Consider the following 72,089-nt stretch of genomic DNA (forward strand, 5'->3'; position numbering starts at 1 on the left):
TTTGTTTTAACGCATACATTAATATTTGTGTCCGATTTTGGCAGGCCAATCAGGGCCTAGTTTTTCCCCAGGATCAGAGGAGGGTCCAAGAAGGATTCGAGGAGGATCCTCCAATCTGCGGATGGGCTGAAAAAAAGGGATTTTTTTTGTCCATGAATGGTCCCTAAGGACCCCCTCAATGTGTCCTAAGGGGCCAGGATCCTGTATCCTGACACCTTATATGTTTTCACACAGTTTGTCCCACCCCCAGACAAGGTGTGAAACTAAATGGTGGCCGCAACTTTTCTGTCAGGTTGCGGCCAGCCAATTAGGGCATTGCTTTTCCTCCAAATCCGCGGAGGATCCGAGGAGGATCCAAGGAGGATCAGCATCCCTATATATGCAAATCTGGTTTTCATTCAATAACTGGAAAACTACTGAATAGATTGACACCAAATAACAAAGCCTCTTTCTGGACCAACAGCTACCTTTCTGTCAAATGTGGTGTAAGTCCATCCAGTGATTTCAGTGCTATAGCTGTTCAGAAATCCCTTTGGGAAAATGAATGGGGAAAACGTATTTTGGGGGGCCACTTTTTCTCGGCCCCTGCTTGATGGATCACCTTGAAACTTTCCATACAGCAGCTGACATGAGCATTAACGTTTTTGGGAAAATTTCATGAAGATTCATCAAATGTTTCCAAAGTTATTAGTAAAACAAAAAATGCTTTTTCTATAAAAACTAGGGCTGTGATTCTGAGTTTGGCGGGCGGAAAAGCCCGCCCGCCAAACTCCTGCGGTCGGGTTATCGCCTATGCGGCAGCCCTCCCTCAGCCCCTATTACGAGTATCCCACTGGGCCAGTGGGCAGAAACAGTCCACAACATTGATACTGGCTCGTAATCGAGCTGGCGACAATGTTGCAGTGTGTCGGATGCAACAGTCCCCGTTGTGCTTTTCACTGTCTACTAAGCAGACAGGGAAAAATGCGACGGGGCTTTCCATGGGGGCCCCTGCACTGCCCATGCCAAGTTCATGGGTATTGCAGGGGTCCCCATGTGGCCCCTGGCACCCCATCTTCACAGGATTTTGCATGGCGGTGCAACCACCATGTGAAAGCCAGCAGAAAGGGGACTCGTAATCGCCAGGGCAGTGCTGCCCTGACACGTTAAGACCGCCAGGCCATCGGTCGGCGAAAAAGTGGCAGTGCTGACAGTCCGACCGCGGCACGTTTGCCACGGTCATGATGTGGAGGCCAGACTGGCAAACTCGTAATGAGGGTCTAGGTCCTAACTATAACTACCTAGTGGCGACTGCCACTAGGTAATATATACATATATATATATATATATATATATATATATATATGCATATATATATATATATATATATATATATCTTTACTCAGCTGTTCTGCTTTTCTGTATTCTTGGATTACAAAAACTGTATTAGGAGAGGAATGGTGCCTTGAGTGTTTTTTGGAGCCAGTCCTCATAGGAGAAGGACTAGGCCAAGGCAGACTTGAGCCAGTCACATACCTAGCTTTGCTTGCCTACCTTTCATACTTGTGCACTAGTAGTATGACTTGGAAACGTGCATGCTGTGATAAGATGTTATTATGGCCTGGAAACACACTTGTCACATTGTGCCTGTTGTGAAAATGTGCTAGTGTCCTATTAGTTCCATGTGTGGCATCATTCTTGTCATTTGTTTATGTAATGTAAAGTACAACTGTTGTGTGCTACAGTTGCAGTTGTTCATGCTTTCAATGTATTGGGGTGCATTGCAGAAGCATTGGGCCTTGAAAACAGGCCTTTCAATACTAACATCCATTAGACAGACTTATAAATTAGTTGTGCTCAATTGTTACAGATTTTTCTGTTGCTCATGTTAACAAGCCAATTAAGAGATGTCTCTACTCACTGCAGCATTTTCCATTTTATGGTATCGGGGCTCTGTTCTGCAGGTGCAATCGACATTGAATAGTTCTGTGTTAAGAGGAAATGGAGTGATAAAATAGTGGCAGCTCCTATATGCTTTCTGAAATCACAGTCAAAGAATTGGGAGTCTACCTTTCTGTGTAAACACACTGGAACCGAACACAACCAAATCACCCCTCATAAACAGGTATGAAGAAGGTATAAAAATGTCCCTGGTTGGGATGGAGCAAGGCTGATGGAAAATGGATACTGCAAAATGGGCTCTAACACTAGGCTTACTAGAATGATGATATGGGGAGGAGGGGCTTTGCATGACTCACTCTAAATATTGAAATATTCTGAATTAACCACACTATGAATCAAAAAAATAATTATTAAACAGATAGAGATTTGGTTAAAGAGATTTGATAAAATATGATTAATGTGTATTTAGTGTTCACCCCTTGATCCATTTTGTTTGCTGAGTTATTAATAATTATGATATTAATATTAATTGTTAAATTATTCGTAGGAGATTTGAACATAATACACTGAGGGCCATATTTATACTTTTTGACGCAAAACTGCGCCGATGCAGTTTTGCATCAAAAATATTACCGGCGGCTAACGCCATTTCTTTGCGCCGTGCGGGCGTCAAATTTATACTTTGACGCATGGCGGTGAAAACCACAGGTGTGAGTCATTTTTTTAACTCAAATCAATGCGTCATGTCGTAAAGGAAAACGACGTTAACGCAGTGAAAATGACTGTGAGCTGGTTTACGACGTCGCAAACTGGATACGTGCTGTTTTTTTACGCAATTGCTTCAAAAAGCGTTGCAAACACAGCAAAATGTGCTAAGGAGAGCCAAAATGGATCCCAGATGCTTGCACAGATCCCAGGAAGACCATGAACCAGCCAGGAGGACCCACTCAAGGCCCAGGACAGGGAGAAGAAGAAAAGAAAGTGTCATTTCAGTGCAGAGGAGCAGGAAATTCTGGTGAAAGAGGTGACGGAACACCAGCATCAACTGTTTGTCACCTCAAAGTTGCCAATCAGTAGGAGAGAGGCAATATGGCAACAAATTGTTGACAAGATTAACAGTGTGGAAGAAGTACGGAGAACAGTCATCGAGTGCAAGAAACGCTGGCATGAGTGCAAACGCAGGACCAAGGAAAAGATGGCCAGGAACAGGAAGGCAGCACTGCAGACTGGAGGTGGGAGTCCAGCACCGCAGGAGGCCCTGGACCACATGGAGGAGACGGTCGCAGCCGTCATCCCTGAGGCGATCGTCACAGGGATTCAAGGACAGGACAGCGCAGATTACCAGGAGACAACACAGATGCAGGGTAAGTCGCATGGGGAATTAAAATGCACAATGTTAACTGTAAGCAGGGAGGTGGACATACCTACTACACAATGCATGTAAGTCATGATATTCAGGGAGTGGCATGGGTAAAGGGGCACGGCACGGGGGCATGGGCTGTACAGAGGAAACCTGCGGCACAATACTACACTACACCAGCAACCTTTGCATGGGGGTATTCTGCCATATCAAGGATGTTGCAAAGGTAAAGCCAGGCCAGGAGGGCAGGGTACATTAAACTGGCAGCCCATCACACATCAGCCAGTAGTCTCCCTACATGAACTAGGGTCCAATTAACAACCTCTGGCCATATCTTCAAGTGGAATGTAACATTGACAACAGTTGCCACTACCACCTCTGCTGTGTGTGCAGGTCAAGTAGCTAATGGCAGTAACGTCCTCATAGATCAAACACACCCAAATTTGAGGGTTCAGGATGACAACGTTATCAATCCCCTGAAATCAATACAAATGTTCCAATCCTGTCAAATGTGATTGTCCATAGTTGCTACAAACATCAGCCATTTTCATAAACATTACGAGGTACACAGCACTAATGTCATACCCATGCTGCATATGTCAGGGGCCACCTTGTGCCTGGGTCACAATAGCTCCAATGACACCATGCAACATCCTAAATGTCATACTGCTCAGACAATGGCATTGAGGGGGAGGACACATGTAAATGGTTACAGAAATACACCCGCACAGTCCGAGGAGGAAATGTAACACTGCTAGGACAATCAGTGCAATCCAATGTACCACACATTCCCCAACATCAGCAGTACACATTACCAATGCTGACATCCATATCGTGCCATACCAATGCTACACATAGTGTATGCTAGATCTCAACAACATATAGATGGATGTGAAAGATCAGAGACTGGGGCAGTTCCAGATTCTTAAGTGTGGTGCTAGTGCCATCAGAACACCCACTGCCAGTGAAAGGCCTCACCATGAGAATGGAAGTAGACTGAGGGTTGAGTAGGACAAGAAGGTGGCAATTCACAATTTGGCCTGAACCAACACCTAGAGGATGTGATGCTGACAAGTCCACAAACTGACCACAATACATGTGACATGCAGGTGGGGCATAGGTCTGGGAGAATGCTAATATTAAAGACAGGAACAATGAACAGGAACCAAGATCACAATGTGAAAATAATCGGAAGGCAGGCATGTCACATTACAAATCCCACAACACAGACACACTAATTGTACCATATCTCATTGCAGAGGACGATGGCTCTCCTGCGGATATGCCTGTCCAGGACTACCCTGATGACATGGATGACGAGCTGACAAACATCAGCCAGCAGACCCTCCAAGATGTCCTTGGAACCCTCCAGACCCCACCTTCAGTCACAAGGAGGAGCACAGAACTAACATCCATCACAGAGGACCCACCCACCACCCCAAATGTATGTCCTGCCAGCTCCAACACAGCTGAGGACTATGACCACCCTGGCAGCTGGCCAAGGAAGTGCGGCTGGGGATGCAAACTATGGCAGCCATCCTAGAGGGGGTGTGTCACATGCATGATGTCAACTGAAGAACAGGCAGCAGCTATGCAATGGCGAACAATAATCTTGCAGGAACTTGAAAAAAGTTTGAAGGGAATCAGCACAGCTGTAATAGAGTTGACCCAACACCTACAACAACAATCCTGTCAACGTGTCCACGAATGCAATATTGAACCTCTCAGGGCTGACCTGGCTGCCTACCACCGTGATGTGGCTGCTATTCTTAAGAACCAGCAGCTCCTCCTTGCTGCAAAACTGTCCTTAAGAGCCCCGCAGTTGGCAGCTACTGGGATGTCTGACTCCACGTCTTCAAATACTGAGGTGTGTGTTGCCCCTTCACAACCACCACCATCAAGGGCAGAGGAGACAACACACACATCAGAAGATGAAGACGTGGAACAGCTCACCTTCACCCGTAAGAGTACCCGGTAGCACTAGTCCCTGCCACATGGCCACCTATTACCAGGGTCCTGTGCTTTGTAACATGCCAATCTTGCAAAAACTCTACTCAAGCACTGTTCTTCAGCCCACTGTTTATCTTGTCATCCTGTCCTGTGATTGTCTCTCACTACCTCATTGGCAAATCCTGTCCCTCTGCACTGTCTGATACTTCACCCCAGCATGTCCAATGACACGTCCTTTTGATCTTGTGAAGGATCACAATGGAAGATGTCACACTAATGGACTCACAATCATGGACAAGGTACATATAGCACTACAGCACTTTTAAATAAATAGCACTTACACAACAACTTTGTCTCTGTGTATTGTGACACATCAACCGTGATGGCCATCAGTGATGTTTACCTCAGGTCAATGATAATTGATTGTCAATACACCTGACCTGAACGAATCTTGGCTGATAACTATGCACAGTGATCTGGATTGTACCATCATCCGCCCTTCCTGAGGGTTATTTCAGATTAAAATAGAAACTATACACCACAAAGCTTTGTTGGACAGAATAACGCTTCCTCAAGGGATGTCTCAACCAGAAAATAGTGCCTTCAATTTTTTCTGTAAGTCAAAACGTACAAATGTGACATTTGCCCCAATTTTTAGCTAACACACACCATACAGCATGAATGGATGTGTATGAGTTTCCATAGAAATAAGTCACCGGGCTGAACATTGTAACAATTGGTAGGTGTGAGTTAGGTATACCATAATACATTAGAGTATACTACCACTCATCTTATAAGGATTCGCTTGGACATCAGACTGCAGGCAGACTTAACACAGTGTCCTCAATACCCAATCTGGTAGAAAAGTATGTGACATTGAAAACATACATCACAAATTAACCACACTTTGGGATCCATTGTAACCGTGAGTGGTGGGTGCAATGGATGGCCGAATCTTAGCTAAGTAGTTTTGGTGTAGCTGCCAATGTAACAGCTCAGTTGGGATATGGTTGCAGCTTGGGACACAAAAGCTAATACAAAAGAGACACTGTTCACTCATGCCAAGGCCCTGATCTACAAGCATTTGACACATACTGTAAAGGGTTACCTAGATATTTATTAAACCGTAAAAACAGAAGCTAAAACCAGGGGTAACACCTTACCAAAACTACTCTAACTACACATTACCCACAACTGTCCCTGACTAACCTAAGCGAAACTTACTTATCACATTTAATGAAACGATCTAAACATCAACCCCCTCCACCCCTCATAAGATGGGACACATGGAGGACAACATATACTAATCTAAACACATAGGCGGTCATTCTGACCGCGGCGGTCGGCGGTCGCCGCCCGCCAAGCGGTTCCCGCCGAAAGACTGCGGCGGCCATTCTGGCTTTCCCGCGGGGCCGGCGGGCGACCGTCAGAAGACCGCCGGCCGGCCCAGCGGGAAAGCCCCTTCAACAATGAAGCCGGCTCGGAATGGAGCCGGCGGAGTTGCAGGGGTGCGACGGGTGTAGTGGCACCCGTCGCGATTTTCACTGTCTGCAAAGCAGACAGTGAAAATCTTTGTGGGGCCCTGTTAGGGGGCCCCTGCACTGCCCATGCCAGTGGCATGGGCAGTGCAGGGGCCCACAGGGGCCCCACGGCACCCGTTCCCACCATCTTGGTTCTGGCGGTGGACACCGCCAGAAACAGGCTGGCGGGAAGGCGGTCGGAATCCCCATGGCGGTGCTGCAAGCAGCGCCGCCATGGCGGATACCCTGGGCCAGCGGGAAACCGGCGGGAAACCGCCGGCTCCCCTTTTCTGACCGCGGCTTTACCGCCGCGGTCAGAATCGCCCAGGAAGCACCGCCAGCCTGTTGGCGGTGCTTCCGCCGCCCTCTGCCATGGCGGTCATGGACCGCCAGGGTCAGAATGACCCCCATAATATCTTATACTAAACAAATGTATATATTTTTTGTTTTTTTACTTTTATTTTACATATATATATATATATATATTTTTTTTAAACACTCAAACCCCAACATTGTCCAACACACATAATAAAAAACAGTTTTAAAAAGTATGATAAAAACCACAAACCCCCACCCACTAATACTAACTAAACTAACAACCTACACTAACCTAACACTAAGCCCCCTAAACCCACTAATTTAAAGAATCAGGAAGAGGGGAGGGAATCATGGCTGAGTGTAAGGTCTACAAGTTGGCCCTCCGCAGGGTCTTTTTGATGGCACGCACCCACTGATTCACTTGTGCCATCTCCTGCTGCAGCCTGGTCATTTTACGCAACACACGGTCCAAGTTCCGTTGCATCTGGTGAAAAGATGCAGGGTCTATGACTGCAGCAGGAGTGGTCTGGGTGCCAGGTCGTGGAGCAGCTGTGGATGTTGATAGTCCAGCAAAGGTCCCTGCTAATGTTGGTGCCATCTGGGTGGTAGTGGTGGTGCTGGTGGCTTTGGTAGACACGGAAGGGCCCCCTTGGGCAAATGCCCTCCACACTCCGGAGGCTCTTTCATGGCGATAACGCCTTGCCATGTTGCGGAACCCAGACTCCACATCCAGAATGTGGCGGTAACGCATTGCCCTGCGCTGAAACTCTCGTATCTGGATGGGAGTCATATTGGCAGCTGTTAAGACAAATAGAAAACCAAACATTAGGTACTTCATTGTGTGAAATGGCTCAAGACGTAAATCAGACAATACATCTAATGTACCTGAAATAGCCCATATCATCATACAGATCACTAATTGTCCCTGAGGCAGTACATGCCAAGCCAGCCTACACATGTCCTATCATCAAACAGCACATCAAAACCCTAACAGATGGGTAAGAACTCGAGTGACTTTGGCATCATTGTTCAGCCGTTTGTCAGGTACAAATCATGCTGCAAATCCTCCACCACTGACAGGCCAACAGATGTTCTTGATGACAATCTAGGGCCACAAGATCTGTGAATTGTAAATAGAATTGCCAGGATAGAATGCAGTTGCTAATCATGAGTGGGTATCCTAGGTTTGGACAAGTGATTTACAGATTTATATGTCTGTGTACTAAACTTGGATCATCAGTTCTAGGTAGACTATTCACAACCCTACGCCGGTGCCTGAGGGGGACAGGGGTGGACAAGCAACAAATAATTTAAAAAAACAAGGACACCCAGGAAGCTTTAGAAAGCTGTACATGGGTTTGGCCAGCACACCACAGGTAAGGAGGAAGTCCAACTAGGATACACCCAAACCTTGGACAATCCCATCAACACTTATCTTTGGAAATGCATACCATTTTCAACATCATTTCCTAACAGTAATCCATGACTTAAAACAAACAGATAGATACAAGCACACCTCTGGCCATGAGCTGCATGCACACCTAGGCCATTGTACTCAAGTGCCTCATACTCGTAGCACAACATGTGGAGCTACATGCTGCTAGGAAGTTAAACATACAGTCAAACATGTTCATTAGTGAATAGGAAAGCTTACGTCTGTGGGTAAGACTTAGGCATCCCGATTCTGGGATAATCAGGGTCTGACTGTCTGACTAAATCACTAATATAGCCCACTGCTGCATTTTCTGATTCCAAGTTTTATCCACATAACTCATCCCTATTCACATTGCCGTGCCTACAGGACTGACCTACAATCCCAAAATTATGACAATACGATAAGGATTGGCCAACTCAAAGATGGGGAAAAAATGATACTCCACTCAAGGAACAAAACCGATCATTGACCAGCGCATCTCACCTTGCTATGTGTCCAACACAGAGGAGTCAATCACACATCATCAGCAAACACAACACAGAACAGAAATATCAACACTTACTGGAGATGTCTGGGTCCACAAATCGAGCCACCTCTCTGATAGTGTAGGGTGCAGGTCCACCTGTAAGGCATGGAAGGGAGAAATGTGCTCAATGTCTGTGCACTGTACAACACTTCCAAATACAAATACTATGTGTAATATTAACTCAGAAAGTCAAGCCTCCCAGACATGATGATACTGCATCCTACATACTACTGCAAACATGTACAGACCCGGCGACTCAAGTGAGTGAGACACACATATCTGCATACATGCAGTGGCCCTAACTATCATGTGGTGGCAAACATGCTCTTTCATTAGTTAGCAGACTAATTCATGGAGTGTATTCCTCTCATCATGTGTATCCATGAGAGACATGCCAAGCCACTTTCCGTGAGGACTGCAATACCAGTCACCCAGACATTGTGACTAAGAACAATTTAAGACACACAGGTACAATGTACAGAGGGCCAGGGACAGTTGTTAGTTAGCTCTTAATTTGTATCATTTTCTTCATTTGATGTGCCACAGCTATGGTAAGTTGCACCAACCATAGAGATATGAACCTGTGTGCATACCTTTTGCCATCCATCCCTAATTTAAATGTGCCACTACAAACTCCAAATATGAGTCTAAGATGTTACCTGAGGTCAGCTATAACTTGTTACGTATGTGTCAGAATCCAGTTCAGGCATGTATCCGAAAAAAATGAGGAACACATTATTTCTTGAAAATATCTGGATTTCAAACATATGTTTCCTGATACACTCACAGACCATGCATGAAACATATGTTAAAGCCACATTGGCATCATCAATTGACGTGAAGCCAGCACTAACTTACAGGCTCCTGTTGTGTTTTGAAAGTTAGTCTAGCTGTTGCGTCATCAAATGACGGTAATGTGTAGGAAATATTGTATACCTCACAGCCAACAGTGGCCCATATTTAGACATTTTTTGCACCGCATTTGTGCTGCTTTTTGACACAAAGGTGGCGCAAACTTACAAAACTACTGTACTTTGTAAGTTTGCACCGCTCTTGCTTCAAAACATGTCGCAATTGCGGTGCTAATAAAGTAGAAATATGCTATGTTTAACTAGCATTCCACATGTTCAAAAACATTGCCTGCAGCATATGAACAAATCAGCTACTGTCACTACAGAGCATTTAAACGTGCACATTATTCTGATTTGTACTCACCAACAGGGCCACCAATCACAATCCACAGATGGTCCAGCAGGTCTTGTTCCCTGGCAACAAGGTCAGCCCAGCGGTTCTTCAGCTGGTCGTCATTGCGCGGTGTGTTGTAGATTCTCTTGAGATGGTACAACACCTTTGCCCACCGGAGGCTCCTTGCCTCTGTATGATAGCCTTGTATCACACGACCACCTGCCTCTATCATTAAGGGTAGGAAGTGGCACACCAGCCAAATAAACCCACCCAGCTCCTCCTCTCCCATCCTGCCAAGACGAGGCCTACCCAATATGCTTGTACCAAAAAAAGGGAATAAAGAGGTACAGAGGAGAATAAAGGGAAAGTAGGATAGGAAAATGCAAAATAACTAAGAACACAGCCCAACTATACCCAAACTAACACTTCCCACAACAGACTCCCAACACAACAAAGACAAATGTTGACACCACAAATGACCAAAAAAACACTAAGACAGGATACCGCAGACAGTTATGAAGCACAAAAAAACAATTTAAAGACCACACTAGAGACAAATTCACAAAATGCACAGAGAGACAAGTCAAAACACAGCCACACAGTCAGGAAATATCACAGACTGCAAAGTGAAAGTGAAAGTACACCCACTGTACCAATTCTGTGAACGGGATATCCTATTACATAACTTCCTGCCTCAAATGCGGTGCGTTTTTATTGTTATGCGTCAAAATATTATGACGCTTACAGTCTGTGCGTCATTTTCTTGTGACGCACATGCTTAGAAATAACCCTGCATCCATATTTTGAAATATGTTTCGTACTTAACCAATTTTAGGGGGTACAGTGTGGGAATTACCGCTCAGGGCCAATGGATGTTTCATGGCAATGTGCATCATATTTCGACACATATGCATAATTTTTTGCAGACGTTTTATGAGACTGACAACAGGGCAACCTTGGTGTGCTGACAAAGTTAATGTCTCAGGATTCTTATACCGGCAGGTGTCCTCACAACATTTGTACACAGGTTGACCTCTAAAATTCCCACTGCATCTGGGAACATCAGTGCCTCTGTGCTGATTAATCTTCTAGCTATTTACCACGCAAGCCCCATCAATATGTTGGGAGCAATGTGAATCAGCGTGTGGACTGTCAAGGTCCTAACATGTGTAGACATTTCATATCTGACGTTGTTTGTTGTGTTGGAGGCACCATACCCAATCCATGCATACAGCCATGGTACACTGTCACTATTTGTCACTCATGCATACATGAAACCCAGACACGGGATAGGCCATGATTCGCTGTTTGGAGACAAGTTCCCCCCCATGGTACGATAAATAAACTGATTATGCTATACAATGTATTTGAGTATGCATTGTAGACCCACCTGACACAACACCCCAGGAGAAAAGTGAGGGTTGGGAAAGCAACTATGATACAAATGTAGCCACAAGGAACCTTTAGGGTAACGCAAAGACAGGAACCAGTCAGGCTAACAGGATGCAGGGTCAATCAGGATCCACACATTTAACAAGGTAAATACACAGTGGTCAGACTGAGACTGGTCAAAGGTGAAACGACACTGTGGAAATTGAAAACTGTGTTTCTCCTGTGTGTTGGAACGTAACACATTAACCCTAGGGCTGTGTTACACAGCTGATTTTTACGGCAATACATAACAGAGTTATAGATAAAATGGCAGCTTCTATGCTGTTCCAGGCAGCTGCAAGGGCAGTGCATGTTCAAATGACTGGTCTCCATGGAGGTGCTCACAGGTGTGTGCAGCATCAGTCTCTCACAAGTCCTGTAGGTGAGATTCAAGTTCAAAGGGCCAACAGTACCTTTCACGTGGGAAACAATGTACAGGTGATTACAGGTCCTTCAGACTACAAGACAGTGCATTATTTAACCTGACGTTCATGCAGACAGAAGTACAATGACTATGGCATACCATACTAAAGACGGAAGCACACTGGATTAACATTGGGAGTCTGGGTGTGTGTAAAGCAGGGATTATCTGGGTACACATATTCCCATTCCAGGGACCTCTGAAGAAGGGTGGGCTGAGACCGGGATCATGGGTGTGGCTGGACTTAGGACATTGGCTGCCATGTGCAGGGTATGTCCTGTGAGCAATGCTAATCATACCTGGGGCACTTGTGCTATCAATTTGCTGCTTATATGGAAATCGTGTCACACATAGTCCTTGAAAAAGATAGGTGATGTAAGACTTACTGTTGTCAAGAGTCTGGTCATACTTTCGTGTCACCAATGCAATAGCACATCCACTGCCTCATGTATGAGGCATTTTTTTTCCCTTATTGACTGATGGTGTCTTAGTTGTGTGCCATATGCTGCGATAAACCATGTTGCCAACATGTATGTGTGAAATAGGTGTGGTCCTCTGCTATTGCCCTTCAAATGTGAAATGTCAGGATATATGTCATTTACAGTGTGTGTGAATGTGGCTGTACATTCATATGCATCAAAATAGATTTGGATTTTTCTGTGTCCTAATCTGTATTTCAGCAATACTCCATGAGGCTACACTCTGATTCTGATAGTTAGAGATAATGTTATGCAAAAATGATTATCCAGACCATGATATAGTGAATAGTATAGGTGTTTATTGACATATGGTAAGACAGTGCTGATGGATGAGTAGAGTTAAAAGACATTTTGGACAATATGTTGTCTGCAGCTGTGTTTGGATGGTCCCCCTCATGTTGATAAACAGCATCCTCCTCTTCAGGCATTTGTGGGTCAGGTTCATATAGGGGAATCTTCCTTCTTACACATATGTTGTGCAGGATGGCACAGGTCAAAATTATTTTGCACACCATTTCTGGTGAGTATAGGAGGCTGCCTCCGGTGATGTTGAGGCAACTGAATCTTGACTTCAGGATGCCAAAGGTCCTCTCGACTATGGTGCGTGCCCTCCTATGTGCCTCACTATAGGCGAGCTCTGCTGCAGTGCTTGGGTTTGCAAATGGGGTCATGATCCATGGCTGGATTCCCATACCCCTGATCAGCTGAAAGAGAAAATGAGTGAGAACATGTTGATGTACCTTGCACCATAATGTTCACTTTGCATGGCAGTTGTTCTCTTGTGTTGTCTGTGACTCATAAGTGTTTGTGTTATTGTGTGGAATCCTAGGCTTCTAGGATGTACCATCAGCATTGGGTTGTTTCCTTATCTGAATGGGTGTTTGGCTGTTGACCGGATGTCAGCAGTATTTTTGTTGAGTTGCAGTACAGTGTGTACTCCCTTGCATTGTGTCATGTGAAATAGGTGTCCCTGTGTCTTAACTGGGGGTGAGATGATACCTCCATACACAGATACAATTCCACAGTGGTGGTAACACGGTTGCATCTATATATCCTGGACATCCCATCCAATTTCACATATGCAATAGAATTATTTAACCATCATTGAGACCCTTAGATTTGGCAAGGTGACAATGGACAACACATCTCCGTACGTTGTCAGCACTGACATGTTGACAATTGACTGCACTAATTTCACATGTGTGACAAGTTCACTGCAGACCTATTTCTCTGCCCTTGCCAAGTCGACTCAGGTGTCATTTTGAGTTTCAGAAGGTCCGTACGCCTGTACATCTGTTGTGTGTGTGTTAATTTGTCGCAATACATGTATGTAGGAATGTGCACTTTCAATATTGTCCCATCAATATGTGTTCTTTGCACCGTCCACTTGCCTATTGGTACTGGGCAATGTGAGACCAGGAGTGATGTGAGTTGTTGGTACAGCCTCAATGATTGCATGTGACGTTCATTGTAGTCATCATCATGCTATGTGTGTCATGGTGTTTGACCAGCAGCAAAACACATTACACACCCCTTACACAGTACGTATTGGTTTGATTGAGTGTTATTGATGTGATATTGAAAGATTAATCTTCCAAATTGTACTGCTATTTGGGGCCATGTCTTTGTCATTGTGTTGTTTTAAATTGTCCCCTTATGTCTGTGGAGTGGCATCTGTTGGTATTTGGAACTGTCATTTGTCCCTAGGTGTGTATCCCATTGGGTGAGGATATCAAACATGCCTAGCGGTGTCACTACCTCATTGTCTTCCTGTCCACGTGTCGATGTCATGTTGTATGTGTTGTGTGTCCTAGAGGGTTGCTGTGCAGTGTATATTTAACTGGGTTTCTGTACTTACCAACAAGTAGGCCATTGCCATATTGTCCATCCTGGAAGTGTTGATTGATGGTGCAGTGACGGAAGATGAATGAATCATGTACACTCCCAGGATACTTTGCCACGATGTTGGTGATCAAACCCCGGTGATCGACAATGGCCTGCACATTGATGGAGTGTGTGTGCTTCCTGTTGTGGTATAGATGTTCGGTTGCAGCAGGTGGCACAATCCGTACATGTGTGCAGTCAATGGTACCAAGGATGTGTGGGAAGCCATTAATTTCGTAAAACCCCTTTTTTGTCTCCTGCTGTTTCTGCTGTGTGTTGGGGAAGCTGATGTGGCTGGGTTTGAGGGAGATGATAGCATCCAGTACCTTGTGTAGGAAGGCAGAGAATGATGGCTGTGAGATCGCAGCAACCAGGGCACCAGTGGTTTGAAAGGAGGCACTTGCCAACGTGTGGAGTACAGCTAGCTGCTTGGTTTCTGGTGGAATGGTGCGGGGTGTCTGCAAGCTGGGTGCCAACTGTGGCTCAATGTTGCGCAGCAGCTGCTGAATGGCTTGCCAGTTGAGCCTGTACCCTTGAATGATGTCTTGTTGACGGAGTCCCAGAAGGGTTGTCCTGGTGCGTAATATCCTCTCCTGCCTTCTGCGTTGCCTTTGGGGTCCCTGCTGGAGTTGTGGAAGCTGCTGTTGTTGGTCCTGTGCTCTGCGTCTGCTTGCATGCTAGATGAAAAGCACCTCCATGTCTTCCTTTTGGAGCTCTGCTGTTGCTTCTGTGTGCTTTCATTAAGTACAAGTGTGTTTGCCCCATTTTAATGCCTGCCCTGACCCAGGCGTTATTTTTTTACGCAAATCGGGCTGTGCATCATTTTCCGCCTCCGCCTCCTGGCCGTGCGTCATTTTTGCGAGGTAGCATAAATAAAGCGCACAGGAGTTTAAGTCATTTTTTGGACGGGAAAGCCTACTTTGCATGTCATTAACGCAAGGCGGTTTCCCGCTTCCAGAAAATGACGCACACAGCGGAATTTTGGCATTTGCGGGCTCAGGCGTCAAAGTTTAAATATGGTGCACGGTTTGCACCAATTGTGCGTCAAACCTTTTGACGCACATTCTCCGCAAACAGAGTATAAATATGCCCCATAGTTGTAAAATACCAAATCTTCTGTGTATGTTTACCGATTTAGGAGTTTGGAGTGAAATCCTGATTTTCACCTGTCGATGACAGATTCTTTTACAGGTTTGTGTAACTCTACACACCCTTTCTCATGCACGTTAAATGGGTGAGAGACACCACCAGTTTCCGTTTTCTCTGACTATGTCATGGTTTTCTGTCAGGGTTGAGAAATGTTACCGGGCTAGACCCCAATAATTTAAAGGATTATTACACTGTGCTCACACTGATGAAGAAGTGCTTCTTGTGTGCTGTTGGCACAGAAGTGTCACAGTACACTTGCTGCACTGGGGTATTTGGTAATGCCCTGTTGGTACATGTCTGGCACTTTCTGCTTGCTGTAATGGGGCATTAAGACATCGTTACGGTGCCTCTGGGTCACAGTTGACCCCCATATGTTTGTTTCTAATGCATTGTTGGAGTTATTGTGTAATTGCAATGACAGTAGGACACAAAATATATTTATTGACAACACTTAGCCACTTAGAAACCGGACGACCGTGAAGCACTAAGGAAGGAAGACAGTGCTTATTCATTAGTAACATAGGAAAACAGAAATGCGACTTTGAAACACTGTACCTATGTCACTTAAATATCTTCCAGAGAAGTAACACTAGCTAATCGTGCACGGATGTCCTTCTAAAATGGCTTGGGTTATTGCAAGTGTTGTACACATGTGCGTACAACCTTTGGAATACTTTCTGTGTTTTTTAGCTACTTGATATAGCGTGAATCGTAAACCCAGGCGATATTAACGACTAACAACAAACAAGAAGATTTAGAAAATCGTCTTAACATTGCAATTTAGGATTTTCAGGAATTCTTTAAAATAAAGAAGATAGCAGAAGTACGGTTGTGGTCACTGAAAATCTAATAAAGACGTGTAACTGCCAGCGCATCGTATTTCATCTTATTTGCCAAAAGAACATTGCATCCTCAAAGTATTTTGAATAATTTCTAAGATCACAGGTTTAAAGAACAAATTATACCCCGTGCAAATGCAGCTAAACCCCACAAAATTGCTAAGAATTGACACATGTTTTTCTGATATTACTTCTGAATCAGCAAAAAGATATAAAAAGGTTTTAAAAATATTTGTTTTCAATGCATCAAACTGGTTTCCACAAAAGAATGTATAAAGTGGAGCAAACTGAAACCCTGAAAGCAATTCTAAAATTACAAGAGGAGTTAGACTTAATAGAATCACATACAACCCTGCAACTAGGCAGCACACATGCTTCTCTTAAAGATTCAATTCTGGCACACACCTACCTTATTTCTTGGCTTCAAAACCATTAAGGAAAAATATGGACTCCACGTTCCCTACTAGTTTTTCACACCATGGGGCCATACAGTTCGAGCAAGGGAGTGTTCTGGGCCTTCTATTGCTAAATTAATGAAGGTTTAATCTCCAGCCTAGAAAACTACAATGAAGATGGAAATATTGGTGATTTCTTTATTTTCAGAAATGCTAATATCAAGCGGTAAAGGATTTTGGTGCAACATTTTAAAAACAAATCCAGAATACTTACCTATTGGATCTGTATCTAAAGTGGAATAAAGAACTAGAAACGTGAATCATATCAAATCTGGAAAGAGATGTCCAAAGTTAATTCCTAATGTATAATAGAAGGATAGAGGCCTAAGGACTGGTTAGGTAGAAGGTTCTCAAAAGATGCTGCATAAAAAGGAGTACAAGCATTCCAGCTTTTTGCTCAAGATTTCAAAATGACATGATAGACTGGCAACATAAGGCCTGGAGCTGTCTAACTTTGGAAGTATTTTGAAGGGTAATATTTCTCTTTTTAAATATGCATAGTCGTTTGCATATCAAATTAAGCACACTTGTATCTTAATTGGGCTGTTCACTGCAGATGCCAATGCTTCACTAGACAATAAGAAAATTCATTGTTTGTAGCAACAAGATCATTAATCACTCATGGGTGAAAATTATCTCAGCCCCCGAGGGTCCAAAGGACTCGACAGTGTGGGGAAATGTGTAAATCCCTACATTAAATGGTACTTTTGGGAGTTACAGCATTGTTATGTGTCCAGTGCCACTAGATCTCGCTGTGTGGTAGTTGAGTTTTAAGGCACCCATACTATCCAGAAATGAAAATGTCTGGGCCGGTGTGAATCGATTTGTTGTTGAAAGATGTGTTTTACAGTTTGACTTATACCATTATAGTGCTGCTACCGATGGTTACAAAATCTTTGCGTCCTCTGGTACTATTGGTGCATCAGAAAACCTCAATGACAGATAATGTGCCTCACTCGAACTCTTCTAGAAACAGTGAGGCTTCCACTGGGATTTCTTCAAAGGACTGTAGTTGCAACCTGGCCAACTTTCTTACATCTCTTCTAGCAATGACTTGGTGAAACCCAGCTGCAACGTCTAAAGTGGCACACATTTCTGTGCAGACCTATAGTGCATTTTGCAAGAACTTTGGCCTTTAGTCACAGCTTGATATGATAAGTTAATTGTATTAGAAGTAATAAAACCACTGTACAATAAATAATTAAAGTAATGAAAAAAGGCTAGATAATAAATTATCCATCACCCATCTAACAGAAAGGGAGAAATAAGAGAGGATCGTGATATACATTTAGAAATTGGCATTATCAAACGTTCTTACAACTACTCTGACATAAATGGTGGTATGTAAAATCAAAGGCTTCAGATACTTTCTTTGCAACTCAAGGAGAGCTGGGCAAAGACATAAAATGTGCTTGATAGTTTCATTCTTGTAATTACAAAGTCGGCAAGTTTTTGTAGCCAGATAGTGAAAGGTCCACATGCTTTCAAACTTAGCTAGTGGAATGTAAAACAAGTGAAAAGATAGGAACTTGCATTTACAAGATGGTGCCAAGGTTGATTAGAGATACCCCTGAGTTGGGTGTGAATAAAAATCCATGGCATTCAGAACACTTATGAGTTTAATATACTGAGATCTCGCATTCTGCTATTGGTTTTTAAAGTGTCAGTTATCATGCCTTTCCACCGATGTTGCAGCCAAGATTTGTAAGGGTAGTAGAATATTTCTTGTAGCAATATTATTGACTGAGCCTAGACTCATCTTAAAAGTATTAGTCTAGGAACTTCTCAATTCGTCTGCGGTAAGTTGCTTTTGTCGTAGTTTGGACTCTTGCTCTGAGCAAGACTGCTGGTCTCAGGATGACAGTACTTTCGTTTGTAGGTGACTAAGGGGGTGATTCTCACCCTGGCGGGCGGCGGAGGCCGCCCGCCAGAGTTCCCCCCTCCAAAATACCGCTCCGCGGTCGAAAGACCGCTGAGGGTATTTTGGCTTTTGCACTGGGCTGGCGGGCGACCGCCAAAAGGCCGCCCGCCAGCCCAGTGCAAACCACCCTTCCCACGAGGACGCCGGCTCAGAATTGAGCCGGCGGAGTGGGAAGGTGCGACGGGTGCAGTGGCACCCGTCGCGTATTTCAGTGTCTGCAAAGCAGACACTGAAATACAAAGTGGGGCCCTCTTACGGGGGCCCCTGCAGTGCCCATGCCACTGGCATGGGCACTGCAGGGGCCCCCAGGGGCCCCATGACAACCCATACCGCCATCCTGTTCCTGGCGGGAGAACCGCCAGGAACAGGATGGCGGTATGGGCTGTCAGAATCCCCATGGCAGCGCAGCGAGCTGCGCCGCCATGGAGGATTCTAATGGGCAGCGGAAAACCGGCGGGAGACCGCCGGTTTTCCGCATCTGACCGTGGCCAAACCGCCGCGGTCAGAATGCCCATGCGGGGCACCGCCAGCCTGTTGGCGGTGCTCCCGCCAACCCTGGCCCCGGCGGTCCATGACCGCCGGGGTCAGAATGATTCCCTAAGTCTTTTCCCACAACTAGTTGCGACTATTGTCCAAACCTTACCGGCTCACTAGCAGTACCTCACCAGAAACACAATAGTAAAAGGTGATTTGTGGCAGTCGCTTACGCATGGACTCAAAGTAAGATATCTCAGGGTTGTCGTGGTTAAACGGAAATTACCCTTTTCTCACAGATATATTATCTCTCATACAAACAAAGGCAATGACACAGATGCAGTAAAGTTATAATAGTTTTTTATTTAACATAACTGCAATTTGCGATAAGTTGCATGAACTGCAATGATTAGGATAATGAATATACCAAGCAACAGTATTGTGAAGAAGAGAGTCATGGTTATAAAGACCCCCACCATTTTTGCAATATATGAAAGAAATATATATATATGTATGAGGTGGAATATGCCCTAATACCCTAATTAGAATAGGCCTAACCTCCTACCTAAAGGAGAGCTGGGTTTGCTAAACCTAATCTGCCAAAGCCGTGTCCGTGAGAGGAGCCCCCAACCCTCGTTACCTTGGAATGAGGTCTCTATCTCAGACTCCGTAGGGACACGAAGACTGGGTCAGCATCAAGACGACTGCAGCATCGGTATCAGCGATGGTGGTGATGCCCTCTGGTCGGAATCCCTCTGATTATCTGTCTAAAGTGTGATGTATTTATACAGCTCTACAAGGTCCCCTGACGTAGGTGTAATTCAAAACAATAGATAACAGGCATGCTTGGGACGGCAATTAATATCAACAATCCCTCGAAAGTATAGAGAGGGAAAATCCCTAAGTGTGAACACCTACTGTTTGTTTGTCTTTCGTGCTTGATCTTGACGCCTTGGCGCAGTGACACTGATAATAAAACTCATAACAAGTGGCCTAACTATAAACAAGGCCGCCATCTTAAAGGAAATAAATAATTAAATGAACTAAGACAGAGCAAGCTAAGTAGGTTAAAAGTCACTAGATGACGGGGGCACGAGTTTACAAGCCTACGGCTAAGCTAACTCCTGTTATCCCGTTAAAACAAACTAGGATTCACTACACTTTAAGCACTCCCCTGTTAATGTAGACAGTCACAGATGTAGTTTAACTTAGTCAAGTGGTGCTAGCTTGTCAGAGATGGTAAAGGGAGGGCCTGATTACGAGTTTGGCAGTCCGACCGTCGGCCCGCCAAACTCAGGTGGAAGAGGCTGCCATCAAGCCGGCGACCTAGACCGTGTCATATTACGATGGTTCCACTGGGCTGACCAGCAGAAACATCGTATTACTATGCTTCCGCCGGTCAGCCTTGTGGAAACACTGTTGTGGCATTGGCTTCAGCATGCCATCACACACAAGCACATCTATAGTTAGATAAATGGTAGTGTGCAGGTAAAACAGCTCTTTTCTCTGTAAAGGTCCAGAATGTGAATTCGTCATGCCTCAAATTGGAAGAAGTGATCATTGGAAGGTATGTAATTTTCAATACAATGGCCAATAATTTGAGTTTAAATATGAATATGAAGTCTTGATTACCCAATTGAAGAAGGTTTTTCTGGTTGTTTCCTTGCCACTTTACAGATCTCTGGCGAAGAGTAAAAAGGACATTGGGATGGACAGGCTCCTGTGCGTTATAGCAAGTACCTTTAAATTAAAAATATATTCGCTGTGGGTGATGATTGCTTTCTTCCCTGTGAATGACTTGAAAACTCTTAGGCTGGAAAAAATAAGAATAGTGCAATTAAGTGAAATCGAGTATACTGTTAGTTCGTGAAGTGCTAAATGTGAGTCTGGCTGGCTAATCAAGGGCAAACCTTTCACTGAGCGTGCAAAACCCTAGGTCATTAAAGAAGCTTAGCAAATATCTATTTTTAGGTTGTTTATTGGCAATCTTTGCTTCAACGATGGGCAAAGTAATATTGCAGGCTGTGTCTGGCATGTCATTTCGGACTGGAACCCTTGTGTCAGTAAACAGGAGATTACTACTGGAGCTGCTGTTAAGTGATCCAGGATTTCCTCAAGACTATCCAGAATTGAACGTAATTTTAATTTCTCCTGGACCAGTACTGGAGAAAAATATTTATTGACTAGCAGTACTTGATTTTGTGATCTATTCCCTAAAAGTAGTGACTGCAAGTAACTTGACTTTTCTGGAATTACAATGGTGTTAAATTCCACACTATTATGAACCATGGTGATTAGCCCCCTGCTGGGCCCTCGCATGAGGCTCTTAATTGCTAAGATTTGTTAAGTATGGACGTTTTTTAAAGCTTACGAGTGAGTAAAAGGTGATTTGTGGCAGTCGCTTACGCATGGACTCAAAGTAAGATATCTCAGGGTTGTCGTGGTTAAACGGAAATTACCCTTTTCTCACAGATATATTATCTCTCATACAAACAAAGGCAATGACACAGATGCAGTAAAGTTATAATAGTTTTTTATTTAACATAACTGCAATTTGCGATAAATTGCATGAACTGCAATGATTAGGATAATGAAAATACCAAGCAACAGTATTGTGAAGAAGAGAGTCATGGTTATAAAGACCCCCACCATTTTTGCAATATATGAAAGAAATATATATATATGTATGAGATGGAATATGCCCTAATACCCTAATTAGAATAGGCCTAACCTCCTACCTAAAGGAGAGATGGGTTTGCTAAACCTAATCTGCCGAATCCGTGTCCATGAGAGGAGCCCCCAACCCTCGTTACCTTGGAATGAGGTCTCTATCTCAGACTCTGTAGGTACACGAAGACTGGGTCAGCGTCAAGACGACTGCAGCATCGGTATCAGCAATGGTGGTGATGCCCTCTGGTCGGAATCCCTCTGATTATCTGTCTAAAGTGTGATGTATTTATACAGATCTACAAGGTCCCCTGACGTAGGTGTAATTCAAAACAATAGATAACAGGCATGCTTGGGACGGCAATTAATATCAACAGTCCCTCGAAAGTATAGAGAGGGAAAATCCCTAAGTGTGAACACCTACTGTTTGTTTGTCTTTCGTGCTTGATCTTGATGCCTTGGCGCAGTGACACTGATAATAAAACTCATAACAAGTGGCCTAACTATAAACAAGGCCACCATCTTAAAGGAAATAAATAATTAAATGAACTAAGACAGAGCAAGCTAAGTAGGTTAAAAGTCACTAGGTGACGGGGGCACGAGTTTACAAGCCTACGGCTAAGCTCACTCCTGTTATCCCGTTAAAACAAACTAGGATTCACTACACCCTCCCCATTGCCGTAACAGGTATGATGAAGGTACAGGAACCCAAATGCTAAAAAAGCTGCGTCTGAACTAAAAAAAAAAAATAAACAAGCTAATAAATGACGCTAATAATAAAACAACTGTTTCGTGTAAAAAACATGTTAAAACAAATTCGTCTAAAATACATACAGAGATGTTAATATCAACTATGACAAGTACAGCAAACGTTTAGTATAATTGCATATTTTGGAACCGGGAAATGGTATGCAAATTCATCAAATTATGTGTTATACGCCGGATCTTGAAGAATGTCATCGAAGCCATCAGTCAAGGAGCTCAAAAACGAGTCAACATCATCTGAAGTGAAATCTATTGCTGGGCGGACAAACGGATCCACAGAGCAGAAGTGAGCCACATTCATCGGTGCATCGATACTCGCTGCAGTGTCCTTATCCATGTTAGATCTTATAACGGAAGGCTCATAGGTGGCCTCGCGGAGCAACCTCAGTCTCAAGGAGCATGACCGTGAATGAACCCTCATCGGGGACATCAGCAGTTCGCGGTCCACAGGAGATGTCGGTGCAACAGCAAGACAGACCATAGGCAGATGTTCAAAGAGGCATATGCAGCGGAAGACCGGCTGTACACACCAGAGTAGCGGCCGGAATGACAACGACCAGTCAAACTCCAGTTCCACCAGCAAAGGTGTACCGAAGATCCGAACCATGCGTTCACGGCACAGTGGGGTTGACGGGAGCGGCTCCATTGCTCTCTGTTGCTGGAAAGAAACAACCATCGCGAATCAGAAGAAATAGCAGTAGTAGTCTGCCAATTAAAGCCAAAATAATTGGAAAGCCACCAAACACACTGGAAAAGAGAGAATGGATGGCTGATGGGATGACTCCGAAGACAGTCTGGAAGATGGACACGAAACCAGACCCGACAGCCTTAAAGAAATGAACAATCCCAGTTGTGCTTGAAGCATTGAATATTCTGGATACCAGCTCTCCAAAGTGTTTGGGGAAATCGGTATTTAAAAGGGATTGTATCTCAGCTGATGATCTTGCAATCTGGAGAGCATACGTCTCTTTTGCGGATGTCAAGGCGACCTGTTTCTGAAACAATAGCACCTTTAGTCTACTCAACTTGTCATAGTTCACATTAATAGTATCTATGTGGGGCCACATTTCAGATACTTTTATCTCTCGTGTGGGGGGAAACAAAACATGTCCACAACACGTAACGACCTTCGTGACTGAGATTGCGTAGGCAATTCCAGGTCGTAAGCCACAACAGCTTTCATCATTCAGTAGAACATAACTTCCATTGGAAAGTACATGAAACACCGGACGAATCAAGGGGACTGGAGTACCCTTCAGAAAACAGGCCAAATTTGCGACCCCCGCATTGCAAAGACCGTGAAGAGACATCTGTTTGCATATCATAGAATGACGAACAGCAGTCTCACATTCACTTCCGCTAAGAAAGACCTCCTGTTCACCGTTCAGACATTTATAGTCAAAGGGCAACTCCCACTCTTCCTTAATAAAGCTATCTCCTACCTGCTCATATCGTCCCACCGCAAGATGTTTCAGGCAGCTCGAGAAACGAAAGGTCGAAATTGGTAAATTAATAATGACGTGTAAGAGCCAGATAGTTGAAGGACTCTCTGCTACCGTGAAGGGCAACTTATCTAACATTTCCACTTAAAGCAGGGTGAAACGAGCCTCCCTTTTAGCCATTGTCTCTTGTTCCCTGGAAAAATTAAAAGCAGTGAATAGTTCACTCCCATTAATGTACTTCCATGGAATGTGGCCACTTTTCAGTGTCTGTAATGTCCAACCAAGCTGCATGATGGAACGTAGCTGTGTTTGCCCATGATATAACCGGGACAAGTCAGTCTGAGTGATATCAATAGCAGACAACACTATATTTGATAGTGAATAAATCCTGTTGGACAGCGTGTTCATGCCATTGTCGACAACAGCTACTGTTTTTTCCAAATTCTCTTTATCTAGATGCCTTAAACGTGCAGCAGCTTCAATCTGGGAAAGTTTCCAAATCTCATTGTACATAGCATATAAAAACCGTTTAGAGCGTTGTTTCCTAGGACCTAATAGGAAATCCTGTAAGTCTACACTGTCAGAAAGAGTGTTCAGGTGTTGCTTAACCGCTGTTAAAGTGTTTGTCTGCACCCATTGCTGGCACAGCTTACCCACACTGTATGTTATAATTATACCTGTATGTTGACCTGATAGAAAGCGAGGGTCAGGCCTGTGAATGGAAAAACCCCCTGAAGAGTTCAAGAAACGCTTTTGACACTCATCAGTGTCGGTGGGCCATACCAACCATCCGCCGGAACGGGAAAGTGAAGAATTGATAGGCACCAGTCTTAACCATTGCATCTAGCCTGTCTTCTGAGACATTAAGAAAGTGTTGCCAATCTCTAAATTTTGTCGGAGTAGGGATACTGGGCGTGTTCAGATCTTTAATTTTTGCTAACCCCAGACATGATGTCTGCTCAATAGTATCATTTAAGAAAATCATTTGCTCAGGAATCAGGCATGCTCGAAACAAAGCCTCCCTACCCTGTATCAGCCAATCTTGTGTCCCCCATACACTTTTCAAATCAATAGTATCTTTCCAATATTTGTAACCCTCAATCGAGAGCCGGGAAACAAAGGGATCTGAATAAATCAATTTCGTATCTGATAGCAAAAGTTTTCTAATTTGTGCCGGAGGTATTTTAAAATAATACGACTCTGCTTTCTTTGTATCATGCCCAGAAAAGTATGTAAATTTATCGCTGTAATACTTTGGACTCCCCACCTGTGGTGTTGAACAGTGTTCCCATTGTGTGTAGTTCAAGAGAGGCCTATATCTAGTTGCACAGTGTAGGTAGTGATGTCCCCAATTGTTATAGCAGAACATTTCCCCATAATTCATTGTATAATGATATACATCATCACTTCCAAAAGTGGAATAGTCCTTCATTTCAGTTAGCATGGAATCAACTGTTTGGACATCCCAATCATCAGAGACAACATTTTGTGTAATGACATCAGACATTGAAATTTTCAACACGTATGGTATCTGAATAATCTCAGTAGGCCCATATATATCGAACGCAACTTTGTCCCACACAATCCCATCAGAAATTAGTATAGCTGTAATATTGACAGGGGACAAATCACGTCGGACCTTATGTGAAGAATGATGTGGTGTTAAAATTTCATCAACAGGCTCCACAAAAGAGCGATCAGCAATATAGTGACCATTAATCAGCAAAAACAAAACAGCCACAAAACCAATTCATAAAAACAATGCAATAAATGTCAAACAGAACCATAGATAGTTCCATGGGTAGATCAAATAGTTCTTTGTAAGCCATCGATACAGTCTGCTACTTCTCGAAAGTTTGTCAGTCTCAGTTGAGGATGAATCTGAAGAAAAATCATCAATGTCTACGAAATAGCCAGAGGAAGTCTCTGCAAACACGGGACCTGCTGCATTCTGATCCACCGCTCGTGGAGGGTCTTGATAGACAACATCATTAGTCGTGGAAGTGTTCGTGTAAAATACAGCCAAATCTTGAAGCGGGGTGGTCACTGAAGTTGTGACTGAAACTAACAAAAGTTCATATTCCGCCCTCCCCATGGTCGAGGAAGTGTCAGGAACAGCAGTGGACATAGTTGCATAGTCAGTAGAAGAGATGTTCATCCTACTATGTAGAGGGATGTCCTGTTGGGTAGTGCGAGGGGATCGGGAACCACCCAAGGGACCTCCTGATCTACTGTGAAGAATCGGCCACATGGTGTAATTTGATGTCATCAATGGAGATGAATCTATTCGATTTAGAACCAGACAATGGTGGAAGGATGACAGTCCTGGTGCCTTTTATTCCCAAGACCGGTACAGGTGCTCTCTATGATGGACCAAACTCTTTTTTCACAGCGATCTTCTCACGAACCAGATCCCCAACGTTAGAAATCCAGCCAGTCGAAGTTTTCGCCAATTCCCTTATTCCTAAAGTGGCAGCACTTGCAGATGATTTATCATCACGAAATTGTTGAAGCTCCTGTAAAACAGTGAGACGTTCTTTTATGTCAAATGGTGTGTCTGCTGCCATCATACCAGGGGCATCAAGATCGGGGACATACATAGGTATCCCAAAGAGAACCTCATATGGAGACTTTCCCTCCAAGGACCGTCTTGGCAGATTATTCAGTGCTCTCTGGACCCCATATAGGTGATGTAACCAACTGCGGCCTGAACCTAATACTCGAGCTGTTAAGGACTGCTTTAGATCACAATTCCGCCTCTCCACAACCGAATTTCCCTCGGGATGGTACGGTGAGGAGTAATGGAGTTCAACACCCATCGTTCTCATGGTGTCCCTGAAAGCTTTAGAGGCAAATGCAGGGCCCTGGTCCGAATGGAATGCTGCAACCGCATATGTACCGATAAAGATCAGCAGATCTTTTATAACAGTCCGGTCGTCAGCCGACCGCTGTGGCCATACCCACAGGAATCTAGAACAGGAATCTACAGCCACCAAAATGTATTTGTATGCACCATCAGGCTGTAAGGGACCACAATGGTCCAGGTACACACATTGGAGTGGCTTGTCTGACACTAAGAGGGATGTCTGCGGAGGGCGTTTAATATTCGAGCCCTTAATCTGCTGACAAATGTTACAGCAAAGGACATACTGCTTAGTCCGTCTGCATAGACCAGGCCACCAGTATCGTTGTTGTAGAATTGTCATAGTGGCCTGTATACCAGCATGTGCAGAAGCGACACCCTCGTGTGCGGCTGTAATCAGCTCTAATCTCTGGTCTTCATTGGGGATTACTCGATCACCCACACCAGGAATCGTTGCATAAGCAACATTCTGTGCACTGATATGGTAAGTATAGTTCGTAGGGTATCCTTTTGGAAGGGTCTTGCCTGCAGCCGAAGCTTTAACGGCAATCAGTATTTCATTATCCAACCTCATCCGAGAACGAGTCACTGCAGCCACAGAAGCCATAGCTACTGATGCTTTGGCTGCTTCATCAGCCAATGTATTGCCGGCAACATATTCCTACATGTTGGTGTCCTAATGTATGAACTACATGGACACATGGTAGCTCATCATTAAGATCAGCCACCCTTCCCCACAACATTTTGGGTTTAATGGTGTTCCCTTTAGAATCTCTAAACCCGTTCAGTTTCCAATGATTGAGATAATCATTGTATGACTGGACGCAGTAATATGAATCACAAACTATCAAAGTCTCGGTTCCTGGCTCAGTATGTTCAAGCGCTAGAAGAAGAGCCTTAAGCTCGGTCAACTGGGCGGTGCAGTCCCCTAAGGTCTGCGTGTAGGTATTGTGAGGATGGAAAACTCCATCTTCCATTATCCCGCACACTGCTGCGCAAACCGCCGAGTATTGATGTTTGGTACCTACAGCCGGTTGTGCCGACCCGTCAGTATAAATTATGGTATTATAACTGTCTATGGGCAAGATATGTAGAGGAGCGGGGTACTCCTGTTCATACTGGAGAAATTCTTGCGTCTGAAGTCTTGGGTCAAACACATAATCAACATCAGTGGCAGTCAGAGACGTTGTCCATTGAATCCAGCATGGATGTAATGCCTTAGCATTTGGAACGCTCGCCTTAGTGACAGCATCTAGGGCCGGCACCGGGGAGACAACAATAATGCGTTTCCCCTGGGCAAGTGGCCTCTCCTTTATGACGGCCATCTGAACTGCTGTCAGAATCTTTTCCATTGGTGCAAAACGTTTTTCAGCATTTCAGTATAAGTGTGATTTATATGCTATCAGCACTGTGTCACCCTCATTAAAGGTGACATAAGTAAATCCAAGGGCACCAGCAATTATTCTGATGACTAAATTTGTTTTATTGTCACGTGTGTATAAGTGTCTAGCTTCTAGCATGTCCCGTTGTATGTCCCTAAGGATGTGTGTGTGTTCAATCGTCCATCGTCTGCTAGAAAAATTAGGCTGAATTAAGTCTTAAAGTGGTTTGATGCGTTCTGCATAATCTGGAATGTATGTTCTGCCAAAATTAAAGAAACCCAGTAATGACTGTAATTTCTTAAGTGTGTTCGGAGGCTGTAGTTGAGCACACTTTTCTAGGAAGTGCGGGGCCAGGCTCTTCCCCTCGTTTGATAGCTCATATCCCAGGAATAATACATTAAGAAAGGCTATCTTGCTTTTCTTAAAATTAAATTTATAACCGAGGTCTGCAAATCCCAAAATGATCCGATCGACCCTCGCAAGATGAATGTTGAGGGCGTCGTCAGTGAGATAGATGTCATCCACATAGGACAATGCATCGGAATCAAGCTCGTGCAAAATTGATGTCACACGGGCTGAAAATAGTCCTGGGCTATTCTTATAGCCTTGAGGTAAACAACAAAAGCGTTTCTGAGAGCCAAATGAAAATGCACTTAGGTCCCTACTTTCATGTGCTAAATTCTGGCAGAAAAACCCATTAGATATATCCAATGTAGTTTTATAATTTTTACGCACTATATTGTTTATCAGTGCTGTGCTGTGTGAATTTTGTATAGCATATGTGCGAGTATGACTATTTAAGTGTCTATAATCAACCACTATTCTATATGAATGATCTGGTTTCGCAACGGGAAATAATGGATTATTCATGGCCGATGTACAGGGCTCAATCACTGCCTGATACTCAAGTTGTGACAGCATCTCCGTCACCAGAGCTTTTGCTTCATGCTTAACAGGGTATTGTGGTTGCGGGCGGGGTGTAGACCTAACCGGAATAACATGACAAGGCGAGTCCTTGTCCCAACCTACATGATTACGGTATAATGCAGGTGCCTGCGCTAAAGCCCATTCAACAGCATAGGCTTTTTTATCTGCCTCTGGAACAAGATCGGAGAAAGAAGGCAAAATGACACCTTCCCCATGCGGGAGTTTGCAGACGTGTTCCGGGGGCCAGTCTCTCTCGGCCAATAGGATATCACTAGTAAGTTCATCCCAAAATATTACACTAATAATTCGTTCCACGTCTCCCTCTATTTGAATTGTTAAATCATAAACCCTATCGGGTGGGAGAACGCGGCCATCCGCTGTCTCAACTGCGATGTAATCGCCAGTTGCCGTCACATCCAGATGATCTTTCAGACTCTGGCGACATATTGTGACCTCTGCCGCGCTGTCCAACAGAGTCACCGCCCACTTCTTGTTCCTCAACAGTGTTCTCAATACTACTGCCATTTTTAACAGTCAGTGCTGCCACTTTCTTCTTTTTAAATTGTGGCTTTTGCTGAGGAGTCTTTTCTTCTTTTTTAATGGTAGACTGTGGCGAGTATTTTTTTTCTTTCACGTATTCCGGACATCGATCTTGACGGCCCCCTCTCTCGCTACGTTTATCCGGTGCATCCTGAAAGGAACGAGAAGGACGTGAATCAGTATATCTGTCTGGAGTTCTAATGTTATCCCTATTTCTGAGATTATACCTCCTTTCGGAGTACTCTGGATGTGGAGAATCAGCTCTTCTATTTCTCCTCTCTTTGAAATCTTTTTGTTTATCCCAGTGCTTTTTAGAGCCCTCTTATGCCTGCTTTGTACCTTCCTTATGGGTGGTACTTGGTAATTCCAATTTTTTAGGTTTGGCTCCCAAACCATCCCGTCCTATACTAGTATAGGTATCGGAAATTATTTTCGGTAGCTGTCTCTCTTGTTCCACATTTGGAGTTTCCCGGAGACGCTGGCGTATTGCCAGTGCTACCGCTTCCCCTTTAATATTACTCAGTATTATCGAGGAGACGGCGTCAAAGTTACGCATCAATTTCATCCCCAGATCCAGGGCCGGTGCAGCCCCATGTTCATTTTGTATTTGTTTTAACACTTCCGGTAAATTGGCAAGTGTCGGGGTACCATGTGTGGTAGTATAAACAGCAGCGAAGACCATACCCCATGTGGCACAGTCATCCACCGAGGGAACCACAAACGGCAAGCACATAGTGAGCAGTCTATGTTTTTCCTGCGGCCCCGTATGGGGGAACACAGCTTCCAGCTGATTTGCTTTCTGGGCAATCCAGAACGGTATTTTTTTCTCGTTCCGTGGGCACTCTACCCATAATAGCATGCACTGTTTGTGGATTAATCCCAGTAGCCAAATGATAACCACCAGCTACTGGCGGTGCTGGACGCGCTGGTGTAGTGTTCAATGTCCGCATTACGAACTGAACCAATCGTCTATATAATGCCACTAATTCATTATAAAATACTCGTAAATCTGCGATCGGCATATTCTGTATGCCTGGGTGAGGTGTATATGTGGCAAACATAGGCCATGTAGGTCCCTCATTACTTAAAGGACCTAGCCTCACTCTTCGTAGTACATGTGGTAGGGTGCCTTCAAACCAGTTCTGATGCTCTTGATATGTGAGCGATATTTCATGATACTGGTATGCTTCGTATCGTACAGGTACGTTTGCAATGTCATATGTGTGAAATGTATGCGTTCGTTGGTCAGCCTCAGAAAAGGTGACCCAACAGTAAAATGTTTCTGTTTGGTATGCTTCAGTTGCCTCAATTATCAGCGTAACATCCCCGCCCTCTTCTGTAAGGCCATGCGCTAATAAATGTTGTGTAAGTGCATGTCTAGCATTTGCAGGAATGTCTATGGTATTAGCCATAGTTGGTTAGAGAAACGGAACACCAAATAGGGGAAGTTTTTCCTTTTCATTAGTTCGAGCTCGAACAACCTACAGCTTAATTAGGTGTTACCTGTTCAGCTGAGGAGGATTCTCCCAAAGACCACGGACGTCTCCGTATAATGGTACTGAGGGTACCTGTTGTCTGTGAGACAGTGATAGTCAGGGTAACCGTAAATTAGTGCCTAAACACCATCGTTGGTGGCGCCATGTCGTAGTTTAGACTCTTGCTCTGAGCAAGACTGCTGGTCTCAGGATGACAGTACTTTCGTTTGTAGGTGACTAAGGGGGTCATTCCAAGCCTGGCGGTCATCGACCGCCAGGGTGGAGGACCACGGAAGCACCGCCAACAGGCTGGCGGTGCTTCCCTGCCCATTCTGACCACGCCGGTAAAGCCGCGGTCAGAAAAGGGGATCCGGCGGTTTCCTGCCGGATTTCCCCTGTCTGGGCTGAATCTCCATGGCGGCGCTGCAAGCAGCGCCGCCATGGAGATTCCGACCCCTTTCCCGCCACCCTGTTTCTGACGGTTTTTACCGCCAGGAACAGGATGGCGGGAACGGGTGTCGTGGGGCCCCTGGGGGCCCCTGCACTGCCCATGCCACTGGCATGGGCCCCAGCATGATTTTCACTGTTTGCTTAGCAGACAGTGAAAATCGCGACGGGTGCAACTGCACCCGTCGCACCCCTGCAACACCGCCGGCTCCATTCGGAGCCGGCTTCTATGTTGCAGGGCCTTTCCCGCTGGGCCGGCGGGCGCTCCTTTGGCCGGCCCAGCGGGAAAGCCAGAATGGCCTCTGCGGTCTTTTGACCGCGGAGCGGCCAAATGGCGGTGACCGCATGGCGGGTGGCTACCGCCGCCCGCCGCGGTCAGAATGACCGCCTAAGTCTTTTCCCACAACTAGTTGCGACTATTGTCCAAACCTTACCGGCTCACTAGCAGTACCTCACCAGAAACACAATAGTAAAAGGTGATTTGTGGCAGTCGCTTACGCATGGACTCAAAGTAAGATATCTCAGGGTTGTCGTGGTTAAACGGAAATTACCCTTTTCTCACAGATATATTATCTCTCATACAAACAAAGGCAATGACACAGATGCAGTAAAGTTATAATAGTTTTTTATTTAACATAACTGCAATTTGCGATAAGTTGCATGAACTGCAATGATTAGGATAATGAATATACCAAGCAACAGTATTGTGAAGAAGAGAGTCATGGTTATAAAGACCCCCACCATTTTTGCAATATATGAAAGAAATATATATATATGTATATGTATGAGGTGGAATATGCCCTAATACCCTAATTAGAATAGGCCTAACCTCCTACCTAAAGGAGAGCTGGGTTTGCTAAACCTAATCTGCCAAAGCCGTGTCCGTGAGAGGAGCCCCCAACCCTCGTTACCTTGGAATGAGGTCTCTATCTCAGACTCCGTAGGGACACGAAGACTGGTTCAGCATCAAGACGACTGCAGCATCGGTATCAGCGATGGTGGTGATGCCCTCTGGTCGGAATCCCTCTGATTATCTGTCTAAAGTGTGATGTATTTATACAGCTCTACAAGGTCCCCTGACGTAGGTGTAATTCAAAACAATAGATAACAGGCATGCTTGGGACGGCAATTAATATCAACAATCCCTCGAAAGTATAGAGAGGGAAAATCCCTAAGTGTGAACACCTACTGTTTGTTTGTCTTTCGTGCTTGATCTTGACGCCTTGGCGCAGTGACACTGATAATAAAACTCATAACAAATGGCCTAACTATAAACAAGGCCGCCATCTTAATGGAAATAAATAATTAAATGAGCTAAGACAGAGCAAGCTAAGTAGGTTAAAAGTCACTAGGTGACGGGGGCACGAGTTTACAAGCCTACGGCTAAGCTAACTCCTGTTATCCCGTTAAAACAAACTAGGATTCACTACACTTTAAGCACTCCCCTGTTAATGTAGACAGTCACAGATGTAGTTTAACTTAGTCAAGTGGTGCTAGCTTGTCAGAGATGGTAAAGGGAGGGCCTGATTACGAGTTTGGCAGTCCGACCGTCGGCCCGCCAAACTCAGGTGGAAGAGGCTGCCATCAAGCCGGCGACCTAGACCGTGTCATATTACGATGGTTCCACTGGGCTGACCAGCAGAAACATCATATTACTATGCTTCCGCCGGTCAGCCTTGTGGAAACACTGTTGTGGCATTGGCTTCAGCATGCCATCACACACAAGCACATCTATAGTTAGATAAATGGTAGTGTGCAGGTAAAACAGCTCTTTTCTCTGTAAAGGTCCAGAATGTGAATTCGTCATGCCTCAAATTGGAAGAAGTGATCATTGGAAGGTCTGTAATTTTCAATACAATGGCCAATAATTTGAATTTAAATATGAATATGAAGTCTTGATTACCCAATTGAAGAAGGTTTTTCTGGTTGTTACCTTGCCACTTTACAGATCTCTGGCGAAGAGTAAAAAGGACATTGGGATGGACAGGCTCCTCTGCGTTATAGCAAGTACATTTAAATTAAAAATATATTCGCTGTGGGTGATGATTGCTTTCTTCCCTGTGAATGACTTGAAAACTCTTAGGCTGGAAAAAATAAGAATAGTGCAATTAAGTGAAATCGAGTATACTGTTAGTTCGTGAAGTGCTAAATGTGAGTCTGGCTGGCTAATCAAGGGCAAACCTTTCACTGAGCATGCAAAACCCTAGGTCATTAAAGAAGCTTAGCAAATATCTATTTTTAGGTTGTTTATTGGCAATCTTTGCTTCAACGATGGGCAAAGTAATATTGCAGTCTGTGTCTGGCATGTCATGTCATTTCGGACTGGAACCCTTGTGTCAGTAAACAGGAGATTACTACTGGAGCTGCTGTTAAGTGATCCAGGATTTCCTCAAGACTATCCAGAATTGAACGTAATTTTAATTTCTCCTGGACCAGTACTGGAGAAAAATATTTATTGACTAGCAGTACTTGATTTTGTGATCTATTCCCTAAAAGTAGTGACTGCAAGTAACTTGACTTTTCTGTAATTACAATGGTGTTAAATTCCACACTATTATGAACCATGGTGATTAGCCCCCTGCTGGGCCCTCGCATGAGGCTCTTAATTGCTAAGATTTGTTAAGTATGGACGTTTTTTAAAGCTTACGAGTGACAGTGCAGGTCTCTCGTGAGAAAATAACATGAAAGGTTGCAAATATGTCCTGTAGGTTATTCCACACTATTACACTTTTCCATTCAAGGCAGTGATTCATTTGTGCCTATTGTTTCCGGTGCTGAGCACCGGCACTTATTTTTGAGGGCCGGAGTTTATTCTTCTGCCTCTGCGAGCAAAAGACGCGTATGGGAAAAACGGATGAAGGGAAAAACGAAAAAGCGTCACAAAGGGAGAAAGTAGAAAGCCGCAAGAGTAAGCTAAAGGGGCGGGGGGACTATAAATGGATTGAAGAGGCCTGAGATGGGTTCAGTATGACGCTGCGTGAGTATTCCGTGTTCACACATTTAGTTGCAGCAGCCGCATGTTTGAGCAGGGCTTTGAGCACCGGCAAATTAAGCACTGATTCAAGGACGGCAATGTTCCAAGAACATATACTGAATTTTTCGTATGGAGCACCCTTTCAGTCTGGTACCATTAGATATGACGTGGAGAAGTGGGAATCTGAGGCTGTTACTGCACTCATTGTCCTTCTAGTATGATTTGTCTTCCTTTAGAATTATTGCAAATATTAATAATATCCCGACCTACTTCACTGTGGAAGTCAGAAGGGCACTTAGGGCCAGATGTAGCAAAGGGTTTTTCCCATTCTGTGTCAATGGGAAAATGTGTTCCTACATATGGCCCTTAAAGTGCTGCACAAGTGATGTTTGTGTTTTACAAAGGTGAGGAGCCCTCAAAGATCTTCTTAACATAAAAGGGTATCTAAATTTTATCAGAGTCACTAGCTGAATGCCCCATGATTTGAGATTGTTTTTGCTTGCTATAATTTTATCCACCATGCTTGTGTGCCAGGTTGTCATAGTTTTGCTTTTTTTTGTATATTCGTCAGCCTGGAAACAAACTGTAAGTCATTAGAAATTATTCCCTGCAATTCGTCAAAACAATGCGCTACATTTAGGATATTTTGCCTATTTAATACATTGTAAGACCATTCAGATAGATAAAATGGATTGAAAATTAGCCCCTCAGATTTAGGATCAGTTGTAAAAGTTTCTTGATCATCTATATAATAATATTTAGAGGATACCACGTAATTAACTCATCCATTGAGAGTGCTAAATGCAGGTCCAGGGTCAATGGAATTACTTTTCTTGCTATGGTGAATTGAAAATAAAACATCAGTGGTACGTAACTGGGGTAAATAGGTAATGATATTACCAGGGTTGGGAAACCATCAGTAAATGCCTTTGTTAGCAGTGGTTTCAGTGTCTGGAGATTGCCGGAAGATGGCTGAATATTTTGATGATAGTGTCATAATCCACTGGGCTGCCAGGGCCATTTGAGGACTGGCTTTTCAGTTTTTGATTGGGTGGTTAATGAAAACGTTGCCACTTCCAGCTGGCCATACGCAAAAGTAGAGGGTTATGATGTTATGTTGCACATTACCATATGCTAAGGTTGGCTGGCTGTTACAGTTTGAGAGTGATGCTGAGGCAGCCATTGCTTGATCAAGCATAACTGAGGAAGGTCATAGAATTATATTATCCGTCCCTTCCACATGTGCAATAGAACAATTTGATTTAAACATTGGAAGGAGTTTTGTACTTGACATGGAAGCATTTGAGTTGAAACATTTGTTTTTAGGGTCATTCACAGGGCCTTTTGTTTAGATTCCTTAATTTTTTAAACTGTCTTTTGCTTACATTTGATTGAAAGTTGTGATTTCAGCCAACCCTTTGAGAGTCCTCTGTATTCATACTTGTGGAATCACTAAGTTGGACTGTCACTACCTGCTTTACAGTTACCACTGTCGTTTGGGTGGTAATCAAAATGGACTGGAACTCCTTGCTGTCTTAAGGTTCTGTCTGTAATGGTGCATTGTTTGGATTCTGATGTGACACTTAAATCCAAATTGACTGGGACTGGTTCACTTCCACCTTTTTGCGTTTTGCAAACTTTCTATTGCAACAGTCATAAAAGATCTACTATATCCTCCAATGTAGGTAAGTTCTTGACGTTTAGATCCAGTTGTTTATTGCCTTGTAGGTGTGTAGAGTAAATTTCTGTAATTTCCCAATACCGTTAAGTTCTGCTTCGATTCCTTTCAATAGGGCAGTTTGCTCCGTGAGAACTGAACAATGCTCTTCCATGGTATCCGCCATTTTGAATAACGTTTCTGCCACATCCTTTTGTCACCATTCACCACATCCATTCTCTGGACATATTTTGGTATGGTATGTTATGTTATGGTATAGTATAGGAAGATATGATATTTCTTTTGGTTCATAAATTGTAAACTGTATGGAATAGATATTGGTGGATTTCACTAGCGATCACTCTTCTGTTAATATAAACATATAATAAAGACATACTAGTTTTTTTACACCAATACTTTTGACTTGACTAGACCTTGAATTGTGTTACATTACATATGGATCCAACCTGCAACTCACCTCTCATGTACTGGCTTCCGTATTTGATCACAGCTACCAATAGAAAGGCAAGGAAACACACGTCTTGTCTGGCAATTGCAGACTTAGAACATAGAATCATGGGCAGTAGTGAGAATGCTCTGAAACAGGAATGGAATTCTGAACTCTAGTCTTCTAACTCTCGCCCTAACAAACATGTCCTCTGTCATACATTCAGTGTGACTGTTAACCAACATTTCACTTTGGAAGCCCAGAGATTTGTCTTTACCCACTTCTTTCTTTTGCTACCTCAGGGTCTTGTGAAACGTCATGCCAAAGCAATATCACCAATCACAGCCACAATCATCATGGCTGAGATATCGTTAAGGCTCAACTCTATTTCTCTTCACTTAAAAACTCTTGTCAGCTGAGGAAGACATGTCAGTAACACTGCTAAAAGGCTCCTTATCAACTTGTAGAAATATGCCTGACCCAAACCAAACTCCAGTTGCTGAATTTGGCTGACATCAAACACACTCTGCATCACACAAAGATTATATCATGCAATCCTGCCTTACTTTCAACTCTGGCAAACTAAACTACCAATTGTGTGAAACATAAATTAATAATCTGGGAGCTACTTAGACATCAACTGTATTTTTCTTTTGTTCCCCAATCCCATTCACATTGCTTCCAGCTTTTCTTATGCAGGCCTTAATTCCCAGGCAACAAATTATATAAATTCTGGATATCGGTCACAGAACCCTCAGGTCTACATTGGATAATGACCCACTAGGTCACTAGTTATTGCAAGTAAATAACCTAACTATTGATTTTCTGGATGCACAGTTGCTACTTACTGGCAGCAGATATAGGGGGTCATTCCGACCCTGGCGGTAAAATCCGCCAGGGCCGTGAACGACGGAAAGCACCGCCAACAGGCTGGCGGTGCTTTCCTGCCCATTCTGACCGCGGCGATAAAGCCGCGGTCAGAAAAGGGGATCCGGCGGTTTCCCGACAGATTTCCCCTGTCTGGGCTGAATCTCCATGGCGGCGCTGCAAGCAGCGCCGCCATGGAGATTCCGACCCCCTTCCCGCCATCCTGTTCCTGGCGGTTTTTACCGCCAGGAACAGGATGGCGGGAACGGGTGTCGTGGGGCCCCCTAACAGGGTCCCAGCATGATATTCACTGTCTGCTTAGCAGACAGTGAAAATCGCGACGGGTGCAACTGCACCCGTCGCACCCCTGCAACACCGCCGGCTCCATTCGGAGCCGGCTTCTATGTTGCAGGGCCTTTCCCGCTGGGCCGGCGGGCGCTCCTTTGGCAGGCGCCCGCCGGCCCAGCGGGAAAGCCAGAATGGCCTCCGCGGTCTTTTGACCGCGGAGCGGCCAATTGGCGGTTTCCGCTTGGCGGGCAGCGCCCGCCGCCCGCCAATATCGGAATGACCCCCATAGTTGCCGTATTGTATGTAGGGAGGATGCCCCCTACCTGTTCCACTGTAAACCCAGCAGAAGCCATTGCAGCAGGACATTGTTTCACCATGAAAATCTTGCAGTAAATTTTTGATGGTTACAAATTATACGCATGTGCAAAATTGTTGTTACATTCACAACATTTCACATAGTTTTGCTCTACCAGAAATTGTCTTCTAGGAGATATTGTCTTCTTTAACTAGCCCCTTTGCCACGGTCTCATGCATATATTCATGGTCAATTTTCACACACAATATCACAAAATTATAGATATACTTAATTTCAGCTGATGATAAAAGTAGAAAATTCATCATTCACAAGGTACAAGCCACAGGGGAGGATAATAACTCTATTTCCCCTTGTAGAACTACAAAGATCAGTGAGCAAAGCAGAATGAGGGATGAGAAGTAAAAGAATAAGGTTACAGCAAGGCCAGAAGGAGGAGCTAGTGTGAGCAGTGCAAAGGTTGGAGAATACCTGTTGAGAAAGGTGCATGAAGGTGGGTATAAGAATGTGCTCTCGACGTGTGTTGATATTGTTTCATTCACAAATCATTTTCTTAAGTTGCAGGAGAGTTCTGATAAATGGCAAATTGAAGTGGGCATGATTGTGAAGATTTCAGAATTGCACTGGGAAGGCTTAAATACTTTTCTTTACATTGTGGTTCCAAATGATTTGTGAGCAGAATGTAAGGTGGTTGCCATGCAACTCCGTTCTGGGCTAATACATTGGTAACCTACTGGTGATGTCAGTAACACAAAAAGCTTACAAGCGATATACGTTTGCATTGCTGAATCACCTGGCCACAAATGGACAGAAGGTGTCCCCTACAAAATTGCAGTACTGTCAGAGGGAGGTTCTCTATTTGGGATATCACATTGAAAAAGGAGCTAGGAAAGTGTCCCTTGAATGTATCTCTACAATCCTGAGAATGAACCCCGCAGGGCAAAGATAGAATACAAGATGTTCCTGGGAAAGTTGGGCTACTGTCTCAAGTGGATTCCCATCTTTTCCCTTATGGCTAAGCCTCTACAGAGACTTACAAACAATGATGTGACTGATCCACTACCATGAGGAATGAATGTATGAGTGCCTTCCTAGAGTTCAGACAGAAACTCTGCGTACACCAGCACTAGGAATCACTGATTTATGACAGGGTTTTTGTATTGTACTACACAAGCATGATGGGTGCACCTTGTTTGTATTGACACAGACCAATAGGGAGATAAAACAGCCAGTGGCTTATTTCTCTGCCACACGTGATCAGTGGCTGTGTGGTGCTTCCTGGATGCCTTAAAGCAGAAGCATCAGTGGATGTTAGGGTCCAACAATGTGAGGGCATAACTATGAGCTGTTCACACCTATTGTGATGGTGCCACATTCAATTGAGAGCTTACTGACTCATTCACTTTTACAAGTGATTTTAGGAGCAGAAAATGTTTTTCCTAAGATAAGTAATGTTTTAAAACCTGCTACTCTTTTACCCCTCCCTATAGAGTAATACTGAAAATGATGAGGTTGCCCATGACAGCTTAGAGGTTACTGAATTGTTCATCAATCCAAGACCTAACATTGATGGTGTTCCTTTGGAAGAGTTTGGTTTTACTTTGTTTGTGGATGGCTTTTGTTAAAAAGATGGGCAAAGGATTTCGAGAGCAGCATATGCTGTTTGCATCATAGATGGTGTCATAGAAACCTCTTATTTGTACAATGTAACTTCTGCACATGTGGCAAAGCTGATGCCCTCCCCAAAGCACATTGAAGGCTAGATATATCAAGCAATTTTGCATTCGCAAACAGTGCGAATCTCAAAATTCCGCAGTTTACGAATGCAAAAATGCCTTTCAAGATGTATGAAAGGCATTATGGCCCTCATTCCGACCTTGGCGGGCGACTACCGCCGCCCACCAGGCGGGAACCGCCAAGTGGCCGCCATGCGGCCACTTTACCGCGGCCTACATTCCGACATTCCCGCTGGGCCGGTGGGTGTTAACAATGTTAGCGCCCGCCGGGCCAGCGGGAATGAGGCCGCAACACAGGAGCCGGCTCCTAATGGAGCCGGCGGTGTTGCGGCTGTGCGACGGGTGCAGTTGCACCCGTCGCGCTTTTCACTCTCTGCCATGCAGACAGTGAAAAGCAGGCCGGGGCCCTGTTAGGGGGCCCCTGGACACCCGTTACCGCCAGCCTCTTCCTGGCGGTGTACACCGCCAGAAACAGGCTGGCGGTAAGGGGGTCATAATCCCCAGGGCAGCGCTGCCCTGGCGGATTATCACCGCCGGGGGAAAATCGGCGGGACACCGCCGTCCCTGGTGGTGCGACCGCGGCTTTACCGCCGCGGTTGGAATGGGGATTGAAGCACCGCCAGCCTGTTGGCGGTGCTTCCGTCATTCTTGCCCTGGCGGTCAAAGACCGCCAGGGTCAGAATGACCCCCTATGTGTGCAATTTTATGGAATTGCTAAAATAGCGATTCCTTAAAATTGCAACCCCATTTAGAGCATCTCAATTTGCGATTCTCTAAATAGGAAATCCCAAATAGGGAATTCCTATTTGCGATTTCCAAAGCACATGTATCAAGCATTTCCTAAATGAGAATTGGGCCTTTAGGAAATGCAATTACCACCAAATCCAATTTGGTGGTAAGCATGTGCAATTAAAAAAAATGCATTATAAATGCATTTTTAAAAATGACATGTAGCACACACATGCCCTACGCTCCACATGTCTGCAAATAATTTTTTGGGGTGCATTAGAGGGGGCCTTAGGCCCCCAGCACCCTGGGGTTTACATTACCTAACTTGCGAATTCCTAACTGGAATTCGCAAACTGGGAAATGCAAAACCATTTGCACATATGGGCCGACAGGCCCACAGGGATGAATGGAGTTCCATTCTCTAATTGCTATTCAGTAATAGCGATCACGAATTTTAAGATCCCATTTTGCATTTCTTAAATAGCGATTTCTTAAAATTTGCTATTTAAGAAATGCAAAACGAATCTTTGATACACCTCGCCCTGAGTTTCCAACAGTCTGAGTGTTACAATTTATGGTTTTTGGGTGGTCCATGATTTCAAGCTGCTGTGCTCACAAAGGGGTTTCTTGACCTCCTTTGGTGCCCCCATAAGAAATAGGAAACATGTTATTGGGTTATTAGAAGTGTTGCAACTGCATAGAGAAGTATCAGTTGTAAAATATGCAGCACACATAACTGATCAAACACTCACCATTAAAATTCAACATCGAACACCTGGATAAAGGCATGGAAATTAAAATCAAAGCTAAGACTTAAATGTAAAAAAAAACTAAAACCCCTAAATCCCTACAAACTAACCACAAATAATCTTTAAACATGTAATTAATTCATCTGTTTTCCCCTCAATGGAAACAAACCACTTGATCCACATTGAAACGGCTTCAACGGAAAACTGAAAAAAACTGCAGTTAAAATCCACAACACATATGTAGGTATAAAATACAAAACAATTGTCACAGTATTTTATGTACATTAGCAAAGCAAAAAGTAGAATTATTACAAATTGTTTACCTGTAATATAAAAAGGTCTAGGCAGAACGTTTGGAGTTTCACTGTGTGGAATTCCACAGAGTTACCTAAAAACTGCAAGATTCTCCGGAGTTCCGCAAGCGGCGGAAGTTCAGTATGATGCACTGCTAGTGCTGGTTTTTAGCACTGGGAGCTTCTTATGCAATGTAAAATCAGTGAGAATGGCACCATGCACTGTGCCAGAGTGTGCTGCTTCTTCCAGCTGCTCAACCAGAGTAGCAGCTTTCTCAACATAAGCGGTAGTGACCTGCTGTGACTGTCCGTGGTGCAAGGAGGCATTCTAATGCCTGAAAAAGGTGCTAGGGGGGTGCAAATTCTTGCTTGCCAACTAAACAATGGCAAAGCGTGTGTGAGAAAAAACTCTGCCGCACAGCGATTGGTGGAATTTTCCTAGAACTCCGCACTCCAAGCAGAATGCAAAGTGGGCAAAACTTGAAAACTATTTTTGCCCATCCATAATTATAAAGTTACTCTCAGACAGAGTGACAGAAAGTAGAAGATATGTCACATCACAGAAAGGTAAACAATTACTCTTGCACATAGGCTACAATTACACTCAAAAAAGCACAAACACCAAAATTGTTAATTTTACAAAATACTACTTTAATGCCTGTTAAGGGAGGGCTACTATGAAAAAATGCTGCTGGTATTAACGTGAGAAAATGAAACCACCGCCCAAATGTCACCAAAATTGAAGTTAGACACGTACTTTAAGATTTAAAAGAGGCACGCACTCCCAGGAACCCACAACAAAATTTTTAAAAGAGACACTCCCTAAAGAACCTGAACACATGACAGGATATCTAGCAGGTATACTCACTTCAAAACGCTTAATAGCACAAATTAAAAAAAAATATAGTGATATTCCTGCTGCCCTTAGAAGATACCAAGAAACCAAATTCCAGGACACTTAGGGGCTAATTACAAGTGTGACAGTCCTCGGACCGCCACACTCACAGTGGCTGTCGGATTGCTGCGGTTGTGGCAGTCCAACTGCCACATTATGAGGATGCCAGACAGTCCCACCAATCTACTGCCACCTCCTCCTGGATCAGAGATTCCTATGTCCTGACGGCGGGTGCTGGTTCCAATCAACCAGGGCAGCACTGAACGCAGCGCTGCCCTGCTGGTTATAACCTGGTTTCACCACCATGAAAAGACTGGTGGAGAACAGGTGCAGGTCCTCTGGCATGGGCAGTGTAGGGGTCCTCCTGCACAACACACTCATAATGCGCACTGCCTGCTGTGGAGACAGTGCGCATTATGAGGGTGCTGGTGCCCCTGCTGGAGGCCACATTGCTGCAGGCTCGATTAGGTGCTGGCGACAATGTTGCCACCACTTTCCCACTGGGCTGACCAGTGGAAAGTGTAGCTTCTGCCGATCAGCCCAGCGGGAAAGTCTTAATGGGGCCAATGGGATGTTAGCCAGCACGGTGGCAACCACCCCTTCGGGAGTTTGAGGAATGAGTGTTCCTGTCCACCAAATTCATAAGCGGGCTCTTAATGACCACACATAACGATGATCTTTCTTCTCCATGAGACCCTTAATAATGACACACACACACTATTATACTTGCTACAGCAGATAACGTATTAAGATTAAACCAGGGTCAAACATGGAGGATAGATGGAACATTCAAAATGTGCATTAAACCATTCTCTCAGATACACTCTATATGATGTATATCAAAACACTAATGTATCCCTCATATACGCCTTGATACCAATATAGAAAATAGAAATTACTCCGAATTACTAAACCACATTAAAATGAAAATGAAAACTACTCCCCACATAAAATAATAATTCACTTTAAGGCATGGTAAAAACAATACTTAAACAATACCCAGCCATTCAAGGATGTTATTACCATTTCAATTGAAGTACTTGGAGACATCTCCAACAATGTGCACTAAGGCCCTCATTATGACATTGCCAGTAAATATTGAACGCCGCTGTGGTGACTGCCGTCAACACACCACTGCGGAGGCAAACATCCATCCGTCAGATTATGAAACATGCACACAAAAACGACAGAAACCAACCACAACCACAAATCCGCCAGACCTACTGAATGCGATAAACTGTCAGAACTAGCACCCATACCGTTACGCCACCAAAACAACGCCCTCCAAGTAATGACACACGAATCACCACAGCGGACTTTCAATGGCGGTAAACCATTGGCGGTGCACACCGCCAAGGCGAGAATGGCCACCCTAATACAAAACAATGCAAGATAGTCCAGAACAAAGAACCCAAACCTGACACAATTACACCCACCCCACACACCCACCAACAGCATTATAAAACACATCCCCACAACACCCACAAACCTTTGCAAACACTGAAAGTCTGCCACACCTTGCCACGTCAATCCCAGAGACAACTGCACCCACATACCACAACTACCCATACATCCGTCACACACCACACCCCCCAGCACATCACACATCACCCTCTGCACACACACACACCACACAACACCCATGTCCCCACAAAGGCGCCCCTGTTTCACTGAAGAGGAGTTTCTGGTCATGGTGGAGGAACTAGTCAGGGTGGAGCCCCAGCTGTTTGGAGCACAGGTACAGCAGATCTCCATTGCCACTGCCTGCAGCACTGCCCTGGGGATTATGACCGCCTAGCGGAAGCCTGGCGGTATAGTGGAGGGGCCGGCGGTATGGTCGTGGCTAATATGCCACGGTCATAATACACTAGCGGATTACCGCCAGCCTGTTGGTGGTGTTACCACCAGTGTTCCGCTGGCTGCCAGGGTCGTAACGACACCCTGAGGGTTCTGGTGTCAGTGAGAGTAAGCACACCATTCAGGGGACACAGGCACATGGGGCCAGGGACAGTCGGAGGACAGCTATGCGCCAGGGGGAGGACAGGCCCAGGGAACCCAATGCACAGGAGGCAGCGACAAATGTCCGTGGGGCATACCAACAATCCCAGGACAAGATGGGTCAGGTGCTCAACATCATGCAGGAGAACCAGGTGCTGCAGGGGGAACACCACCAGGAGATCATGCAACAATTGCATGCCTTGAATACCACCATGGCCTCCATTGCAGGGGTGCTGGGTGACATGGCGAACATCATGCAGGAGTACACAGCACACCAGCAGGCCCCTACCACTAGACAGTGTACTGACAAGCCCTCCACATCTGCTGCAGCTAGTGGACAGAAGGCCCTTCCACAGGACTCACAGGCCACCAGCACCCCTCCCCTGCAGAAGGTGAACCACCCCGCAAACGTGCCCTGCGACCCAGACAGACACCAGAGACAGTTGCCAAGACCAAGACCACTACCAGGAAATGGGCCCCTCCAGATTGTCCCCCTTTTGTTCCACTGTGTCACCTTCTTCACTTTGAACTGCCATTGCTCTTCTTCCTATGGCCCCTTGTACAAGGGACCTGTGCAACAAACAGACTGGCCCACTACACTGGACTTTTCCCAACCATCATCCCACCCTATTGCACTTTGCACTGTATACCTAATTTTTAAATAAACACCCTTGGACACAACTTGAATAATAGTGCTTTATCTGAAAGAAATGTACAATATTTTGAACAGTATTGAACTGCGTTATCCTGTTCAATTGTCCTGAAATGTGTGAATACATTGTACATGTGTCTAAGCAGTCCTCCTGATACGCCCACGAGCATCATTGTACTTATTCTCTGCCCGTGTTCTCAGATTCCTAACAGGGGTCATGAGCCAGGACAGGTTTGGGTAGCCGGAGTCACCTGGAAGAAGTGAGGGTCACACATTAGCCTTGCACAATGGCATGGGGTATGATCCTGTAGGCATACACAGACATACATTGAGTGAGGAGTCAAGCTCACCTATGAGCCACACTCTGTGCCTCTGTAGTCATTCCATCAGCTGTGGGATGCTGCTATTCCTCAGGACAAAGGCATCATGCACAGATCCAGGATATTTGGCAGTGACGTGGGAGGTGTACTGGTCAGCAAGACACACCATCTGGACATTGAGAGAGTGGAAACTCTTCCTGTTCCTGTACACCTGTTCATTGGCCCTGGGAGGAACTAAGGCAATATGGGCCCCAACAATAGCCCCAATTGCATGTGCTATGTGTCCCATTGCGTAGAATCCAGCCTTCACAGTGGGCAAATCATCATCAGTGGGCAATGATCATCAATCGTCAATCTGGGGGAATGCGATGTAGCTGCACATCTGTTTGAGCAAGGCAGCCAAAACCCTTACAAGTACAATAGAAAACATTGGCTGTGACATTCCTGCAGCCAAGACTTTCATCTGAAAATAACTTGTTGCCAGGAAAAGGAGCACTGATAGTACCTGCACAAGAGGGGGAATTACTGTGGTGCAATGGATAGCAGGTAGCAGATCAGGCTCCAATTGTGCACACAGCTCTGTGTTTGTGGCCTTGTCCAGACAATAGGTGAGTATAAGGTGCCTGTCCTCCAGTATAGCCAAGTCCACAAGGGTGCTTGCCTCCTCCTCCTATTCCTCCTATCCCTCTGCAGTGGTTGGTACGTAAGTGATCTTAACACAAAAGGGAGAGTCAGGGAGAAGGAAGGAACCACCACCCCATACTGTCTCCCCAAGTTACACAACCACGTACACAAAGAGTATGGGGTGTTTAGGGTACCAAGTGCAAAGGAGTTGCCATGGAACCTTTGTGTATCTCAAACTGCGAGGTTTGTTTGCGTGCTGAATGTAGCTTTCCATAGGAGAATTTCTCCTTACGGACGAGGTGGTCTCACACACTATATAATGTCATGCTTCATCATTTGACCACCTAGCCCCTTCCGGGTAGGATGGTACCACCTGGACGGACTCAACCTCACCGTTAAAAAAACCCTGATACAGGTAACCAGATTGACATATCCATTATTAATGTGTAGGATTTCGTCGTAGTTTGACTCTTGCTCTAGGCCAGACTGCTGGTATGAGGATGACTGTACTTATGTTTTTAGGCGACTATGCCAATCCTACAACAAAACACAACTGTCGTCCCAACCCTCCCAGCTCACAAGCAGCATCTTACCAAAAACCCAAACAGTAAAAGGTGATTTGTGGCAGCCTTTACACATGGACTCAAGAGTGTGACATCTCAGGGAGTGTCATGGTTAAGCGGAGATTACCCATTTTCTCACATAAGCACCATGTCTCAATCAAACACAGGCAATGAAGAAGATACAGTAAAGTTTCAATACGTTTTATTTAGCAAAACTGCAATCTGCGATAAGTTGCATGGGCTGCCATGATTAGGATAATGAACAGTGCAAGAAACAGAATGGTAAAGACAAGAATCATTAATACAAAGACCCCCACCATCTTGCAAAATTATGTAATGACATAAAGTATAAGATATGTCCTAATAGCCTAGCATAAGGAGCCTAACCTCTAACCTAAGAGACAGGTAGGTATGTTAAACCTAATCTACTAATGCCATGTTCATGAGAAGAGCCCCCAACCCTTGTTACCTTGCAATTAGGTCTCTGACTAACTGTTTAAGTGAGGAGTATTTATTCAGATCTGTTTGGACCCCTGACATAGGTCTGTTCCCAAACAATAGATAAAAAGACATGCTTGGGACGGTAATTTATATAAACAATTCCCTCAAAAGTGTGAAGAGGGAAAGTACCTAATGGCAACACCAACAGTTTGTTTATCTTTGATGCTTGATATTGATGCCTTAGCGCGGTGGCACTGATAACGCAAACCAAAACATGGGCCTAACTAAAACCAAGGCAGCCATCTTAAAAGGTTTAATTAAATAAATGCGCTAAAACAGAGCAAGCTAAGTAGGGTTAAAGTCACTAGGTGATGGGGTCACAAGTCTGCAAGCCAAAGGCTGAGCTAACTCCTGTATCCCATTAAAACAAACTACTATTCACTACAATTTAGAGGAGACAGGTGCCTGGGAAGGAATGGGGAAAGGATTATCCAAGATTGATAAGTAGTTTACAAGTACTGGAAAAGAAATACTAAGGACAGTATCCATCATTATGATTTGTGTGATCTTCTGATTTCTTTTTATAAGGGGGATAAAACTTATTTTGGCTAGGCATGGGTAAAATTATAAAGGAGAGATTCAACCATCCGAATCAAGAGGAAGAAAAAGGAAACGAGAGGAAGTTGAACTCGAGGACATTCAAGATTGGGTTTATTGTGAGTTAAAAGGTGTGGAGGAGTCCAGATGCAAGCCACGAAAATCCAATATCAATTAATGAAAGTGTGATTTGTGGTGATTCTCAAAATCACCAAAGGGAGGGATTGAATGGGTTTTGTTATCTACATTTTTTTTATATTAAAACAACATTAACGCATAAAGATACAAATATTATTAACTGTGTAGTATTCATGTTTATATTGACCATACTTATTGTAGACCTGCAATTTAAAATGGCTAACATTGGTTGCCATCTTGGTTTGGGACATGTTAACATTTTATTTCTACAAGAAGCTGTCAGTTCTAAGCTTTATTTCCACTGTGATAATCATAGAATGTTAACATTGGTGGTACACTTATGGAGACCGATGCAGAGAACAGGCTGGTCTCTGCATCTCATCTCATAATAATTCAAGTTTGAAGAGCGCCATGAGAAGCTGTATTGTGAAGGTCCTGACAAGCTAACCGGAATATGAATGTATTACATTGTTGTGTAGCTATTTTAGCCATCTTTTAGACACGTTGTTTTAGCTAACTAGACCTGCAGCTGTGCACTGTAATACGGTTACAGTTTTATTCAGCTTTGTTTTATTTTTCTAGCAAAAGCTACTTTAACAGTGCTATTTTATTTTCTCTATCTCGTTGTTCTTTTGCCTAGGAAAGCATCACATTATTAGAAGAACACTTATTTCACTTTGTGCTTTCTTCAAGGCTACAGTCAGATAGGGTTGCCGGCAAACGTGGGATGCTGTGTCTCCAGCATTCACAAAAACACACAAACTCATACGTGGGGACCATTTCTTAGAATGTCAGCTGTTTTATTATAAAACACCCTTTGTCCCAGACACGTTAGAGGGAGATTCCAGCCAGATGACCATGACTGTATGCTGATTGCTGCAAGCTTCACTACAGATACCTGCTTAGATGACCGAGCCCTGATCCAGATGGGGAAGGTGTCTTTTTAGAGTTCAGGCCCTTTCTTCAGGTATGAGCGACAATGTTCTCCCAGGGTGAAACCCGAACAGCAGATTAGGCTTAGTATGCTGTGCTTATACTTAGTGTAGGTGAGGGGTTATAGATCCACCCCCCGGTTTAAACAGCACTGTAGGACTGTTTTTGTGTTTTACATTTTTAGTCACATGCCTGCTCCTATTGTTTTTTGTCATCTTTGTTATTGCTACGCATTCGCTCTTATCTAAGATGCAGTTATTTTAATAAATGCTCACTTAAATATATTTTGCCTTTGTTGTCTTTGCCTGAGTGAGAGCTTGGTAACTGAGAGAACGGGATGAAATCTGATGTACCTCAATTCCCTGGGGAGTTTATCTTACCATGAGCTCGGTTGCCACAATCATCTCAGTCAGAGATAGGTGCTGCTAGTTAGACGGAAACTCCGGATTAGGCTGACAGGTGTCACCTGGTGTGGAATTGTACTAAGTACCTGCAACCCAGGTGATCTTACCACCCAAATCCAGAAACCTCATTACTCTAATGAGAACCTACACAACAACATTTCTTTAACCTGATTGGATCATTTCATGATAGCTTTGTGTAGGTGTAGCAAGTTAGTACAGAGTAGATTATGAGTCAGTCCATTTTCTACTGCAGTTTAGAGCAGATTAGGAGACCTGGAGTACTCATTTTATAGAAGAACTTTCTTTCCTTTACCCTTCCCTTTGAGACAACTCCATGCTAGCTCATCTTCTTTGTTTATGACTTTGATTCAATTTGAAGTACTTATTATTTTGATACATTCATATTTGATTAATTGATACTAACTTGATGATTTTGCCTTCTATAAACTTATAACCTTTAATAAACTTTCATGATTTGAAATGCTATGATTCTCTGACTTCATTCTAGAACATAAGGTACTTCATGGTATTTTAATGTATTGTTGACAAGCCTCATTTGTGAACTTCAATTCATCAGATAGTACGTTATGGACCCAGAAATGTTCACGGTAAAGCGCTAACACTAGCATCTTTTTGCTATTATTCTCATGTCATCTGGGTGACATAACCATGTCTGCAAAGGGGACGATGGGCAGGTGAAGGGAGACAGATGGATGCTTGAAGGCAGCTGGTCTTGGCAGAGACACGTGTCCCTTAGATGGGTAACATTGAGGCCTCCAAACCTTCCTGGTAGCCTGGGCACACCCCAGGCTAGTATGGACTACTGAAGTTTTCTCTGTGATTATAAATATTTTGAGGCACCTGTGGACCATTTCAAGTTGATTTACATAGCCTCATTGTAGTCTCTTCATATGTAGATTAGTAAAAAATATGTCTGCCTCCCTTCAAGAAAATTCCTGTGGGCCGTAGTTAGTAAAGGTTCATCCCTGGCAAGGTTTCAAAGGGACATTGAACCATTGAGCTCCTCCATTTCTGCCCTTCACCACCTAAACAAAAAACTGCCCGTCACATGCGAAGTTGCATTTGCAATGTCACTGGAAGTCCTCTTTGTGACACGAGACAAAGCAACACTGTGTGTGCTGAATTTACCACTGCAGTTCTAAAGCCTAAGATACTATTTCATTCCAGCTGAATAAACAAGTGATCATCATTTACGTATACATTTACCTTATTAAGTGCTTTTTGAATATGGTTGTTGGACATGGCGTGGTTATGGGGATTTCCCTGAAACATTTTACTTTTCTCTCCTGGCCTTTTGCTAACTCTCTTTGCGTGGCCTTAGGGCTCTGGGCACTTTACCACCGTACTGTAGTAGCAAAGCGCATGCACCCTTCCTACATAGACCGGGAAGGGGCACATATGTGGGCAGTTGAGGTGCTGTACCCAGGAGTGCCCTGTATAAAGGTGCACCACATACCTGGGGTAGGTAAGGCCCTGGCTACTGGTGGGGCACTTCAATAAGTATGCCACCCAACAGAATAGCCTGACCTATGTGTATCGGGCCTGATAGTGCAGGTCTGTGGAGGTGCAGATGCGTCTGTTCCCAGGGTGGAATCTCTCATGCCTTGACCAACCCTGAGCATGCTTTACGCTACCCCTATTGGGTCCCCTGAAGGGCAATAAGGGCGGTAGGTGTGAGGCAGGGCAGGTACACCAGGGTGTTCCATGCCCAAGCAGGGTAGAACCCCCCATGTGGATTCTCCCTACCTAGGGGGTAAGCCTCTTTCATAGATTTCACTAATTCCCTGTAGGTGGCCTTAAGACCCGGGACATTGTCCCACTGTGAGTACAGTTTGGAAGTGCCAGCGCCCTTCCTACGCATGGTGGGAAGTGGTGCTAACCAGTGTGTGCTAAACCTGCCACTGCAGACTGGGTTGAGTACACATGCAATAGTAGAAACTGGCCTGCCAGGTCAGTATGTGCACACATGCCCCATGGTGTCCAATAAGGGACCAGGTGTGCCATTGCTTACCAGTATGTGCCCACTTGACACAGCAGGCCAGTGGGTGTGTACTTGCACAATAAGGTTTGAAGTGCCTTTGGGGTCCTAGGCGCTTTCCCACTGTAAATGCCAGGAAAGTGGCGTTGACCAGTATGTGCAGATATGCACACTGGTGTGCCCCTATATACTTGGTAGGTCACAGCAGGCCTGAATGGGTGCACTGACACCCGTGTGGAGTCCATTAACTTGTGTTCAACCTGCCCCTGCAGGCTTATGCGTGCTCCAGGGCACGTGTTTTCACTATAAATGAGAGCCGGTCTGCCCATAGGTTAAGATGGGGATAGGTTATGACTGATCCTGAACTGCAGCCATGGATTGCAGTGGAACAGTGTTAGAGATGGGGTCTTTGGTGGGCAGTCAGGTTACCCCCTGTCCAAGCAAGGACCCTCACTCCAGTCAGGGTAAAAGAGAATCACCCTCAGCTAACCCTTGCTTACCCCCTTGGTTGCTTGGCACAAGCAGGTAGGCTTAACTTCAGAGTGCTAGGTGTAAAGCATTGGTACCAACACACACAGTAACTTAATGAAAACACAACAAAATGACACAACACATGTTTAGAAAATAGAAAATATTTATCTAAACAAAACAAGGCCAAAACGACAAAAATGCACAATACACAAGTCAAGTTATCAATTGAAAACCAAAAAGAGTCTTCATGGAATTTTTTTGAACACAATGCTAACGCTGTTAGCGTTGAAATCTACCTGGGTGAGTCAAAAATAACCCTGCACGGGCGAGTGTGCGTCAAAAAGAGCTTGCGATGTGTCAATATCACTCACAAGCAAATCGTTTCTCCTTCAGTCAAGTTGGCGCGCGTCGTTTCTTCTCTCCGCAGGAGAGCGATGCGTCGATTCGAACCGCACTCTCGGGTCAGGGCAGTCCTTGCGTCATTTTTAAATGCCCAGCGGTGTTTGCATCGGAAATCTTGCCACGTGATGATCTGAAAACCACGCAGTGCGAGTTGCGATCTCACCAGCCTCCGTCAGCGATGCTGTGGGTCGTTTCTCCAGCAGCGGACATCAATCTTTCAGTTGCATTGCAGGCGAGTGTCGATTCTCAGCCGCGAAGCTGGCGGCGCGTCGATTTTTCAGCCACAGATCGGAGTCGGGCGATCTTTTCCCCGTATGGCGGTCGGTGTGTGGATTTCTCACTCTTGGGCTGCCAGCTTCTCCTTTCAGTGTCCCAGGAACTAGATGGGCACCACTTGGCAGAGTAGGAGTCTGAGCAGAGGCTCCAGGTGCTGGCAGAGAGAAGTCTTTGCTGTCCCTGAGACTTCAAACAACAGGAGGCAAGCTCTAAATGAAGCCAATGGAGAGTTCTTCACAAGAAGGAAGGTACCACAAAGTCCAGTCTTCGTCCTCTAGCACAGGCAGAAGCAGCAACAGCAACAGGGCTCCACAAAGCCCAGTCACAGGCAGGGCAGCTCTTCTTCCTCAGCTCTTCAGCTCTTCTCCAGGCAGAGGTTCCTCTTGGTTTCCAGAAGTGTTTTAAAGTCTGTTTTAAAGTGTTTTTAAGTTCTCTCATGCAACTCCTGACTGTTTGCTCATTGTGTGCGGTGTCCATATCATAGGTGACAACCCTTGGAGGTGTGGGAATCCCAGGATCAGTGCTGGAACCTACCTCATGTGGCACAGCTGAACTTGTGTCTTTTGTGTGTGCAGCTGGATTGTCTAGTGTGACTCAAGTTCTTTGCACACCGAACATTGTGCCTCATTTCAGTGAGGCACGGAATAGGAATCCTTTGTGCGGGCTCAAGGACTGTCCGTTACGACTCAGGTCATTGTAATTCAGATGTTGTGCCTCATTCCAGGGAGGTACGACACAGAGCACTTTGTGTTGGCGATCAGGATTGTATGGTGCTACTCTAGTATTTGTGCACCAGACTTTATGCCTTATTTCAGGGAGGCACAACACTGAACATGTTTTTGCGATCGGAAGTCTCTGGTGCAACTCAAGTCATTGTGCACCAGACGTTGTGCCTCATTCCAGGGAGTTACAACAAATTGTGGGTGCAATCGGAACCTGTCTGGTGTGACTCAATTCATCACGCACCAGACGTTGTACCTCTTTTTTAGGGAGGTATGGCATTGAGTACTTTGTGCATGTGTTTGGAATCGTATGGTGTGACTCAAGTCTGCGCACCAGACGTAGCGCCTCCACCCAGGGAGGTGTGGATTGGTATCTCTTCGTGTGCAACCAGGACTGTTTATGGCTTCACGAGTCATCACGCCCCAGACTTTGCACCTCCTTCCAGGGAGTTGCAGGATTTGGTAACTATTGTTTTATCAGAGTGCCTGGGTCAGCTGGGTGCCAGTGTGACCGACGTGTTTACCCCAGCAACCCTCCCCTGTGTTTTGCAGGCCCGGACCCATGCCGGAAAGCATGGTGCAGAGACCTCTCAGTGAACTTCCAGAGTCGTGGCCAAACCTCCAATTGCTGACTATTATCTGCTCCACTGGTATAACTTCCTTTCCTGCCATATTGTCCCTGAGTGCCTGAACAAGAGTGACTCCGGCCGGGTGTGGCCTCAGCCTAGCATCCGGGGAAAGACCGGTCGCATCTACAGCTAGTGGGAGACAGAGTAGTGGGGCCAGTTGGAGGGTGGAGGAAGGGTTTAGGTCTAAGGGGGGGAGGGGGTCGCCAGTGCAGTGACTGCAAACCTGCCAGATATCAGTGCATCACATTAGGGTGCTGGGAGCGAGTGTATGCAAGTGTAAGTTACGCTTCGTGGTGCAGAGTGAGTGTGTGGGAGTGATTGTGGTTGATTGTTAAACCATACAACATTGTTGCTAGTCACATTAATTCTTGCCAGGACTTAAACTGTTGGCCTTAGATTTTACTTGTGTGGCTCAGACTGCGAAGGTTATTTAAAGTGCTGCATTGCTCTGTATGTACATATTGCTGCAATTGCCTAGGACTGTGTTGAGTTGGGGTAATCGCCAGGGTAGGTCTTGTGCTGATAACGTTTGGCACCGTGTGTGGGTGCTGGGAGGGAATGTATTATTTTTCTCATGTGTGTATTCTGCAAATGTCGTTCTAACACAGTTGGGCCTAGTAAAGCTGGTGTTGTTTTGAAAGGTGATTCCTGCCCAGAGTTACATGCTATTCATTCTGTGTTACTTAATGTGTGTGTTGAATACAAAACTTATTTACATACACATTGTGTGAAGTCTCTTTTGTGAGGCTCAGGGTAATTGTTGTGTGGTATTGATGTGCCATTACTTTACACATTGCCCTCTGTGATAAGCCTGACTGCTGTGTGCCAAGCTACCCAAGGGTGAGCGCAGGTTATACAGTGAGTGTAATCACCCACCACTGACAGGAGTGGGGAGTTCTGCCTGTCTATAGAACAGTCTCAACCAACCAGAACGCACCACCTCCAACAATGGTGTTTTGGAAAGTATTAGGTATGTGGGATAAAGTAACCCAGCCATACATTACAAAGATATTGCAAGTCACAATGAGAACAAAGTCTGAATTCCTTTATAAGGTCATGGAGCTTCAAGATGACTTGCAATATCCTTTTGAGGTATGGCAAAGGTTATTTTATTCCTTATAATACTTTTTTAACATTTTATTGTTGACATTTTTATAATAAAACTTCAGCACAGCAACAAAATGGGTGAAATACAGGTAAGTTTGTACAGTACAAACACAGCACATGAGTCACAACAAAGCACCACATAGTATTACGTATTACTTCACAGGTGACAAATCATAAACCATAAACCAGCAGAGGACAAATTAAGTTTTTCAGGGTATGCTGCTGTCATTAGTGCACTACAGTGAGGAGTCGCTCAGAGGGTGCCTGGTGACTTGTTTGGTGGAGTCTCCATCCAAGAAGCTAGATATAAGACTAGTGGGGACCAAATGTGCTTGGGGTGCGAAAGTGCTGGCATTAGCTCCGAATATGCGTTCAACTGTTCCTGGCAATATGCTGCACCTTGCATCCAGTTCCACTGCCGGATCACTGGACTCATGGACTCATCCCCTAGTGTAATGCAACTTGTCGCTTGGCCAGGAGCAATAGCATGGCAGTCAAGTGCCTCACCACCGCCAAGAAGTCCTTTACTGTGCCAGGGAGGGCCACTAAGAGTGTTCACTGATGCCAGTAGTCTGTGATGGACTCAGTAACCTGGTAAACCTCTGATCATAACTGGGCCACAGGGGGACATACCCAGGCCAGGTGCAAGAAGACGGCAACAGGTGTTGCGCATCTTTGACACTGTTCACTCTACAGGAGCCCCATGTTGTGCAGCTGTGGTGGCGTGCGGAATGCTCTGTGTAGAAATTTTGCATGGAAAGGCCATAGTCTGTAGTTGGACGAGAGAACACAGTTTTGAACACAGCAGTATCACCACTGCTCCATTGATGGGGGGAGTCCAACTCCACCTCCCAGGCATCTCAGTACCTCTGGACCATCACCGGGGCTTTCCCTTGCATGGTTGCATAGAGACAAGAGATGAGTTTTTGTGGGGACAAATGATCAAACAGTGTATCCAATACATACAGTGTTGAAGAGGCCTCTGGGAATGTGTCTTGTTTTTGATGCACTGCTGTGTGAAGTTTGTGATATAGGAAGACATCTAGGGATGCATGGGATGGGTAAGCCAGTAAGTGTTGCAGAGTAATAAATCGCTCCCCTGGAAAGAGGTCTCCCAGTATAAAAAACTGTTATCACTTCAATTGCCAGCAAGCGACTTTATCCGCTAAAGGCTGGAAGAATAGGCTTCTTAGCAAGCTGGGCATTTGACGCATATAGACTGTTCAAGCTAGCTGTGCTAGCAACAGAGACAATTTCACCCTAGATCTTTTAACAGGGTAACGTTCAAGGGGCATGGGACTACACTCTTCACCTCAATCACTGTGTATGGCTAGAATGGGGAGAGTGGAACCAAGTGATCAAATTGTGCTTGGCCACAATATTAGTATAAGTTCATGTCTGGTGCGCAGATGCCTCCTTGCTGGAAGAGGAGTCAGCGTTTCTAGGCTGTTTACCAGCACACGCCTTTGTAATGAGGTTGGAATGTAGTCGTCCAAGGGTGGCTGATGTGAGAGAGATGGGAATATTAAGGAAGAGATACAAAAAGTTAGCGAGGACCACCATTTTAGCAATTGTGATTCTCCCTGTCATTGAAATGCGAAGTTTGAGCCAGCCATGAGCCGTTTCTGCAACTAGTGCATGAGAGTACTGTAGTTTGCATACCACAGCTCATCAATGTTCACGTTTATCCATATGCCCAAGTAGCGGATGGGTTCAGTAGCCCATTGAAGCGGGTAGTCTGAATCAAATCTAGTAGCCCCAGGGGTAGGAGGAAATAAAAACATTTTAGACCAGTTAAGAAGATACCAGCATATCCACCAAACCAAATAACTTTCCAATTGCCCAGTTTGTAAATCCTCTTCATACACTGCCAGGAGGCAGGGGATCAGCAGCTGTGCATATTCTTTATAAAAAGCTGTGGTCAGTCCATCCAGTCCCTGCACTTTGTCTTCAGGTATTCTTTGAATGACCTGACTATATCTTCTGTTGTAAAGGGCACATTTAAGTATTGCCGATGCAGGTATTGTTGTTGAGTCCTCCAGCCACAGTGGCTGTATGGAGTCAAAGTATGTTTGTAATGAAGTTCGCTCATCCAGCGTAGCACAGCGATAGAAGTCTGTGTAAAAATTGGTCATAGTGTGTTTCATACCATCTGTGGCAGTGTGAGTGTTCTGCTGATCATCAATCAAAGCCATTATGTGTGCACTGGTCCAAGGCTTATGAATAAGCCCTTCTGGTTTTTTGGCCTATCCAATCACCCTCTCGGTATCTCCTTTCTGTTGCCTATTTTGCCAGGTAGTGGGTCTCCTAGGCAGCCTCCTCCCCAAATGCAACAGCTTCCTTTTTAATAAAGCAAGTGCCTGCGCATCTTCTGGCTCGGAGTAGCTCAGCTTGAGTGCACATATGTCTTGTTCCAAATGGATTAATTATGCACATACCACCCAGCACACAGCAGCCTGTCTGCAGATGTGCTTGCTTTGTGTGATTACCTTAAAGGCCTCCCTAAGTGTCATGAGAAAAGATACCTAGTGCTCGTTGCTAGTAAAGTAATCTAGTATGGCAGCACAGATTTTGGGGGTCATGTGGCGATTGCACCGCCAACAGGCTGGCGGTGCAATCCTGGGAATTATGACCGCGGCGAAAGAGCCGCGGTCGCACCACCGGGGCCGGCGGTTTCCCACCACATTTGCCCCGGCGGTGATAATCCGCCTGGGCAGAGGTGCTTGCAGCGCTGCCCAGGGGATTACAAGTCCCCGACCGCCAGCCTGTTGCAACTGCACCTGTCGCACGGCCGCAACACCGCCGGCTCCATTTGGAGCCGGCTCCTGAGTTGCGGCCGAGATCCCCGCTGGGCCGGCGGGCGGAAACCAGGTTTCGGCTCACCGGCCCAGCGAGGATCTCATAATGATCGCGGCGGGAGTGCGGCTGCATTGGCGGCCGCCCGGCGGTCAGATCTTGGTGGGCGGCGGAAGCTGCCCGCCAAGGTCATAATGAGGGCCTTTGTCTCTAAAAACATAGGGGGTCATTACGACGGCCAGGGCTGTTTTGGAGGAAGCACCGCCAACAGGCTGGCGGTGCTTCCAGGGGAATTACGACCTCAGCAGAAGCGCCGTGGTCGCACCGCCAGTACCGGCGGTTTCCCGCCACATTGGTCCCGGCGGTTTAAATCCCCCAGGGCAGCGCTGCTTGCAGCGCTGCCCAGGGGATTACGAGTCCCCCTCCCGCCAGCCTTTTCATGGTGGTAAGAATCGCCATGAAAAGGCTGGTGGAAAGGGGAGTCGTGGGACCCCTGGGGGGCCCTGCACTGCCCATGCCACTGGCATGGGCGGTGCAGGGGCCTCCTGTCACGGCCCCATGGAGATTTTCACTGTCTGCCTTGCAGACAGTGAAAAGTGCGACGGGTGCAACTGCACCCATCGCACGGCCGTAACACCGCCGGTTCCATTTGGAGCCGGCTCCCGTGTTTCGGTCAAGATCCCCGCTGGGCCGGCGGGCAGAAACCAGGTTTCCGCCAGCTGGTCCAGTGGGGATCTCATAATAGACCCCGCCGGAGTGTGGCTGCATTGGCGGTGCCCAGCGGTTCACCGCCCGCCAAGGTCCTAATGAGGGCCTGAATCCCTTAGTGCATTTGGAGGGAGCCTTCAAGTAGAGAGCCTCAAGTGGGCAGAGGTGGGGGAGATCTCTAGCATCTCCAGGGTATTGTGTGACAGAATCTTTGAGAGATGCTCTACATTGGTGGTCCATAGCGCTGCATTCTTGGACATCAACCAGTAGTCAATCTTTGACTGACAAAATGTGCATCAAAGTTATGCAATTACTTTTGGCACCATGGAGGTGTGTCAGTCACCAAACATCTGCCTGATGATTGTCCTGCTTTATAGTATGAAGCTGCACAGCAGCACTAGGATGTGGCTGTCTGTTAGTGGACAACATTGAAATCACCTCCCCTGAGGACTGTCTTCACTCCTGCCATCAGATACCACACTTCTGTGAAGAGATCTGGACAGTCAGTATAAGGCCCATATATGGAGGCTAAAGTGATGGAGTTACCATGTACGGTCCCACGAAGAATAACAAATCTACCTTCTCTGTCACATATAACTTTTTGCGTATGCCAGAGAGTCCTCCCTACAGATGATGATAGCTATACCATAGACATAACTGAGGTACACAGCAGTACGGACCTCTGCTGCCTAGCCTGCTTGGAGCCGTGAGCAAGTGTCATCAGCCAGGTTTAGCTCCTGGAGGAAGCACATATTATTTTGGGGCCTGTTTAAATAGACAAGTACATGTCTTGCTTTGCTGTGATCATTGAGGTCCTGGATGTTCCAGGTCGAGCACTTAGCTATCACAACACGCAGTGAAAAAGGATGTGTGCTATATGTGTAAACCGTGGCATTGTCTTGGTATACCTAGAAGAAACGGTGCGTCTGAAGTGTACAATAAACTTATTCTGTATCAAACTAACCCACACTCAACTGCCCAAGTCCTGCCCCACCCCACTTCAACATACCCAACACAATGAAACCCCACAAACCCACCACCACCTCATCAAATGTGCATACTACTCAGTGTCGGAGGGCTGGGTGGCTGAGGGGGAATGAACCATCCAAGTGGGCTGTAAGTCAGGCAATGTTCAATAGCATTGAAAATACCTGAATGGTGTACTTGTGTGGTGTGTCTGATGGAATTGCGCATGTTAAAAGTTTGTGGCGCATATTGTGCCAACTAGCAGTCCAGTCTCAGTGTAATTCAAACTGAAGAGAACCTGTCAATGGTTTCTAGAGCACCAGGGTGAGCAGTCCTTGAATTTGTCTGAAGTTAAAGCTGATGCTCGGTGGTTACTCATTATGACTAAGGTGTCTACCAAATTTGGACCGGGTTAGGGGAAGACCCACCAGTTGAGGGTCTTTATTGTAATCAAGCACTTAACCACTGCCTTTAAGTCTGTGAAAAAATGGTTCTTGCCATTTTGGCTGACCCGCAGCTCGGCCGGGTAAATTAAAGAATAGGTGGCATCAGCATTCCTTAGGATGCTCTACACCAGGAGGAACTCCCTGTGGGCTGATTGAACAGCCAGGGTAAAATCCGGGTAGTGTTGCCCTGATATTGAAGGGATTGTCATTCTCAGGTCAATCTAAAGATGTTATCCATGTTCCTGTAGTTGTCAAGGAGACCAGATCCTCGGGCCTTGTGCATGTTCCCAACATGTCCACCTCTTGGCAGCTCTAAACTCCAATAGTTATATAGCACAGAGTTAAAGAATGGCCAAGTGGGGGGAATGGGTTTTGGGTTGGGAACAGCGGGGAAGGAGACCTGTGGAAGCAAAGGTTAAACAACACAATTGCAAGATTAATCACAATGACTTTCAATAAGTTGTGTTTTAAAATAAAACACTTATGCTGAAAACATGAATGGCCTAAGACTTCACTAAACTAGGCCTCAAGGACCTAGGTGCCTGGAAATCAAGAAAAGGTTATACAAGGTTTTTCACATGAACATTCCAGAATTAGCATATTATATTTTGAACAATAAACTCTCTCCAAAATACTGTTTAGAACACTCTCTGCATTGTAGCAAGAATCAAGGAACACATGGTTTCATCTCTACATAAATGAACTGTACAAATACCATGAAATACACTCCTACATCACTTTCTGATTAAGAGTTTTCAAGACTTAAATGTTCAGGGAATGTTATGCTCTTTAGTCAAACCACTCATCTAAGTTTCAGTGTCAAAAAATGATCGCACACTTCGCCGATCTGTATTTCAAAAGTTTAAGCATCAGGAAAGAATTGCGCACTCTGTTGCCGATTCGAACATCTAACTTATTATGCAACGCCAATCTATGCTTTCAAGATTTAAATGCAGGAAAAAGAAGCGCCACCTCCACCGATTCAGAATTCACAATGTAAATGCCATGAAATGATCGCGCGCACTGCCGATCTGAATGTCTCGAAGTAAATGCCTGGAAGGAATCGCGCACACTGTTGCCGATTCAGAATTCACAAGGTAAATGCCATGAAATGATCGCACACACTGTCGATCTGAATGCCAAGAAGTAAATGTCTGAAAGGAATCGCGCACACTGCTGCCAATTCTGAATTCACGATTCAAAGACCATGAAATGATCGCGCACATTGCCGATCTGAATACCAAGAAATAAATGCCTGGAAGGAATCGTGCACACTGTTGCCAATTCGGAATTCACAAGGTAAATGCCATGAAATGATCGTGTACACTGCCAATCTGAATACCACAAAATAAATGCCTGGAAGGAATCGCGCACACTGATGCCGATTCAGAATTTACAAGGTAAATGCCATGAAATTATCGCGCACACTGGCGATCTGAATATCACAAAATAAATGCCTGGAAGGAATCGTGCACATGGTTGCCGATTGGGAATTCACAAGATAAATGTCATGAAATGATCGAGCACACTGCCGATCTGAATACCACGAAATAAATGCCTGGAAGGAATCACGCACACTGTTGCCGATTTGGAGTTCACAACATAAATGCCATGAAATGATCGTGTACACGCGATTTCAAGATTAGGCCCAAAACTCGAAAGTTACTAGAAAACGGAGTTGGGGGGCCTAACCTGACCTCTGCCTTACCGCCCTGCCTGAAGATCACCAAATAAGCAAGAGCAGGCCAGGAATTGGCTGGTTAGGCCTCCGGGACAGGAGCTCTGGAAAATGCTGCTGCTCTGCACCGGGACCTCTGAATAGTGAGCACGTGGAGCTGGGCTGGCTCCCTTATATAGAGCCAAGCCCCGCCCACGAGCCACACCCAACCATGCTGCAAGAAAGGCTTCTAGAAAGTCTTAGAATAAAGGACCACACCCTGTAGTCCTGCAAACAAGCCTTGCAAATGAACAATGAATTACAAACAGCATTAATGACTTTTCAAGGTGAAAGTTCTGCAATGCAAAAGGTTATCATACTGCATAGAAACACAATGCATGAAATATGCCTCTGCATAAGGACTGGGTTTTTGCATTTATGTCACCCGTAGAGCGCGCACTGTCCTGATGTTGACAGTAGTTTAATAAGCGGCCCACAATAGGCCATGCAGGCCTCCCCAGAAGGGGTCATTGACCCAGAGACCTGTGTGTGCATCTACAGAAAAGAGAGCATTCCCGAACAGGGAACAGAGCATGGCCTCCACAAATGTTTCTACTTTGTCCATGGCGATGGACTCAGGCATGCCCAAAGTGCGGAGATTGTTCCGACAGGAACGTGCTTCCAGGTCTTCATTGTTATTTTTCTTTACCCCCAGAACATTCTACATCTGTAAAATACACTCATTGAGTGGGTGTCTTCTTTGCCTGATACTCAGGTCTCAAGGTTCTTGGTTCAACTGTACCATGCATTCTCTCATATGATCTATCCTGGTTGTGAGGCGATCAAGTTTTCAATCAATGGTGCGGTGGCTGATTTTAACCTCCTCAAGTATGGTTCTGATGTCCTGATCTGACCCTTCATCAAGGGGCTCCAAAACTGCCCACACGCTGCCCCCATGATTGAACTCCTCTGTTCTAGTTTGGCATCTACAGTCAAATGATAACTTGGGATGTTTAGTGTCTTGTTTGCCCATGGTCCTCTAGTCAAGGTCACCACCAATTTATAAGGCATTCCACATTAGCTTGGGAGGTCCATCTGGGAATGCCGCTAGGGCCCGACCCCTGTCAGTGCCCACACGCAGCACCAAAAGGCACAATTGTACACAAGGGCAGTATGTGCAATCTAGGTATGTTGGTGGAGGGGTGCAATCTTTACACTGATGTGCTTCCAACAGTTCCCAGTATCACACTAGTCTAGGCAAGATGGGGGTCCACTGCTGCAATATACATGGCAGAGCCATGCAGCTGCCTGAGCAGAGAGACAGCTTCTTAGTGGCGTCAGGTGTACAGGTCCTCAGGTCCTGTACTCCCCACACCATGCGACCAACACAGGGGGCATGAGCAGATCCATTAGCACACGGCATATCCACTTCTGGCCAACAAGTAAAACTTTCTGTCAGTAACTCCTGAGCTGGTGGTGGCCCACAAGCAGCATTTATGCAAATCTCAATAGCCATGCGCAGAAGTAGGGAAAGTGGCTGAGGCAGCCAACAACTTCAACCCGCTCCTCTCCCAGACACTCATCTGGTTCCATGCAACCCACCACATTCCAGGTCGACCAGGACCCAGTCACCGAGACTTCCTCTCATGTTTCTCTGTCTCTCTGCCCAGGTAGCGCCGTACAGCCCAGAGCCTGAAAAGCCACACAGCCTGGGCAGCAGGGTGCCACCATGTGTGGTCTCCAGCTACTCCAAACCCCAAGGCCCGGTCCATGCAGCAATTACAGGCAGGCCTCAACGTCTATTCAGCACTCTCCACCACACACGTGCAGCTCACCACAGCGGGCACCACAGCTTCCTTCCATCTCCCAGAGTGCAAACAGACACTTTGTGTGGCAAATGTGCCAGAATTCATGGTCGGATTAATTCCTTGGCCACCAGAGCCTCGTTAAACGGCGTCAGTCTTGCTGCTGGCCTCTCTGGTGAGCCATTGCTTATACTTGGTCACACCATCACACTTCCCACTAATTGCTTAAATCTTTCAAATGGATGCTATGTTTATGGGCATGGAGATTAAAGGTAGCATTTATAGTGCAAAATTAAACACACCAAAAAGCTACCAGTCATTTGTAGAAATAAATATTAGAACCAGTTTAATGTAAGTCAGGGTAACAAATACTGTATTTCAGAATGTGTAGAAACACACAGAGATTCTATCTTTGTCCTAATGACCTACAGAGTGGGAACAAATGAAGTGTTGCCATAAACATGTCCTTTCCCATAAATGTATCCTTTGTGCTAACCACTATTCTTTTTACACACAAATTGACCAGAAAAAGCCAGTTCTTGTTTCAATTGTTTAAACTGCAGCTGTAATTAGGCTTTGTGACCTACCTTTCACCAGGGGTGCTGGCTGTGGCAGCAGGTATTATGCTGTTACACCTCAACTGTAAATATTTATTACGTTTAGTTGCTACATAATTTTCATTGTTACAGTTGACTAGATATGTTTACAACTTGAATGTACTAACAAAATTAGAGATATATTTTTATACTGGGATTGCAGACTTCCTTGTATTATATTTTGTTGCCGGCGGATTTCTGTCATTATTTGTCTGGTAAGACTCTTTTTAGGAATCTGTCAAGCACAGGAATTCAATTTCACATGCATTAGGTCTGTCCTTAGCTATGTAAAATCTCGTGTCAGCTTATAAAATACTTTAACTAGGAAATATGCCTTGTATAGACCCCACAATTGTTCACCCCCCTTCAAATACTCTAGTATAATGATTACATACAGTCTAACAGACCCAGCCTACCTTGTGCTTAGCACGCGACCCAAAGGGACCTAAGGAAGTTAGACAGACATGTTTGCCTCGGGCAGTGAACAGACCTAGACTCTGGGCGAGGCAGATAAGACAACATCCCTAAGGAACTATGTCATCCCTTGTTGTTCCAGGCCGTGAAATTCCATATGCTCCCTCTGGCACAGAAGGCATTATGCACCATGAAGTTACACAAGACAGTGGATTTCCGTTTGCTGTGACTGCCTGGGGCACCACCTTTAATCAATAAAACATTTAATTACTGTGCCATAGCCCCAGGCCTGAGCGACAGACTAGACCACGCTGCGTTGCACGTCTTCACACACAGTTCAAGGGCTATACATGAAAGCGGCTCTGCGACTGCCTTGTTACAGGAAGTCTCTACATCACTGTGCAGGGACGAAAGTCCACTGTCGTTTATTTTGTACATCTGCCCCAACATGATGTATTTTTGACTTTCTGTGAAAGTTCCTATAGATTTTTAATTTTTCCATAGGGTACCTCATATAAACCATTATCAGACATGGACTTCGGTGCACCCCAGAAATCCCATCAGCTGTCGTTTGGACAAGGGCTACTGAAAGGAAACCACTGCCATCTCCCTTCAAGGGGGCCTCCACCTTAACCCACATACTGTGTGGGTACCAGATGTACATAATGTACCAGTACCTTTGAGGGGTGCAGTCTGGCTATTCTCCAGGGGCTAAGTCTACTACCCACAATTCAAAATGAAATAGGCCTCTTTAACGTGTCGAACATGTCCATTCCGTCTTCATCCCAGTGTATGGGATACAGTGAAAACGGGTTCATTCTGTTCCTTGAAACACAGATGAGTCTTACAAGATAACGACGAAGGTTGAAAAGAAGATGAAAAAGAGAAAGTAGTTTCCACGCTCTGCAGGGGCACCTGTCTTCTGTGGGATTTGATTGTGGCCCGACCTACCAAGACTCCCAACAGACTCAGAGGGAGACCACTGTATAATACTGCATTGCGCCAACCCTTCACTCCTTCATTCTGTCCTTTCATGGGTAAAATATAAAAAAAGTTTCAAACAACGCAATCAGGAAAAAAAACTGTGATTTTTTCTCCCATATAGGAAGGCAACTCCTTATAAGGAAGGAGTCGTTGTCTTCTGTCCAGCTTTAAGTTGGAATACACGTCAGGTCTATCACGATATACTTCCTGACACTCTAAGACATACATAAAACCATTAACGGGACAGGCACTCAAATTTTCAATATTTCAAGCAACTTGATTGGCCATGGGATGCTGCACAAATACCGTGAAATCAGAGTATACATTTGAGCTCCACTTTTATGTGGCTACTGCAATTTGAAGAATTTGTATGCTTCAACACATGAACTGTAATGTTTGGATTAAAAAGCAGATTTAGGCTAAATCTCTTCTCTGGCATCCAACCTCTGTGAAAGCGTCTTCATTTCTGTCGGGGGACAGTTCAGTACATGGGCTGCTGCAGGAAATAGACTGAATTCATGGTATTTGGTAGAATATGTGTGGTATTAGGTTCTTAATAAGGAACATGTTAAAAAAGACTTGAACGGGATACATTTAGCATCGAGGTAGATAACATGTTAACGTCGTCATAACCCGAAATTACAATGTGGGACTATATTGCACGTTACCCTTTATATCATCCTTTCTAGATGAGTGCAGTTTCTGCTAGTTGCCTGTGGAAGGTGTGGGACTCTTCTGCAAATGTAGAATACAATATGTGCTTCAATGCACAGTACATATCTAGTGCAAGGGAGCCTTCCGTGTTTGTCTATGTATAGGAATTTGCACAGGGACCGCATGCTAATGCTTCCTGTACAAACTGTATGCTGCATACAGCACACTCACATCTGTATCATGATGCAAGGCTGTGCGTTGCACAAGGCAGCTTTGTTTAAGCAGAAACTCAGAGGATGGTAGCAGGAGCAGGCCAGTTGTAGGGATATATTTACAAGCCCCAGGCACTGCACTTCAGTCAAATCGCCACATGCCTTTGTAATCTTTAGTCCCAAATGTATCCATCACACCTTAATGTATCATGGTGTGGACTACGAAAGCTGGAGCAGAATTATTACAGAGTTGACTGTAGAACATGTGTTCTTGTTCATTAAAATAGAACTTTAAAAGGTGCACGGTGGCTCACACACACTAATCCTCTCTCGTCCCGAAATTACATTAATGAATAAAACATTTAATGACATTAATCAGGGAGTGAGGAGAAGATTGCTGCAGAGTCAGAACTCTAGCTTTTTCTCTGTGTGCCAGAGATGGGAACACAGCCTCCCACTCAGCCACCAGCAGGACTGGAACGGATGAGCGAGGACCTGCCAAGAAAGATTGACAGGGAAGCATGCGTCATCTGTGACTTCCTCCTTAGCAGCCAGTGTTCGAGTTGCTGCCATTCGTTAAGAATCCATGTGCTCCCGCGAAGACATCAAGTCCGTCGCTGGGGCTCAGGTCAGCCGGCTGGCTCTTGTGTATCCAGGACAGCACCAAACTGCTCGGCCTGCCTTAGTGCTTTCTGCGTGCAGTTGGTAAAGTACGCAGGGTTTTCTTCAGAGATCAACTGGGCATTGGAGTCCATCTGAAGCACATTGCCGGCTGTGCCAGCCATAAAGGATTGTCAAATCATAGACACTGACAGAGCACAAGGACAATTTCAGAAGTCGTAGGCACTTTCCTGCGATCCTTGATACAATCCTTGACCTGCACAGATGGACAACGATCAGGCAAAGGATCGAAACTCTTTCCGAAATTTGGAAATCTCAGTTTGACGCGTGATAAGTCTGTTCCTCATCTTGTGCCCGTCAATCCAGGTTGGATAGCAATTCAAGAGCAGGTCCATCACGGGGGTCTGAGGACGTGCAATTCTGAGAATGCATGCGTTTTGATGAGACCAGCTCCACTTGTGGATGAATCATGTTCTCTGGCCCCTACATCTGAGTCAAGCTCTCCTTGGCAGTACCCAGGTAAGGTCAAGCATGAGTATCTGGTAGAAGAAGAAACCTCCCTTCGTTTCTAGTAATAAATAGTGTCCTTTTGCAACTGCACGTCCTATCCGTTCCAAAGCCTTTCCACACAAACTTTGTCAAAGACCTTGTTTGTTGCTGCACCTGTTGAAGAAACAATTCCGTATGTTGTCAGCTGTGGAACTTTTTATTTGCCCACACAATGTGGACATAGATGGTGCCATGCATGTCATTAGTACCCACACATGGCTCTTGTTCAGGGGTATTGTTGTCTACCAGAAGAGACGATTTTAAATAGACCCAGTGCTACATGTAAGGTCCAGAATCGTGGTACATTATGCATGAGCTGATTCCCAAACTTTTTCCTGGTGTGTGAAAAACACTTTCTAAAAAGTCAAAAACTGTATATACGTGATATACACATGATTCCCAAAGAGAAGTATAATTATTTCCACGTAATCGTTATGTATTTAATGTATGCTTCAAAAGCATATATTAAGCAGGTACATTGTGAATGCTTGTAAAAAATCTGGGGCAAGCAGGAGAATGTCTGAGAAATGGGCAAGGACTTTCAATGGAAATCTGGATAATAACTACTAAGTGCTGCATTTTGGGCATTCCTGAAGCTTCTGGTTTACCCTTGCTACACTAACACAATGGATGGATATAATAGATTCAGAGTTGTTCCAGCCAGTACAGTGTACTCAAGATGTATGCCAGAACTGATGGAAAGTGGGCAAAAACTATCTTTTTGGAAAGAAACAATAGTGCAGCAGAACTATTTATATTTATACTGATTTCTCCTAGCTCTATTCATGCGTACGGCTAGATTTACTACTATTTGATGCAACACAATAGAGCAAGACAAACATGCTACATCAAATGTAGAGAGCAGGAATGACATATTTAGATATGGCACATTCCTACTCCCTCTATGCGCAGGTGCACTAAGTGCTGCCTAGCGCCAATGCAGGCACCCATGCGTTATGGAGCGATGGTGCCTGCATTACAGGCAAGATTGTTTTTGTGCAGGAATGGACACCTTCATACACAAAAACAATCCTCAGAGGCAGTTTCCTCCTTCTACCTGTGCTGCGAAATACAGCACAGGTAGAAAGACGAAATAAAGAGAAGAAATAAACATAGTTCTCCTTGTTACGCCTCTGTTGGGATGGTGTGGCAGCTAGACACATACCCAGCTTTACTACCCATAGTAAATCTGGGAATGCAGCAAAATCCATGGGTGGATGTGTGGGACCATCAACGCTCCACCCATGGAACTCCTTCCAAAGTCAGAATAACAGTGCAGTGATTTGCACTTCCTTACATTATCTGCATTTACTAAGCCACATACAGCAACGCACAGTGGCATTGCATCGCTTAGTAAATAGTACTTAAGCTCCTGCGTTGCCTTGCGTCATCTCTAGTGCAGTAGCAATGCAAGGGCTTAGTAAATCTGGCCACAATGTAAATTATGCATTCACAGTTGAGAGAAAGGGTGTAATTCACCATTCCACATAAATGTCTTAAATGAGTGTACTTGAGATATGCAAAGTGTGGTGCCTAACATCTGCATGGAAATGTATGCAAATTTGCAAACACAGGTAGTTTACATCACGCAGTCAGATAATCAAAAACTGTGCTTTGTATAGCATAAAAGATTTCAACAAAGGTTTAAGAATCATCCTAGGTGTTTTTTCTCAAGCAACACAATTAATATGATGCAGCGAGCAGTCATATCCAGTCTAACACATAACACTGCAATTCTTTCAAGTACAGTATGAACAGTGAAAACTTGATTAGGTCTGTGCTTTTTGGCCACTGATTAGCAAGGTCCAGTTAGGATTTCAGAATATCCATGCTGAATATGTATGAGGTGAATTCACATACAGTGAATTTCAATAAAGAATATTTCTATAAAGAATATTTCTATATATGTTGGTAATTCTGAAAAGGCAGCTGAATTTTACTGCTGAGTTGGTCGATAAAACCACCTGTTAAGTCATTTTCATAATCCAAAATTAGAAATGTCCTAATCACATCATTTACGTATTAAATGTATTTTTAAGGTGTTTTGTAGAGTGTTGCAATATTGCCTTAATGGTGACTTCTGAGCGTTAGCCATCTGATGGACAGTTAACCGGTATGGTCTTTGTTTGAGTAGCTGGGTGTACTCTAGTTGCTGTAGTGTGGTTCCTCCAAAGAAGGTGTCTTAGGGCCAGATGTATCAAAGGTTTTTCCCCATTCTGTGTCTATGGGAAAAAGTGTTTGTACATATGGCCCTTAGTCCTTCTAGCATCCTCTGAAGAGTACAGGTTCTGCCTAAGATCCATCTTTTCTGCAAAAGTAGGAGAGTTTATATGCAGGTTGAGCTGCCAAATTGGATCAATAAATAGGAGTTGTGCTTTTCCATGCTTTGAAGAGGCAGAAGAAGAAGGGGATGGTGCCTCTTGTACCTAAGTCCTCTTTCCTTACTTTTTTGAAGATCCTGAGATCACAAGTTTCTTCCTTGAGTACATCGTTCAAGGAAGGTTGTCTCTTTGCATAGCACTTGCACTTTGGAACTGATAATGGGATAAGTAGGACTACAAATACCACAATGGAAAGAAATACGTCTGAATTCATTACGTTATTCACACATAAAACTGGGATATCTGGGCGCTCTGAAGATCCAGTGGCTCCATTTTGGTCTAACAGGCAGCTTTGTAATCCTTGGACTTCTCTCTTCATTGTGAGTATTATGTTGAAATACACAGACAATTATGCTCTTTTGAGGTACCAGAAGGTTTAAGGAGAACAGACAATATGGTGCCAGAATGCAAAACAAAAACATTGCATTGGATAAGCTAATAAAGCATGGTCACTGGAAAAGTGAGAGATTTGTACTTTTTGCTTAACATACACAAACAATGCATTTATACTCCCACAAACCAGTATCAATAACCATAAGTTGAATACCTTGGCCTTTATAGGCTTATGCATTTTTTGACTCTTATTGTATAAGTACACGTTTCAAAGATAAACAGTTACAGGACAACTGTAGGTTGAAAAAACCACACACTGTATGTCCAAGTGCATTATGGTCATGGCAATTGTTTCTGTTGTAAATATTTACTCACAGTTTGCTTCCATGCAACTCATAATAGCGACTTCACTCTAAAGTTCATTCGAGAGGTTTAGCAGTGCCAGTTTCCAAGCAATTACATATTTATGCAGCATAATACTCAAGTAAAGAAACATCTCACCGGTGCATAGCTTCAGGGAAGCAAATCCTTAAATCCAAAAATCTGTGCTCTGTTGTGGTCGCAGTCAAGCTAATTGGTATCAGTGACTATCGTGTGTAGCTGCGTTGATAGGTTTTCACTTGTACACTCCCCTGATGAACTGCAAGCAGAGCGACATTTGTTTAGAAAAAAGAACCGAAGCAAAATGCAGGGTCTATTTATCGCATCACTAACTACAAAGACCATAATACAATTGGACACAATAATTTGGTTATTAAGTCCAAAGTCACCAGACAATTCCGTGATATCAGAGTCATTATTTTGACAACATATTGCATTCTCAAGGTTATGTCCTAGTTCATGTTACTTGACCCATTCTGCAGTATTATTGTTATTAAATTTAGATAATGCTTACTAGCCCTGAAGAGGCGTTGAAATGCTTTACACCGGGATTAGTCTTGTGCCCTCAAGCAAAAAAAAATCCATACATTCACTCAAGTTTCTTTTTGGTGGATGAAATTAATACTTTGATGTTTGACTATTTAACTGCTTATAAACTGTCAGTGCTACATTCCTCTTTTGAATGTCCCACAGAGCAAAGTGAATATTCGGAGCTGCATTAAAGCAAAATATCAGAATTGTTGGAAATTGAGTTCTGGGTTGAGGGGGAAAACCACCATACCTGTCAGGGTGACGTCACGAACAAACCCAAATTTAACCTGTGCTTAACCGTCTGGTAACTAGGCACAAGCAGTCAGCCTTAACTCAGAGTCAATGTGCAAAGTATGCAGCACTTCAAACAGTAATAAAGTGAAAACACAACACCTGAAAAGTCCCACTGCATTTTAGGAAAATAGAGTAAAATTCAATTAATTATTTGACACCGAAACAACAAAATTCCAATCAGTAGGATCGGAGATAGGCATTTTCAAAGATTTTAGGTAAGTATAGCGCCTAAAAGCACAAAGTGCCACTCACAGTTATCTGCTCATGCAAAACCGAGTGAAAGTCAAAAGTTCAGGCTGACTGTGATGGAGTACAGGCCGGACAGAGAAGCCAGGTTAGTCCCACTGAAAGAGTTGCTCTAAGAGTTCCGTTGGCAGTGGAAGGGGCAGCAAAGTACAGGGAAAGTGTCACGGATGGTCATCGAAGCAGTGCAAAGAGCAGGCTGGGCATCGTGTGCGGTCATCAATGCAGCATGGAAATCCTGTCAAGCATTGTAAACAGTCGTTTCCGAAGCTTTGAATTGTCGGTCACTGCAAGCTCTCGATGTTGTAGCACGAGGTGCAGATCTCATCTTGTCAGGCATTGCTAGCTATCAATGCAGAACCAAGAGTCGAGTTCACAAGAACCTTGCATTGGTGGGTTGCACTGGTAGCAAGATCTCAGGGCAAACGGCCCCATTTGCATTCGTAAAGAGCCCAAAACTTCACAATTTCTCCTTTCCTTGAGGAGAGAGCTCAAAAGGGGCACCTCTTGGGGATGAGGAACTCACTCCAGCACAGGCCAGCAGGCTCCGACAGGTC

The sequence above is a fragment of the Pleurodeles waltl genome, chromosome 4_1 (genome assembly GCF_031143425.1).
Source record: "Pleurodeles waltl isolate 20211129_DDA chromosome 4_1, aPleWal1.hap1.20221129, whole genome shotgun sequence".
Taxonomy (NCBI): Eukaryota; Metazoa; Chordata; class Amphibia; order Caudata; family Salamandridae; genus Pleurodeles; species Pleurodeles waltl.